The sequence below is a fragment of the Cupressus sempervirens genome, chromosome 8 (genome assembly GCF_028749045.1).
Source record: "Cupressus sempervirens isolate cs-2001-9-10 chromosome 8, ASM2874904v1, whole genome shotgun sequence".
In the NCBI taxonomy this organism is placed as follows: domain Eukaryota; kingdom Viridiplantae; phylum Streptophyta; class Pinopsida; order Cupressales; family Cupressaceae; genus Cupressus; species Cupressus sempervirens.
Window position 1 is genome coordinate 710,433,464 of NC_143125.1, and position 72,089 is coordinate 710,505,552.

General features: G+C 33.5%; 3 protein-coding genes across 3 annotated transcripts; 1 reads left to right on the forward strand and 2 right to left on the reverse strand.

Annotated features, from left to right (window-relative positions):
• The first annotated feature begins 1,209 nt into the window (after positions 1-1,209).
• On the forward strand, positions 1,210-3,016 carry LOC149544399 (uncharacterized). The gene is made up of 3 exons (XM_089798834.1): positions 1,210-1,587; positions 1,777-1,980; positions 2,159-3,016. The coding sequence occupies exons 1-3, from the start codon at positions 1,389-1,391 to the stop codon at positions 2,692-2,694; spliced, it is 939 nt and encodes a 312-aa protein (XP_089654960.1). The 5' UTR covers positions 1,210-1,388; the 3' UTR covers positions 2,695-3,016.
• A 46,962-nt stretch (positions 3,017-49,978) lies between these two features.
• On the reverse strand, positions 49,979-52,527 carry LOC149544400 (uncharacterized). Its single transcript, XM_089798835.1, has one exon. It carries the CDS (start codon positions 52,525-52,527, stop codon positions 50,209-50,211), a length of 2,319 nt encoding a protein of 772 aa, XP_089654961.1. The 3' UTR covers positions 49,979-50,208.
• Positions 52,528-52,533: 6 nt separating this feature from the next.
• Positions 52,534-53,010, reverse strand: LOC149544401 (receptor-like protein 50). Its single transcript, XM_089798836.1, has one exon. It carries the CDS (start codon positions 53,008-53,010, stop codon positions 52,534-52,536), a length of 477 nt encoding a protein of 158 aa, XP_089654962.1.
• Between the last annotated feature and the right edge of the window lie 19,079 nt (positions 53,011-72,089).

Here is a 72,089-nt window from a genome sequence, read left to right on the forward strand (position 1 = left end):
ACTTTTCTTTTTTTTGTTTATATCCCTGACAATGTTGAAAGTTTGATGCCAAACTTATCTGTGGTCGAACTTTCAATGTTATCAGGATCAAATTTTAAAAAATAAAAAAAATTGACAAGCCAAATTAGCTTGCCTTCAAAAACTTACCCCAATTGTACTAGTGTGAACTTCCAAAAGATATTTTACAATCAACATTATCTTCGGAATGTAATTTCTTGCACTCGATTTTGGAACTCTTTATCTACATAATATGATTCAACACCACCATATAAAAGTACAAATAACAATCAATTGATAGTATTGATTGCTTTTTTTTTGGTGGGAGAGCTGATCCCTTTTTCTCTCACTAAGTAAAGATTCCTCTAAATCTAATCTGACCCAAATGATTTGACAACCCATATGATTCAATTCATAGATAATCATAATGCAGCAAACTTACCCCTTACTTTCTTTATGTAAACACATTTTTTATGTTCCATTTGGTTCCTCACTTGAAATAGGGAATAGGAATACATATTCTCATTTTGCCTCTAAAATGAAGTTATACCCATTCCAAAAAATAGGTGTTATTTGAATAGCCATTCCTATTCCCAATAATGCATCCCTATTCTCCATTCCTATGCTCCAACCAAACGAACCCATATAACAAATTATGCATACAATAATAACACATCATTATAGGTTACATCCGTCAATGAATAAATCAAACAATACAGAGAACTGCCCCATCAATTAATAAACCACACAGTATTATCTCAGACATTAATCAAACAATAGAGAAAACTGCCCCATCAATTAATGAATCACTGTGACCATCACTACACTGTTGTCTAAGACAAAAAATGATTCTGTTTAATTGCTTTCTGCTATCAACTTGGCTTTATCATTGTACTAATTTATTCGATAGATTACAGTGCATGTCTTGTGCCCACCATTCTTCGACTTGTGGTAAGAATCACAGAATTCCTATTGCAAATTGATGGATAACTATGAACTACGCTTAAGAACAAAGGAGACTGATTCCCCGAAGGCTTTCTAAGATGCAGAAACATAGACGTGAAAAAAAAGTTGTTTCTGTCTAATTATTTTCTACTGGTCTTTATCATTGTACTAACTTACTCGATAGGTCATAGTGTCTTGTGTCCCACCATCCTTGGACTTGTAAGAATCATAGAATCTTTAAAGGAAATCGATCGATAACTATGAACTAGGCTCAAGAACAAGGGGAATTGAGTCCTCAAAGTTCTATTCAAGTAACTGAAAGATCTAGACGTTTGGTGCAACTGTTTGAGAGACTTGAACCTACTAGGTATATCCTCTTACCTTACAGAACTAAGTTTTTATAAAATCCAGTTGCAGCGTATTGTAGCGACTAAAAATCTCAGACAATGGCGTCCATAAAATTGCTACTGTTTATCATGGTCTGTGCAGCGTTTGCTGCCCAAGCCAGGGGATGTTTTGCCAGCTGGCCAAAACCTAAGTACAAAAGCTGCTATGGACTTCAAAAACCCTGTCCGTCGGGCTGTCCCGAGAGGTGCTACCTCAATTGCAGGCGCTGCAAGGCGAGATGCTACAAGGACTACTCTGGTAAGTTGCAAAATCGATAATGTTTACAATAGATCAATTAGACAGATTGTTTCCTTGAAAAGGTGTTTCTTCTCCTTTGAGATTTGTGGCAAACAAGGTTTAACCCCTTCCTATATTCTATAAGTCTAAATATTGTATCAGGGTTCCTTTCTTATATCGATCTGTGATGTAGTGTTGTGTACTGTGCAGCATCTAATTTGTCCGCGGCGTGTGAGAAGCCTGGTGCGGTGTGCCACGACCCGCGGTTCGTAGGCGGTGATGGGAGTGTCTTCTATTTCCACGGCAAAATGGACCGCGACTACTGCCTTGTCTCCGACCCGGATCTGCACATCAACGCTCACTTCATGGGCAAGAGCGCAACCCAAGAGCAAGATCAGCTTATTGGGATATTTAGTAATTTTTCAGTTTGTCTGCTCCATTTTCGAGTTAAATTTATTGATGCATGTTTTACATTCTAGAATCTTATTTGTAAATTGTTAAATACGTTTAGTTGATTAGTATTCTCATGTCAACATTATCTGTTGAATCAATACACCAATTTATCTCTAGTACAATTTTATACTTGTTTCAGAGCAGGAGCACGACTTGACATGGGTGAAGTCGATCGGCATGCGCTTGGGATCCCACGAGATCTTCGTGGGGGCCAAGAAAGTCGGTCGGTTGGAAGATGGCGTGGAGCAGCTGAGTCTCGTTGTGGATGGACGAAGCGTCCTCCTCCCTCCCCGCAAAGGCGCACTTTGGGAGGACCGACTGAGCCCGGTCAAGGTCAAGATCACGCGTTTCCTCAATCTCAATGCTGTAAAACTGCGAGTGGCTGACCTGCTCAGTCTAACGGCCTGGGTTGTTCCCGTTACGGCGGAGGAGTCAAGGGTTCATGGCTTCGACATCACTGAAGAGGCCTGCTTTGCGCACTTGCAGCTCAGTTTTAACTTCTCGAAGCTCAGCCCTCATGTGACCGGGGTTCTGGGGCAGACGTACTCAGCTGGCTTTGAGAGCCCCGTTGAGGTGGGCGCTGTTTTGGAAGGGGCTGATGACAAGTTTGCAGTGTCTCGTCTCTTTGCTACGGACTCTGATGTTGCCATCTTGGCAAACAAAAGTAATCTGTGATGCCCATATCATAATGCGCCTACGTAATGTAAGAAAGTGGAAGGGGCTTAGATTTCTACAACAAACGTATAATAATCTTGTGTGCGTACTGCATAATAAAACTAAGACATTGAACAGGCGAGATTAAAGTTTTTATGTGGATTATAATACGGGGCTGTTAAAAAGTTTGTTCGTTGATTTCCGTCTGCATTATTATTATCAATGCATCGAATCATATGGCTTGTCAAATCATTCGGGTCAGATTAGATTGAAAGGAATCTTTACTCAGTGACCCAAAAAATGAAGATAAAAAACTGTTAATTGATTGTTACTTGTACTTTTATATGGTGGTGTTCAATCATATTATGTAGATTAAGTGCAAGAGATTACATTGTGAGGATAAGGTTGATTGTAAAATGTCTTTTGGAAGTTCAAAATTAATGTATGAATTATGGATGTAATATTATTAATACAAGCATGAAAATTAAAATCATATAGGGTGAACAATAGAATCAGGAAATTGAATAGATGTTATTACATTGAAATCAACCTTTATTTAGTGAGGCTAAAAATATCCAAAATTCATTCCTTTCTTTTTATATGTATTATCATATAGAGTTGTCAAATCACATCAGTTGGATTTTAATTATCTTGACATCAACTCAATGAGGGATAAATTGGTAAAGTTGTTCACAAAAAGTTTGTTCATTGATTATTATCTATAGTATTATGTATAGTGTTGTTGAATCATAATGTTTGGATAAGAGTTTGTAAATTGCATGTGAGGGATTAAATTTAAAACCTATTTTTAAGATATTTTTAATAACTATTGGTCAATAGATTGGCTCCTTGGTTAATCCCTTTTTTATAATGTTAATATGTTCAATGGGATATGCTTTTAACCAACGAGTAGAGAAAGAATCTAACGAATACCCATCAATATGAGGTATTCACAAACAACACACAAGAATTAAATTTTTCACAAAAGCAAGACAAATTTTATATACACTTATTGTCACATAAAGATGAGAGTCACATGCACACACACATTATGAAAATAGATATCTATCATCAAGATGAAATAAAAAGAGGCAAATGCAATAATGTCACAAAGAACATCTTCAAATTAGTAACCCCTTGATAAACTATATTCATGATCCATCTACTCCATTCTTTCTTTTCCTCCCCATTTAAAACATAAGATTAAATATAAACGACCAAAATCAAAATAGCTCTAGTTTAGGTCACACTCACTTGTCAAAGCAAGGGGGGGAATTAGAACAAACAAATGTTGATCCTTTGCATAGGGATTCAAATTAGAATAAATATTCCTTTTGTATATCCTTGGGTCACTTACAAAGAAACTATCCAAAAAAATATTTTAAAATATAATATACAAGAAATTATTTTAGAATTACCAAAATAATGTGAAATTGAAATGAAAATTAGTTTCTTGAACCTTTATGTCATGGATCCTCTATTTTTTTATCTTTTTTGGGAAGTATCTCTCGAGTCACTTGAATTTCCTTGTGCACTTTTAGGGCTATGACCACTTTTGAGATATCATTGAACTTACAAATGTTTACATTTTCATTTCCTATTTCATAGAAAGCTATTTGTTTCCTTATATCCTTTTCCTTAGCATTAAAATATTAGTAATGGTTCTTGTACCACATTAATGTTGTATCTATTTTGTTTATATTCCTCTACTTTTCCTTTTTATACATATATGGATTGATAATATTATTGATACTTTGTTCATAATTTGTCTTCAATTCATCAATAGTAAGCACTTGAGAATCTTATTTTCTCTGAAGTTTAGAGTCAAAGTCTTTGAAGTATGCTTTTAGAAATGTGATCAATATTTTCTTTATCTTCTTCCAAAATCCTTTTCAAATTCTTCAAACTTTTGTAAATACACTCACAGTTATAGACCATATTAAACATCCACTTATGAAGAGGTTATTTGAGCGATTGTATCAAATCCAAGTTTAGCGTAGTTTCAAAATTAATGTCCATTGCTTTTTTTTAATATTTTATTTTTAATTATTGTTATCTTCTTCTATCCTTTGTACTCTAACATCAGATGTCACAGTGTTTCAGGCCACAAAAAATGCATGATTAAAATTTCTTAACTTGGTGATAAAAGGTAAACAATATATACCTTTAAATCCTTGATTCACTCCCTAGTCAAATTATTAGGGTAATTTCATTTTTGTAGGCATTATAATAATATCATATTTTAATCCACAATAAAATCCAATACAATATCAAATGTTCCTTCTATTTGGGAAGATAAGAGAGCCAACAATTTCCTTATATTATTTGAAAGTAGTCCAACCATAATTCAATTGTTCCTTATGCTTTTTTAAAATCTTTTTTAATCTCGTATACATCTTATTATTAGAAAAAATTGAATTCCTCATATCTTGATCATGTTTTTGGTAAGCAATGTCAATTCTTGTTTAAGCTTTGTTATTGTAACTACACAAGGATCTTTTTGAAGTGTTCATTGGGTTACCTCTAGGAATACATGCCTTATTTGTTCATCCTCCAAAAAATGTGAAGTAGGATTTAACTCTTTGGTGTTTTTGGTTTGGTAATGTTTGTAAGAGTTGACATATTGCACTTCTTTGGGTTTTTTTTTTTTTTTTTTTTTTTTTGATTTTCTATTTTTTTTCTTTTCTAATTTTTCTTGCAATCATGATGGACTTGAGTGACACTTTTTAAAGAGTCATTTAAAAAAAATCTCATCATAGGGGGATTTGAAGTTAGAGTTACCTTGATAAAAGGAAATTTAAATATCTCATTATAGATTGAGTTTGGAACTTGAGTCTTTTTCTAACTCCATCCCTTCATCACCATTTTCCTTAAGTACTTTGGTTTCCTCTTGTACCACCTTAAAATAGAAAAAATTTAATTTAAGATCTTTTTACTCTCCTTAGAGTGGTTTGGTATATTAGGACCTCCTTAAATGAAGGCCCTTTCTTCTTCCAACCTTTCTTAAAACTCTATAGTGACACCAATTTCTATTCTTGGCTTCCTAATTATTTCTCCAATCACATAAAGAATTATTGTAATGAATTTCCAAGCGTTTTCAATATATATATATATCACAACCTTTTCCTAATATTACAAAATTTCTTGGGTTTACAGCCAATTTCTAGGTCGTATCACTTCCAAGTTAGGAATGAGGCAATCCCTTACCAAAGGTTATTTTATAAAAAATATTTGGTGATGAATGTTAAATATTTCTTTTTGTACCTTCTTGAGTTGACCCTTCTGAAGGCTTTTCTCTAAAATCACTATAAAAGAAGGATTTCACTATTCATTTTGGCATCCATGATTCTATATACACAATATACCACATTCACACAAGCTATCCATAGTCATGCTCTTAAGGTGTGTTCAGGGCATTTCAAGAAAGTGCTAGACATTCCTCTTCTTCATTCTAAAATTTGAAAGTGGGAACATACATCGTCTAGACGATTTGAACAACAGAAGCTAGATTATGAACCATATTGATGTGAATTTCTTCATTTCTTTAATTTGATTGCAAAGTTTTATGTCATTGCATTAGATAATGCATTTTCTAAGGCGGGGATGGTTTCATAGCCCAATATTTTCTATTCTTAATTTATTGATAAAATAGAAACATTTAACAAAACATCTAGAAATGAAGAACCCAAAAAAATGGTTATACAAGGATGAAATATTAATTTGAAGAATTCCCTATTTGATGAGATGAAGAGAATATTATTTATCCACTCCTTGCATTCCCTTTGGGGGGTGTATTTTCATTTATGATTATTGATGAATTAGATATATTTAATTTATTTAAATGATTTAATTAATAAAATAGACATCTAAGAAATTTTAGCAATATTAGCATAATTTTTATTTTTATTGTAAAATATCAATTATTTCACATTCTATTGATTTGTATTGGAAAGGTGAGTACAAAGCATTTCTATATTTAACTATTGATCATGTCATAAAGGATTTGGTTCATTGAATCAAATGTCGACTAAATTAAAGGCTTGAATGAAAAGAACATTGTCATATGGTTTGGCCTCATTATATAGGTCTTGATTTTAGATATAACCATTGCAAACATGACTTCTTGTTACAGAACATCTTTTATTAAAAAAATGCAATAATTTATATTTTTTTATAAAATTGTTAACCCTTTCAAAACTTTTTATTAGAAACACATACTATATAAATGTAGACTAGGATTAAATTTTTGGAAGAAATTATAAAAGCCTATAGAAGAAGGGGGCATATGATCAAAAAATAAGATATGACAAAATATAAGTTAAGTTCACTAGAAGTTGATTTCTCATCTAATTTAGAAGAGGATAGACGAGTTCATTTCATAGGGTTAGGTTACTAAAATTTTTTGGGGATGGACAAAGATGAAAATTTCTGTATTAAAGCTTAGAGCCTAAAAATGTTTCAATTGTTTCTTAATAATACATTGGCTTGATGTTTTAGAGTGTAGGTTTTTATATTTGGAAGGTTTTTAAGTGTTACATATATCTGTGTTTTTCTCTTGTGTATTACTTTTATAATTGAATGTTTCTGGAGTATAAAATCATATGATGTTATGGTACTAAAATTTCTTAAATCTGCCATTTGAAATCACTTTCCTCTAAGACTTTAATTATGAGAAGAAAAAAAAATCTTTTTTTTTTTTTAATGTGTCTTTGTAGTATGTGTCTATATTAGTTACTTGGAAGCTATTGAATAAATAATTAGGTACCAGATATGTATACTAATCTCTTATAGTTTTCTAATATTCTCTTGTTTCCCATCAAAATGGAGTATGAAGAAGAGAATTATTATAATGGATAAGAAGCTAGGGAGTACCAAGAGAGGAATTTCATAGAACTAAAAAATTTGAGCATTGGGATTTGTGAGTTGATAATATTCTAGCCAAAAAAAGTACCTCAAATCTATAAAAAAAAAAAGTGAATGGATTAAGAAGTTTGAGAATGATATAGAAAGTCTATTGGAGTTTTATATTAATAAGATTACTTTGTATATTTAGATCAAATAAAATAAATTAGTTTAATAATTATGTACAGGGAAGTAATTTTATATATAATTTTCGTATGGAAATGTAAGGCTTTATAATCCTTGTGAATGTAATCAAAAGTTCATCCAATTAAATCTTATTGTATTTTTTGTAGACTTATACTATTGTAATCATGTGTACCTAACTAGTGATTAATCTATTCACATTCAACCACTTAGATGTTAGTACAACATAGAGTCTAAGGTGTTGACTCTTTAAATTATTTTTAGAGAGTATTAAATAATTGATTTATAAATTATATATGATGGCACTAAAAATAATAAATTACTAATTGATTTTTTTAAAAACATAAACAATATTAAATAGTGGAATTAGCTTTAGCTTATCTCAGCTATAGTCACACTTTATGCCCTTTTTAAAACAATGTCAACTATCCTAGTAACATTAGCAATTTCATTGGAGTGGATGAACAAAGGGGGTCAAAAAGGGTTTCAAAAGAGGCCAAATGATTATTAATGTCTCAACAAAATTTCCTATAGCTAGGATCAAATGTAGTATAGATTGTGGAGAAGACCAAGTAGGCCATGGGAAAAAAAGAAGAAGTAGAAAGGGGAGGACTAGAGAGACATCTCCCCACTAAAAGAAATAAGAAGGATTCCTCTCTAAATCAAAAAGGCCTTAGAAAAAACTACACAAGTATTAGTAGAGGTTTTAGGATGGTGGGAGATAAGGTTTGGAGATTGAAAGACCCATATATCCAAAACAAAGTTCTTAAGGAGAAACTTGCAATGAAAAATAATAGAATAATCAAGGTAAGAGTGGAATGTGAAGGTTGGAAATTGATCAAGGCTATTTTTTTTTAAAAGAGAGGCTTTTACATTAAGTGTGGAGGTAGGTGGGTGGCCTTTATTAGGTTAAGGAAATTGTTTAATGAACTTGGGGTCTTTGATACTCTATAAAATCTCTATTGAATGGGTAGTATCTTGTGGTTATGGGTAGTGCAAGGGATAAACAATGACTCTTTAATAATTGATCATTGAGGAAGGGAGGGTTTCTCTATAAGAGATTGGGTACCAAAGTGTTACATCTATCTATGTTTTTCACTTGTGTATTATTCTTATAATTGCATGTTTCTAGAGTATTAAATCATATGATGTTATGGTATTGAAATTTCTTAAATCTATCATTTGCAGTCACTTTCCTCTAAGATTTTAATTATGAGAAAAAAAACTATCCCTTTTTTGTTTTATGTGACTTTCTAGTTTGTGTTAGTGTTAGTTTCTTGGAAGCTATTGAATAAATCATTAGGTACTAGATATGTATACTAATCTCTTATAGTTTTCTAATATTCTCTTGTTTTCCATCAAAATGGAGGATGAAGAAGAGAAATATTGTAATGGATAAGAACCTAGGGAGTACCAAGAGAGGAGTTTCATAGAACTAAAAAGATTGAGCATTGGGATTTGAGAGTTGACAATATTCTAGCCAACAACAATACCTCAAATCTAAACAAAAAAGTGAATGGATTAAGAAGGTTGACAATGAAATAGAAAGTCTATTGAAGTTTTATATTAATAAGATTACTTTGTAGATTTAGATCAAATAAAATAAATTAGTTAAATAATTATGTATAGGGAAGTAATTTTATATATAATTTTTGTATGGAAAAGTAAGGATTTATAATCCTCGTGAATGTAATCAAAAGTATCACATTCAACCAATTAGATGTTAGTACTCCATAGAGTTTAAGGTGGTAAATAATTGATTTATAAATTATATATCATAACACTAAAAATAATAAATTACTAATTGTAGTTTAAAAAAAAAAACATAAAAAATAATAAATAATGGAATTAGCTTTGGCTTATCTCAGCTATGGTCATACTTTATGCCCTTTTTAAAAAATGTCAACTATCCTAATAATATTAGCAATTTCATTGGAGTGGATGAATAGAGGGGGTCAAAAAGGGTTTCAAAAGAGGCCAAATGAGTATTAACGTGATCAAAATACAGTCTAGGGAGATGCATAGAATTTTGGCACAAGAAAAAATTGGAAAATATTGAAATCCATTTTTTCAATATTTTCTATGTTCTAGTATTTTGCATTTTAGAGTTCTTCGAGCATTTTTTGGATTTAGTAGGGCCAAGAAGTCATAGCGCTATGCTTAAGACTTCAAACAATAAAAGTAGATCTCTAGAATATCTTTCTTGAAGTTATAACAGCTCATGATTGTGATCTATGAGTAGAAAGTTATGACTTCTACAAGTAGATGTAAATTTAAATATAGTTTTTATAATTGTTAGAGTTTATTTTTTAATTAATTAGTTTGTGGACTTTTCTTTTTCATTTCCAAGGGATAATGGTGACCCTTGAGATCTTTGAAACTTGTATAAACTATATTTTTCAAAATGAATGGATCACTTTTTGGCTTCCTAAACATCTACTATTGCATTTTTTACTATTTTCAATTTTAGCAATAATACCATAGGTTCTACACTAGGTATTATAACCTTAATTCATAGTTTATATTAGTGGTATTAGAGCTTGTTTGCTCCTCTATTTCTCATCGTATGTGGTCATCTTATCAAAGGTTGGGATTGGCCATGAGAGATCTCTTAGATTATCTTCCTTTGAGATGTACTTGGTTGCAGATGGCGAAAAAATCATCAGAAGGGATGGATGAATCCCTCAAAATATTGGAAGAAGAGGCATTAAATAGACAACATAAAGAAATGATGCAACAATTTTCACAGATGCTTGAAAAATGAGAGTTACAAGCCAATCCAAGAAATTCAAAATTTTGTAGGCAAACCCCATTCAAGGTGTAGGTAAATTCTGATATTCCAACTTTTCAAGGAAAAATTGATGCAAATGCTATTGATGACCAATTGTCCAAATTGGAGAGGTAGTTTTATGTTAATAATTTCTCAGATATTGAAAATATAACTTTTTCCCTCCTCAAAGTTGAGAATGATGTGAAGTTGGCATGGGAGGTACACTTAACAACTAAAGATACCCAAGAATCTTAGGATGGACATGAATTTTCTATGTTATTTGATGGAAAACCCACATGGGAAGAATTATTTGTAGAGAATATAAAACAAGAATAATACCTTGAGGATACTTATGAACAAAAATATATGCAATGGAAATTACTCGAATAGAAGAAAGACCAATTAGTTCAGGAGTAAACCAACATTTTTCATGCTCTCTCTGCAAAGCTTGGCATCAAAGACTTAGAAAATAAAGAAAAATGTTATTTTGGTATGCAAACTATTAAGCACTTGAGATATGTTATTGATAGTGAGGGTGTTGATGTTGATCTTGAAAAGATCTAGGTAATTAATGATTGGTCTACTCCAAGGAATCTCACAGAGTTGCATAGCTTGTTTGGGTTAACTAACTTTTATTGCAAATTTGTGTTTGGATTTTCACATTTGTCTTGGCCTTTGAATTATTCATTACAAGGACATATGGAAGTGCAATTCAAGTGGATAGGTTCTCAATAACAAGCATTTGAGGAGTTAAAAAAAAGCTTATGTTCTGCACAAGTTTAATCTCTTCCCAATTTACAATAGTCTTTTGAAATGAAAACCAATGCATCAGAATATGCATTGGGAGCAATCTTCATGCAACATGGACATCCAATTGCCTACCGTAGTGAGACTTTTTCTGATAAAATGCATAGATATCCCACCTATGACAAAGAACTATATACCATTGTTCAAGCTTGCAAGCAATGGAAACATTATATATTTGAAAAGAAGACTATCATTTACACAGATAAAAAACCACTTCAATTTTTGCAAACATAAGGTAAATTACAGAATAATAGGCATCAAATATGGTGAGCTTATCTTCAACAATTTCACCTCAACATTTGTCATAATAAAGGAAGCACCAATAAGGTAGCAGATTGTTTGAGTAGGCCTCCAATTGTAGGAATAAGTATGGCATTAGAATCATGTGGTCACCAAACAAAAAATTTGGCCCAATTGTATGGACATGATAATGAATTTTATGATGTTTATACTCAACTAGTGGAAGGTAAGCATGCGAATGATTTTTACTTGGAAGATGGAATGCTCTGTCACTTTGGCCAAATATGTGTTCCTGAGGAAGAACGTAAGAAGTTAATATGGGAAGCTCACTATAGTAAGGTTGATGTTCATTTTGGAATAGCTAAGACTACTACTATACTGCGAAGATATTTTTACTAGCCAAAAATGAAAAATTATGTGATGAAATACATTCAAGCATGTATAGCATGTGCCATTGCAAAGCCTGCAAATTGCAAGCTAGGTTTATATTTACCACTTCCTCTTCTAGATAAACCTTGGCATTCAATTTCAGTACATTTTATGTTTGGTTTCCTACCACAAAACATGGGCATGATTGTGTATATGTTGTAGATCATAGATTTTCAAAAGTGGCAATCTTGGTGGCTTGTAGAAACACAATCTCTGATAAAGACACTACAAAACTCTTTTTTGAGCATGTTTGGGTTCATTTTGGGCTACCAAAAAGCATTATTTAAGATAGGGATAGTCACTTTCTTTGTAAACTTTGGTCTTAGTTATGGGCAATGATGGATGTAAAACTAATAAAGTCTACTACTTTCCATCCTCAAGCAAATGGTCAAATAGAGTTGTTAATTGAATGATTATTCAAATCTTGCATATATATCACTCCAAAGATCCTTGTACATGGGATGAGAGCCCATTTGAAGTTTGTCTTGGATATCAACCCTTAGCACCAATAAATGTTTCTATTCGTGTAATGCAACCTGACTTGGTACCATGCTTGGATAAGTAGAAGGACAAAGAAATGAAGTTCATTGATAGAATTGAACATTTACAGCAAAAAAATGATGAAATTTTGGAGCAGACCACTAAGAAGTATAACAGAGGCATGGTGAACATAGAACTCCTCATAATTTTTCAAGTTGGTGATAAGGTATGGTTGCATTTCTAGAAGGAACACCTACAAGGCCCTGATAGGAATTTTTTTACTCTTTTCTATGGTCCTTATAAGATTATAAAGAAATTTGGTGACAATGCATTTGAATTGAACTTGCCTCCATTTTCTGGGTATTCACCCAGTCTTCAATGTAGAACTGTTAAAGCCATACTTCCCTCCTTTACTAGATATTGCAGATGTTGTTGAAGAAATCAATCATACAGAATTTAATCCAAAAGCTATCAATCTACTACAAAGTGATCAAATTGTGGAAGTTGTCATGAAGAATTTGAGGAGCCAAAAAATCTATTTGTATGTAGTAAAAGTAGGACAATTTGTTCAACAGGGAAAATGGCTTAGATGTGAACAAATCTAGCTTCATTTTCCACACCTAATGCAAAGTGTGGATAAAATGGTGCCTATTTCCTCTTAATGAGGAAGGAATGATCAAAATATATTCTAGGAAGCTGCAGAGAATGTTGCCACAAGCAAAAATGGGAAAATATCGAAATCCATTTTTAAAGTATTTTCTATGTTCTAGTATTTTTTATTTTTAGTGGTCTCAGAAATGAAAAAGATATGAGATAATTACAAATGATCTATTGTTATAGAAGGAGATCGAAACCCGAAAAGGGTAACCCAAAAGGTAAATGCTATTTAAAAATTACTAATTAATTATTAAATGAGAATGCAAAAGGTGCATAAAGGAAAATCTTAAGAAGGGAGAAAAGGGTAATTTAATAAATGAAATTAAATTAACCTATTTCTCTAACAACCCCCTTAAGATGAGAAACAATACAACTCCAAAAACTATAGAAAGAGAAAGGAAAATTTTTCTTGTGAAAGAGATGAAATCTGAACAAGGTGGAGGTATAGAAGTCATAACATTGGTCTCAAGAACAAAAAATAAGTTCAAGCGACCTAACAAATAGAGAGAAGGTTAGAGAACAAGGATGGAACACAAAGTACATCATGAAATGTACCATCATCAATGTTAATAGAACCTTTCTCAAATATGAGAGAATCCAACTGAGAGATCTTAGCTTTCTCTCGAGTCAAATGATCAAAAATAACCTCAAAGGATGACATGGAAAATCTATTACCCAAAGCATCTTTGGTGGAATAGAAGGTAGAAGAAAAATTCTAAAAGTTTTTGCTAAGCTTAGAAAAAGTCAGGTAGATGCACTCAGTGTTAGTCTTGGTCTTCTGACAATCCTATAATAAGGATCTCTATTGGTTGAACTTCATCAAGAAGTCCTCAATGGAGAGAAAAGAGTCTAGTACAAGAGAGGTAAGCTCTACCTCAATCTGAAGTACCATGAACTCATTCATTGTACCAAACAAGCCTTCAAGCTTGGTCCACATAGCTAGAGGGGTATTGTGCCCATCAAGATGAAACTGTAGATTGTTGGAGTCATGTAAGACAATCAATCCTATTGCCTCATCTATCTTGTTCCTATGTTGCATGACATCAAAATTCCTCTATAAAACTAGTTGCATTGCATCTAAACAAGACCACAACCCTTTTGACTAGAGAAGTTATGTCATCAAGGTCTTCCATGTGTGATAATTATGACAAAACACCCACCACAATGCAAAAAATTGAGCCCCAGATGCTTGTAGAAATGTGTAAAGGAGAGAAGATAAAAAAAGCTTCAGATATGAATCATAAATAACTACTTTTGTAGGCCAAAAAATGACCAAATGCTGAAAGTACTATGTTCTCTCAATATTAGTTCAAACTGATACCAGATTTGATATGTAGACAATAAATCATGTAGTTTTTAAAAAAATAACACTTGAATATGTGTCCATATGATCTCAAAGAAAGCCTTCGAAGTTGTGAAAATCAAGATTTGCAATTTTCAAAAAAAAATTAGAAACAAAGATCGCAAACAACCCACACCAATGTGTAGATCATGAAATTCTATCCCAAAACAAAACATTTACTTGGAAAATGGAGCCCATATGAGTGAGATATTTTTGTTTGAAAATCACCTCTATAATTATTTTTTCTGAATTTCCATCGTTGCACCTACAAAAATCAAAGAAAAATGAATGAAAAATATCAGATCTATTCTATCAAAACATTAAAAAAAATTAATGCAAGAAAATAGCCCAAAATATTTTTAAATTACATGTTTGCATGAATATATTAAACACGTTCTTGCGAACATGGGAGCCGAAAAAATACCGCAGCCAACAATTTATTTTCTCATGTTTGTGTGAACCTATTAAAAAACATTATGTTCGGGCAAGCATGCTTAAAAAATCATGTGCTGACATTAGCTGAGAATTGAAGATAAATGTTTGAAAGTGAAGCTAGATTTTATAAAGTAAAAGGATTTTTTTTAAGGAAAAAAACAACTTTTGATTCTTTTTTATTTTTTGATGGGAAATAAGAAAGGAAGACAAAACAAACATGCAAGAAAGAGATCTCATGAAGTAAAACAAAAAAATCTTCAGAAAACTTTGACATGTTATCATCAAAATAAACAAGGTATATATATATATATATATATATATATATATGTTATTTTCTTTGTCGTGAATTTAATTATGTATATATCTTTTTTTTATATCTAATTTGATTCATTTATAAATGTGTTGTAGACAATCAACAAGGTGAAGGTGAAGAAAATGTTGAAGGTGTTGGAAATGATTGAAAAGATCTTTGAATGAAGAATTATGGAATTGGTAAAGAATGCTTTCAATCATTGTTTTTTCATTAATGTCAAAATTGCTAACTATAGGAATAACAATTGCTTAAGTGATCCAAATACTATCACTTAGTTGATTGATAAGGAGGAGTTAATCAACAAGATATATCTAGAACACCTAGAGAAAGGTTGAAGTTATGATGTTGTAATGAAGTATAAGGATTAGATAAGACAATGATGAAATCATGTATTAATGACATACTTTAAGACACAGGGAATGGACACTACAAAATGCAAGGATTGACTAAACCATTTGCAAAGACTGACTAAGTTCATCTGTGAGTGCCGAGCAATCCTTCAGGTGCTGAGCATCAAAAAAAGGTAGTGGATATCAAGAAAATCAAGAATCATTCAAGTACTGAGTTATCCAAAAAATTGTATATGCCAAGTAACAGAGATATTCATATGCTGAGCTATACATAATTCAACATGTGTCGAGTAACTCAAGATCCAACAGGAGCTGAGCACTACGAAGTAAATAGAAGCTGAGCAATACAAGAAAGCTTCAAATGTTGAGAAAATCTCTTAGGGTGCCGAGCATCAGTAAAGCAGTAGAAGCTAAGTAACCCAATTAATGTCAAGCATCAGTAAACCAATGATGTCGAGTTGTTGAATTATTTGTTAAGTCAAAAAAATTTCTAGATTAGTAACAATAAGTTTGTTACATTGAATTTTGTGAATCAATTAGATGATAAGGATGATGAGTAGATGTCATAGAATTTTATGTAATCCATGCAAACCAATTCAAGGTGAATACTAATGGATTTTCTAGAAGAAATAGTTTGGAGCAAAAAAATTTTTGAATATCAATTCAAATTGATCAGCGGGAAGACTTGAGTGGAAAATAAAGAACCAAACTTCTTTATAAGGAGTTATAGGTCAAAGATCAAGAGAGAGAGAGAGGGAGTGAGTTGGTCATAAGTGTGGTTGTGTGAAGAAGCCAAGAGAAGGCTAGTGTGAAGTGTCAAGAAGAGGACGCAGTGAAGAGTAAACATAGAGCATTGAGTCTCTGAGTTGATCAAGTGACCATAGAGTACATTGGCATAATGAGTGGAAGAACTCAAGGTGATAGATCTTGAAGGCTGGACAAGCTATTAGCACTGCAAGGAAGAAAAGCCACGCAAAGAAAAGAACTGAAGAGTGATCTAAAATCTGCAACCTTAGAGTTGCAATCTTTATGAGGACAAAACCTTTCTAATACTTCCTTACCATTGTATTAGACATTTAAATCCTACATTTCTAGGTTAGCTTAACAACTATGTGGATAAGCCTCAAGAAATGGATAGAAGTTCCCCAAGAGAAGGATAAGAGATCCTCAAGAGAAGGATAGGAGATCCTTAGAGAATGATAAAAGATTCTTTTGAGAAGGTGATTGTAAATCCCATGGACTTGGGTGGGCCTAAAAACTCTATGTAAATGCTTTAATAGGGTGGCATTCTAAGTTGAATGTTCTTAAGTCCTCTAACAAGGCACACTCCTAACAGGGTATAGAAATCCTTTAACAAGGTCACATCTAACAGTGTGTAAAGCTTTTAACAAGGAAAACCATTGAAAGTGGTTGAAATAAATTGTGCAGTAATTTTGTGGGTGTCATTCCCTCCCTAGTTTTACCTTCTTATTCCTGGAGGGTTTCTAGGTCACCAAAATCCTTTGTGTTATGAGGTGACGCATGTTTACTTTTCATGATTGTTTAATGTTTAATTGCATGCATGATAATTTCAATTATTTTCCATTAAGGATTTGACAAGAAAATTAAAAGGCTAGTACTTTTGATTCACCCCTATTTTATTAAAAGAATTGTATTAGACATTTTTGGACCTTGAATATCAAATTCAACCCCCCCTCAATTATTCTAAAAGAATACTAACAATTGGTATCAGAGTGCACTACTGATTTGTTTCAATGTACTAGCAATAGGAAGATCAAGATGTCAAGGAGAGAAGTTCCCAAACTAAAAAAAGACAACTTTTTTGCATGGCAAAGTCTGATGAAGTTGCACCTTGGATCAATAGGTGACTATGTATAGACCTCAGTCACAGCTGATCATGTAGACCCTGCTGGAGCCCTCACTGCAAAAGACATGAACAAGAAGAAGAAGCACAATCAAGCAATGTTAGAGATTCTTCAGCACTAAGCTATGTTGAGTATGATGACATCAAAGAATGTGGTATTGCACATCAGATGTGGAAAAAATCATCAAGCATCTATGGAGGAGATGATAATGCCAAGAGAGCCAAAAGAGAGAGCCTAAGAGGAAAGTTTGATGACATTAAAATGGAAGAAGGAGAGAATGTTGCTCAATACGATGCAAGGATGAAAGAAATGGTAAGTGCCATAAGAAGCCTAGGAGGACAGTTATCAGAAGAAATAGTATGTAGGAAATACTTGAGAACTTTGCTTCCTATCTATGCTATAAGAGTATCATCCATCCAAGAGCTAAGGTGTGTACCAGGAAACACATTGTCATTTTAAGGAATAACTGGAAGACTCACTGCCTTTGAGCTATCCAACTTTGACAACTACAAGCTAGAAAACTTTGAATCTGCATTTAAAGCCAAGATGATAAATAAAGAAAATAAGGAGGTGTAAACAAAGAAAAAGAGTGGAAAAGGAAAGTATGTATCTTGTGACAGCAGCACTGATGAAGATGATGTAGACCAATTGGAGGCATTACTAGCAAGAAGATTTCACAAAGGAAGAGGCAAATTAAAAGGTAAGTTGCCAATCATTTGTTTCAATTGTAATGAAGTTGGTCACATTGCAGCCAGATGCACACAAAAGAAAAATTACAAGGATGGAGGAAACCTCAAGAACAAGAAAGAGGACAATAAGGACTATAGAGGTAAAGGCAAATAATGCTACATTGTTGAAGAAGACTCTGAAGAGAATAATGATGAAGTAGTATATGTGGCTATGAAAGATGAATTAGATGAAGATGAAGCAACTATCTTGGTAACCTGCACAAACAAGAATAACAAATGGATCATAGACAACGGATGCTCTCATCACATTACTAGAGATAAAAGTAAGTTCATTACCTTTATTCAATATGAAGGAAATAGTGTTAGATTTGGTAACAATGCACCATGTTAGATCAAAGGGAAAGGTAGTATAAAGCTTATTGAAAAGATATCATGTGATAATGCATACTATGTTGAACGCCTGACTTATAACTTGTTAAGTGTCTCACAGTTAGGCAACATAAGATGCAAGGTTGAATTTGAAAATGGAGTTGCCAAGATCTATGATTCTCAAGGAAGTCTAATAGGAAAGGGTGACTAGACTAGGAGTAATTTGTTCTACCTAGACATGGAAAATGCTTCTTGTCTCATTTTTCAAACTAATGATGTATGGTTATGGCACAAGAGGCTATGTCATGTAAATTTTGACAATCTAATAAGCATCAGAAAAATGAAGAAAGTTAGAGGTCTACCAAAGTTGAAGAAGCCTGATAACACCATGTGCAAACAATGCCAACTAGGGAAGATGACCAAGTCAACTTTCAAAAGAAAGGCTTATACTTCTAATGAAGTATGAGAGCTAGTTCATACTAACTTGTGTGGTCATATTGAAGTGCAAAGCTACAAAGGTGACATATACATAATGCTATTTGTAGATGACTATTCAAGGATGATAACAATCATGTTCCTGAAGAAAAAGTTAGATACATTTCAAATGTTCAAATGGTACTTGGCCAAAGTTGAGAAAGAGACTGTGAAGAGCCTAAAATGTCTCAGATCTGATAGAGGAGTTGAATTCACATCAAGAGTATTTAAAGAATTCTGCAATGAAAGAGGAATCAAAAGGCAAACATCAGAACCTAGGACTCCACCTAAGAATGGTATAGCAGAAAGAAGGAATAGATCAGTTATTGACTATGCCAAGACCTTAATGATGGAGAAAAATGTTGCACTCAAGTATTGGAGAGAAGCTGTAAGTACTACAGTCTACACACTCAACAGAGTTCAAGTCAAGAAAGGTACAAATACAACACCTTTTGAATTATGGTATTGGCATTCTGCTAATGTAAGACATTTTAAAATATTTGGATGAAAATGCTATATATAAAGAGTCTAGAAATGGAACGTTTGATGCAAAGATTGAGGAAGGCACATTTCTTGGTTATTCTACTAGAAATAAAGCTTATAAGTGCTTGAATGTTAACACTAAAAAAGTAGTAGAGAGCACAAATGTGAAATTTGATGAGCTTGCAGAAGTTCAAATTGTTGAGAATACCAAGAAAACAAAAGAATACAAGACCTTTATATAATTTTATGAAGGTATACCAAATAATGGTGAAGCTGCAACTCAGAATGATAATCAACAACAAAATCTAGTTTTTTTCGAGTCATAGATAGTGAATGCTGAGCTACAAAATATAAAGAATGTTCATTCAGATTCTAAGAACTATCAGCGTGAAGGAAATGAAGAAATATCTAATGAAAATACACATGAAGATTCATATTATGAAAGAAACAACATGCAAACAAGGAAAGAACAAGTATTGGCAAAGTATGTAAGAAGACATCATCCTACAGATCAAATTATTGGAAACAAAGAGGCAGGACCAATGACAAGGAATAGACTCAGAAGTGAGACATGTCTACTTAACAAAATAGAACCAAAAACAATAAGTGAAGCCATAAATGATGATGACTGGTACAATGCTATAAAAGAAGAAATAGAACAAATTAAAAAGAACAAGACATGGACCTTAGTCTCAAGACCAGCTGAAAAGAATGTAATTGAAACCAAGTGGGTGTTTAGAAACAAGTTAGATCAGAATGGTGAAATCAAAAGGAACAAGGCAAGACTAGTCTATAAAGGGTATGCACAAGAAGATAGACTAGACTATGGAGAAACTTTTGCTCCTGTTGCTAGAATAGAGGTAGTAAGGACCTTACTAGCATATGCAACATTCAAAGGATTTAAAGTCTACCAAATGGATGTTAAGTCCACATTTTTTAATGATATACTTGAAGAGGAAGTTTACATAGAGTAACCAGAAGGATTAGTTGATAAAAATAACAAAAACAAGGTATGCAAATTGCATAAGGCTCTATATGGATTAAAGCAAGCCCCTAGAGCTTGGTATGAGAGACTTCACAAGTATCTAGCGCAAATAGGATTTGAAAGAATTGATGATAACAACAACATGTACATCAAATCAGAAGAAGGTAAGGATATCCTTGTATCTAAAATCTTTGTGGATGACATAATTTTTGGAGGAAAGGAAGCGCTTTGCAAAATTTTTGCTGACAAATTGAAACATGAGTTTGAGATGTCTATGTTTAGAGAAATCAAGTTCTTTGTTGGATTGCAAGTACATCAACTAAAACATGGTATATTCATGACACAATCAAAGCACAACAAAGAGATACTCAAGACATTTTGATTGGAAGACTCCAAACCTGTCAGAACACCAACGGAAATAGGACATAAGCTATCCAAAAATGATGAGTCAATTGAAGTCAATCAAACAATGTGCAGATCCATGATTGGAAAAATACATTATGTTGTACATAATAGACCAGACATAGCATTACCAGTTGGAATAGTGGCTAGATTCTCTACTAATCCTAGAGAAAATCATATCATGAAAGTAAAAAGGATAATGAGATATCTCAAAGGAACTAATGATTTTGGCCTATACTACAAAAGAATTAGAAGTTTTAGCTCAATGCATACACATACATAGATTGGGGAGGCAACATTGATGACAGGAAAAGCACAAGTGGAGAAGCATTATTCTTAGGTAAAAGGCTAGTTACTTGGACTAGAAATAAAAAAACATGCACGTCTCAGTCCACTGTAGAAGCAGAATATGTGGTAGCAACAATCAATTGCACAGACATCTATTAACAAGACTGAAAGAAGAGGTAACAAACCTGTGATACTATATTGTGATAATACAAGTGCTATAAACATATCCAAGAATCTAGTAATGCATGCAAAAACCAAGCATATTGCAATCAAGTAGCACTATGTTAGAGAATTGGTGGAAGACAAACAAGTGAAGATGGAGTACATTCACACAAAGGAACAAATTGCAGATATCTTTACCAAACTATTTCCCAAGGATACTTATGAATATCTTAGAGGCATGTTGGGGGTAAAGCCCCTAGCTCAAGCAGTCTAAAGCAACAAAGAAGTTGCCCTACATCAATAGGAGTAGATCATTGTAATATTAGAAGAATGATGCAGAGGATGACAATAGGAATAGAAATTCTAGATTAGTCACAAGCATGGTGACAGAGGAAAAAGACATAAGATGCAAAGCTTACACCAGTCATGTTGAAGATGATACACCTTTGGCATTTATGTCACAGAGGGAGATTTATGAGAAAATGATCAATAAAAGGTAAGAGGGAGATGAATGAGATCAGTAGTAGACCAAAAAAAGAGAGATGAAAGAGAGAGATTTAGAAGAGATAAGAAACTAATCAACAAGTAGCTATGAAGGATCAGGAATACAGAGTAAGGATGCAGTAGTCAAGAGGGAGAAGCAGAAAAAAGGATTTAGTTTGTATTAGCAAAAGAGGGAGATGTGATATAGAAAGGAATTTATGTAATGATAACAAGTTTTCTGTTATAATTTTTGTGGTAACTAAGTTGATCAATTGATTAGTTTGGTTTGCCATCAATGCCAAAGAGGGAGATTGTTGGAAATGATTGAAAAGATCTTTGAATGAAGAATGATGGAATTGGTAAAGAATGCTTTCAATCATTGTTTTGTCATTGATGTCAAACTTTCTAACTACAAGAATGAAAATTTCTTAAGTGATCCAAATACTATCACTTAGTTGATTGACAAGGAGGAGTTAATCAACAAGATTTAACTAGAACACCTAGAGAAAGGTTGAAGTTATGATATTGTAATGAAATATAAGTATCAGCTAAGAAAATGATGAGATCATGTATTAATGACATACTTTAAGACACGGGGAATGGACACTACAAAATGCAAGGATTGACTAAACCATTTGCAAAGACTGGCTAAGTTCATCTGTGAGTGCCGAGCAATTCTTCAGGTGTTGAGCATCAAAAAAAGGTAGTGAATGTGAAGAAAATCAAGAATCATTTAGGTACTGAGTGATCTAGAAAATTGTATATGCCAAGTAATAGAGATGTTCATATGTCGAGCAATACAGAATTCAACATGTGTCAAGTAACTCAGGATCCAACAAGAGCCAAGCACTATGGAGTAAATAGAAGCTGAGTGATTCAAGAAAATAGTAGAAGCTGAGAAATATAGAAAAGCTTTGTCGAGAAAATCTCTTAGGGTGTCAAGCATCAGTAAAAAGTAGTAGAAGCCAAGTAACCCAGTTAATGTCGAGCATCAGTAAACCAATGATACCAAGTTACTGCATTATTTGTTAAGTCAAAAGAATTGCAATATCAGTAATGATAAGTTTGTTACATTGAATTTTGTGAATCAATTAGATGATTAGGATGTTGAGTAGATGTCACATAGTTTTATGTAAACCATGCAAACCAATTCAAGGTGAATACTGATGGATTTTCTCAAAGAAATAGTTTGGAGGGAAAACAATTTCAAAAATCAATTCAAATTGATAAATCAAAAGACTTGAGTGTAAAATGAAGAAAAAAACTTCTTTATAAGGAGTTACAGATCAGCCATCGAGAGAGAGAGAGATAGAGAGTGAGTTGGTCATAAGTGTGGTCATGTGAAGAAGCCAAGAGAAGGCTAGTGTGAAGTGTCAAGAACATGACACAGTGAGGAGTAAGCACAAAGCATCAAGACTCTGATTTGATAAAGTGACCATAGAGTGCATTGGCATAATGATTGGAAGAACTCAAGGAGACATATCTTGAAGGGTGGAGAAGTTGTCAGCACTGCAAGGAAGAAAAGCCAAGCAAAGAAAAGAATTGAAGAGTGATATGAAATCTACAAGGTTAGAGTTGCAATCTTTATCAAGTCAAAACCTTTCTAATACTCTCCTACCATTGTATTAGATATTGAAATCCTCCATTGCTAGGTTAGCTTAATAGCTAGGTGGATAAGCCTCAAGAAAAGGGTAGAAGATCCCCAAGAGAAGGATAAGAGATCCTTATGAGAAAGATAGGAGATCCTTAGAGAGGGATAAAAGATTCTTTTGAGAAGGTGACTTTAAATCCCATGGACTTGGGTGGGCCTAACAGCTTTATGTAAATTCTTTAACAGGGTGGCATTCTAAGTTGAACGTTCTTAAGTCCTCTAATAGGGCACACTCCTAATACGGTGTAGAAATCCTTTAACAAGGTCACATCTAATAATGTGTAAAGCCTTTAATAGGGAAAACCATCAAAAGTGGTTGAAATCAATTGTACAGTAATTTTGTAGGTGTCATCCCCACCACTATTTTACCTTCTTATTCCTAGAGGGTTTCTAGGTCATCAAAATCCTTTGTGTTATGAGGTGATGAATGTTTACTTTTCATGATTGTTTAATATTTATTTGCATGCATGATAATTTCAATTATATGCCATTAAGGAATTGACAAGAAAGTAAAAAGGTTAGTACTTCTGATTCATCCCTGTTTTATTAAAAAATTTGTATTGGACATTATTGGACCTCAAATAACTGATTCACCACCCCTCTCAGTTATTCTACAAGCATTCTAATAGAAGGAGGCTCAATAGAAGTAGAAGAAGTGCATATGGGAGAAGGGTCAAGATCACTCCCTACAGAAGTTCAAATAATACAAGTTGGAGAAGGGTCACAATATTTCCCTATAGAACCTCAAACAATGAATGTTCAAGAAGGCTCAAGATCACTCCATATAGAAATTCAAATAACAGAAGTCAGAGAAGGGTCAGGATCAAGTCTACGAACTGGTATAGGAATTGGTATGGATGAGCTCAAAAATATTGCTCAATCTGTAAAGAATGGAATTTCAAATAAAAATTTAGATCATTTACCTAAAATGGATGTAGATAAATTGAGAACACTTGTAACTATTATTCAATTCTTAAGTCTATCTAAGAAAAGGTCAATGAATAAGACAATAAGATAAATAATGATTAAATTTGATAACATTGAAATACTTGAATAAGCTCAATTGCTTTCACTTTTTTTCACACAAAAGAAGTTGCAAGTGGTAGTGAAATTTTTAGGTGTAGACACAACGTCAAAGAAGAGAAGATTTTCTAACATGCAAACTGATGTGATTGAAAATGTTAAACAAGGTTTGAAAAACATAGGAAAGAAGTCTCAAAGTAAAGATAAGTCCATGAAAAGAAAAGTGATGTTGATGTCTATTGTAAATAAGAATATGACCCAAAATAGACAAATATCTTCAATTTCCTCTAAAATGGGTTTTAGTAGGAAAACAATGAGAGCATATGTTAAGAAAAGATTAATTTTGGATGATAGTACTATAGAAGCTAATTGGGAAATTATGTGTAGAACACATCATTCTTATAGGATTGATGAGGGATTCAAAAATTTAGTCATATCATTTTGGATTGATAACACTTTTCCTTCATCAAACAATAGAGATGTTATCAGGCATAGGATTGCATCTGATCAATGTGAACGTTATACAAAATATTGGTTGGACACAACATAGCATGATTTATTGTTGAGATTTGATTGAAAAGATCATTGTTGAAACTAGATTGAAAGAGGGTGATTGTTGAAGAAAATTATTAGTTTTAATCATTATTTTGTCATTGATGTCAAACCTAATATTTGCTGGCAAGACAACTACTTGTAAGATTTAAGTACTATCACTTATTTGATTGATGAAGAGGATTTGATCAAAAGATATAACAATAGCACCTAGAGGAAAAATTAAGTTATGATTATGTAATAAAGTACAAGAATCAGTTAAGACAGTGATAACATGATGTAATGATAATCTACTTAAGGTTACAAGTGTTGGCTACACTAAGAAAGGTTGGAACAACAAATTATACAACTTTTGTCTGTTAAGATTGACTGAGTGGATAGTAGGTGTCAAGAAAAGTCAATACACACTGAGTAGAAAATTAGTTGGAGCTAAGTAAAAGAAAATTATAGTGGATGATAAGAAAGATAGTGGATGCTGAGTAAAGTTTAGTTGATGCAGAGCACCAGTAAACTTTAGTTCATGATGAGTGATTTTATAGAGGATGCTAAGTAACACAGTATGTGCTGAGAATTAGAAGGTTGATAATGTCGAGCTACTACATTATTAAAAAAGGTTGTGGATTCGATTAATCTGAGCTAACAAGTTTATTTTCTTGGATTGTGTGAACTAAGTGGAAGATAAGGATGATGAGCGGGTGGCATAGAATTCAAGGTAAATCATTTTTAGGCAAATTCAAAGTAGATTCTAAGAGAAGCTTCTAGAAGAGATATGGAATGTCTGATAGATACATTGTATCCTACCTAATCCATCTAAACCCTAATTTGGACAATGAAGAATGAGCGAAAAAATATCTTAATTTCCTATTTGTAGGAATGGCTAGTCATGAAGCAAGGTTGTCATGTACGAGAACCTAAGGGAGGCAAGGAGTTAAGGGTTTTTCTTCATCAAGTGACCTAAGGGAAGAGTATGCAATGGCATGTTAAGAAAGAAGGCTTAAAGAGATGAATTCTTGAAGGGTAAACAACCTATCAGAGCTGCAATAAGTGAAAGCCAAGCAGAATTAAGGACTGAATAGAGATCTATAATTTAAAAATGAAGTTGTAAGTTGTATCAGATCAATGTCTTACTATTACTCTCTAACAATTTTACCAATCTAGGGTAAATCCTTTGGATTAGGGTTGACCTAATAGTCATTTGTAAATCTTTTAATCAGATGCCATTCCAAGTGAATGGTCTAAAGTCCTCTAACAAGGCTCACTCCTAATAGGGTGATTGAAATCATTTAATAGGGTCACATTTTACAGTGTGTATTATAACCTTTAATAGGGTTCACCTTTCATAGGGCATCACTTTAGAAGAGTGAAAAAAGTAGCATGTTACTAGTGGTTTTGCCAAAATTGGGTTTCCATGTAAATCATTGTGTCATGTGTGGTGATGAATCTATTATGTTTTGATGCAAGAGCATCCTAGACTTTGTTGCAATCTTGCATGTTTGGAGGTTTTCTTTTGGTTAAGCATTGTGGAGTTTGGTAGATACTAGTGTTCAGCATAGACTAGGAGCTCAGCATGGCCTATAGGACTTAACATGGTCTAGAGCTCAGCATGGTCTTTGGTAGCTCGGCATGGTCTGGAGCTTACCATTGTCTTGGAGCTTGGTGATACTTGGAATTTACTAGTGCTCAACTTTATTTTTCTAGCACTTGGCTTGGTCTTGGTTTATGTTGGTGCCAAGTTGTCCGTGAGGCGACTTTTGGCATTTAATTTATGTGTGTGTTATTTAATTAGTGTTGTAGCTATCTTGTGGCTCAACCTATATTAAACATAAGAAATTTAATTTAGTTTTCAATTGTTGGGCTCACTTAGTTGGGTATAAGTAAGGGGCATTGTAGAGTCTTTGAGAGGGAGAGTGAGGGGTGATTCATTCCAGTTTGAGAAGGGGATGAAGTGTAGATGTGAATTTTGAAGAGCTAGGGTTGTGGCTTAGAAACCAGAGGATTGCTTGGTGGACCAGAGGGTACAACCATAGATTCTTCTTGGTGTTGTAATCAGTCATATCTATGAATAAGGAGTTGTGATTTGGTATCAAATTTTGGTTTTGTGTTGCTCACTATTGTGTTTCAACTATGTGATCATATTACTAGGGGCTAGGACATCTCCTTTGGGGTTTCTCTTTTCTTGCCCTGCACCAGGTTGTATTAGAGCAAAGGTTCTCCCAAGTGTGTTGATAGATTGTCAAAGCTAAGGTAGTTTACAGCAGGATCATGGATTGGAGAAGGTTGATTTGGTAGAGCTGATTGATCTTCTAGATTGGTCGATCTATTGCTTAGGGTTTGCTAATTTTTTTTGAAGATGCCTCCAAGAAGATTGAACCCTAGGGCAATTGATGATCTTAGTGATGTTGTAGAAGAATAGATCTCAGGGAAGATACGAGTAGTGTTTGGATCTAAGATTGCATTAATGAAAAGTGACATTGTCATTCAAATTGTAAGTGCTTAAGGTGTTGTACCTAGGCATGTTGGTACTAAAGGTAGTTATGAGGAAGTTTTTGAAGACTTTGAAGTTGCTAGATCTAGTGGTGAGGAAAAAATTGATCATGTCAAGAGACCTATTGGAACTAGGGTTGATCACTTTGTTATACCTAGATCTTAGTTGAAGCTGAAGCATAAGATGGAGGTTTCTAATTCTCAAGTACTTTGACTCTTGAAGACCTAATTGATTAGGTTTATGAATTGGAAGACTACTTTGAGCTTGAAGATATTAAGGATCCATTCAGAGTGAGGTTGGCACAGACTAAGTTGAAAGGACAGAAAGATATGTTTGTGAAAGATTATACAGAGGAATTCTACAAGTTGACTATTTAGTCTAGTCTCAGAGAATAGTCAAACGAAAAGCTAGCTTAGTATATTAATGGTTTGAGATTCAATATTCAGGATGAGGTTGGTATGCTTAATATTTATTTAGTTGAAGATTCTTATTAATATGCTTTGAAGGGATAAGACAAGTTGAAAAGTAAAAGTCAAGCTAATGCTAGAGGAAAGGAGAAGTAGGATAGCTTGGCACAAGCTAAACTGAGTGTTGAAGGTGAATCAAAACCTACTTATCAGAAAAGGAGGATAGGTGGAGGTTGGTTTAGAGGTAATTAATTCAAATGTGGGAAAGAAGGGCATAGATATTTTGAATGTCGAGTTGATAGGACTACTAATATTGTGAATCGTATTGTAGTTCAAGATAGTCAACCTAAGCAAGGAGAGAGTTTGTTGGCTCAGTGAATTCTAGTTGGTGAGAGGACATTAGAATCTTGTCAAAGGACTAGTTTGTTTAGGACTCATTGTAATTCTAGTGGTAAATTATGCAAGGTAATTATAGATGGTGGTAGTATGGATAACATTATTTCTAAGGAGATGGTTTAGAAACTTGGTTTGAAGAGAGTGAACCATCCTTATCCTTATGGGATTGGTTTTTTGAGAGGTAAGCATGCTTTGGAAGTGAGGGAGCAATGCCTTCTTGATTTCTTGATTGGGCAGTATAAGGATCAAGTGTTGTGTGATATTGTGGACATGAATAGTTATCATGTGTTGCTTGGTAGACCTTGGTAGTATGATTTCGGGGTTGTGCATGACTGTGTCAAGAATGTGTTTACTATTGAGAAAGGTGGTAGGAAGTTTTCCCTGACTCCCTTAGAGAATGAAGAACTTGGTAGGAGGAAATTAAGTACTAGCAGGTGAGTTGAGTTGGTAGATTCTGAGAAAGTTGGAGATTAGCATGGAAAGTAGACCTACAACACACTAAAGATGGATGTGAAACAATAGAAGAAGAACAAAGGAAAGAGTGTACAAGTTGAAAACTTAGAGGATATGTGTTTGAAGAACTAATTTGGGATTTTTTGGTTGAATCCTAGAAGATGTTCTTCCAATTACTAGAACATCTTTTTGAATCATGGACCTTGAATCTCACGACACATTCTCTAGGTTTTTAACTGATCGAGGAGGTGAAGAAAGTAGGATTTGCACTGCTTGATATTATAGGTATTCATATTTTTGACACTTGAATAAAATCAGCCCATATGAAGATACCTTTGGATCCCCCAATTCAGTCAATTCGTGAACTAGGTTTCTGGTTGGCTTTGACTATCAATGCTCCTAGCTTTGTACACCATGTCTCACAAGACATTACTTGGTCCCCCCACTCGGATCGCCCCAAATTAAATGTTTGGAGTATGCCTTCTACCACTAGAATTTTAGATGTTGTAGCTAAAGGTACAAATTTGGGTTTGGAGGTTGCTCCTGCAACATGCTCAAATTTTAGATGGGGCTTCCCTATTAATCCTAGTTTCGCATCCACTTCTGTTGAGGGTGCCTCATCCAAGGATATGCAAGAAAGATAGCATAAAGGCTTCCCTCTATTTTCTTGAGTAATTTTTTAAAATTTTAGGCATGATATGTTAATTGTCCACAATCTTGGTTGATTTTGACTCCTGCATGCCTGCTATCTATCATGCAGGAAAATGTAGAATTTGATAAATTTTGAATTCTTGATGGTATTAGTTTTTTTTTTATCAATATAATAAGATTGTAAATATCGATGTTTGTCACTTGTACATATTGTGACAATGCAAGGTTTTTCTTAAAGTTCTTTCCCAGTTGAGCTCTTGGACTAGTTTAAATTTTATATATATATATATATATATATATATAGTGGCTCATCCAATTTTACCAAAAAATAAATTAGAAAATAATCAAAATCTAGTTTACAAAAAAATCCTTTTTATTGTTGTTAATTTTAATATTAAGTAGATACCCATTAATGCATATTATAATGAATAACAATTAAAATATGCAATGGTTAATATGTTGATAGGAAATGATTATTCTCCAAAAATAAATAAACTTATTCTACAAGCATTGAACCAATCAATAGAAGATAAATGGAGGGGGCTATTCAACATTCATAGTTTATAAAGATCATCCAAATATAGGCTAGAAAATATAGGTGAAATAGATTTGCATATTGGTAATCAGATATTATTAAATAGACTAGAAACCATAAATTATAAAACAAATGATCTATAATAGCATAATGATCAAAATTAGTTTTTTATACTCAAAACTGTTTACAGCTAGCGGAATTAGGAGAGAACAAAAAAGTTACAATCTATATTGAGGCCCAATCAGCAAGGAATGAATCATCTTAATGAAATATCATATCATATCATAACAACACTTAGTAATAATCAAAATCACAAAAAAATATAGAAACTAAAAATCTAGTTGATAGAAAAAAAATTCTTTTTATTGCTCTTAATTTTAATATTAAGTAGACACCCATTAATATGTATTATAAAGAATAATGATTAAAATATGCAATGGTTAAAATGTTGATAAGCAAAAATTATTCTTCAAAAAGAAATAAACATATTCTACAAGCATTGAACCACTCAATAGAAGATAAATGGAGGGGGCTATTCAACATTCATAGTTTATATAGATCATCCAAATATAGTTTAGAAAATACATGTGAAATAGGTTTGCATATGGGTAATTAGATATTATTAATAGACTTGAAATCATAATTTATAAAATTAATGATCTATAATATCATAAGGAAAAATAATAATTTTATACTCAAAACTATTTAAACCTTGAGGAATTAGGAGAGAACAAAAACATACAATCTATATTGAGGACCAATCAGCAAGGAATGAATCATCTTAATCAAATATCAAATCATGTCATAACAAAACTTAGTAATAATCAAAATTAAAAATATATATATAGAAACAAAAAATCTAGTTTACATATTATTTTTATTTGTGTTAATTTTAATATTAAGTAGACACCCAGTAATGCATATTATAAAGAATAACAATTAAAATATGCAATGGTTAATATGTTGATAGGCAACAATTATTCTCCAAAATGAAATAAACATATTCTGCAAGCATTGGACCACTCAATAGAAGATAAAGGGACAGGGCTATTCAACATTCATAGTTTATTTCAACTCTCATACACAACCAACTTTAGGCATTCAATGAATAAATTAGAGTGAAGTAAATTATACACTCTACTTAATCCATCTAATTATTGAGCCAAGAAAATACATAAAAATCAATCAAGTGAGAACGAAGAAATATGGTTTAGGGAAATGAGATGGTATAAATACATATGGAAATATATAAATCTCAACTTCATTTAGAGAAATTGTAGATTGTGTTATGCCTTTCTTATTCTTATCAAACAACAATTTTTGTTCTTATTCTTATTCTTATTCTTATCAATGGGTGAATCAAGTAAATTTATGTATATCAACTTATTACAATAATTTAAGATTCCATGAATTGTTGGAACAATTTAAAAATAATTAAATAAAATTAGAATAAGTTTTTCAAATATTTTACTACCCTACTTCTAAAAAACTAAACAAAAAATATATTCTTGAAATCTAGAAAAAATAAATAAATTATAACCTATGAATAGAGAAACAGTAAGAGATGACATAAACATTGAAGCCATAGATACAGTTTGAAACTAAGTCAAAAATATATTAAAAGATTATTTAATTAATAAAATATTTATCAAAATAATAATGTTATGAATATGCTTCAAATAAATTTTACCAAATATTATAAACTAAAAGGTTTAATTAGCAAACATAATAATATACCTTTGAAAACAATAGGGCACTAGCTAAAAAAAAACCTACATTTAAGTTCTTTTGCCAAACCTAAACTCAACAGTCATAGGTCTACTCCCATGCCAATCCCAAATCCTCTACTTTTCTATACAAATGCAATATAATACCATACTAGTTGGGCAATTCCAAAATGAAAACCCATCACATTAAAAAATTGGAAGCATAAGAGACTCAAATTAAAGAGTATTTTGGTACAAAAATTAAATCTCAATGAAACTAATAATTTGAATTCCTATCATTTTTGTTCTTAAATTTCTCAAACACCAACCATGTATACCTTCATTTTACATCCAATAAACTTCAAGTTGGTATCTATGTCACTTCTAGTTAATGCATATTACAATGAAGCACAAAGCTCCAACATTCAACAAAATAATCATGTCCATTGGATGGATTTTATTTGGGTTACTAAGACCACTCAATGATAGAAGTATAATTTTGTCGGCAAAATAATTGTAAAATAAAACCCTAAAGCAAGAGAAGCAACACATGGTACAATGAATGAATTGTATGCAAGCAGAGAGTAGATATTGAGCTTATGTATACAAAAAAAATTCACCATTTGATTTAAAATAGAAGAATATTATAATGAAATATCATCATACAGAAGTTCAAGGAGTGATTGACCAAATGCATCTTCCACTAGCTTTTCAGAGCAAGGATCACAAAAGTATTTGATTTTTGTTGTTGCAGTTGGAAGTTTATACTTTATAGGAAATTGAAATCTATGTCGTTTGCCAAAATGACTATGCTCCTTAAGAAAAGAAAGATATCATTGACTGCTGCACCATTTTTACTCTCTTCTATGTTGTACTAACTTGAAAATCCTCTCCAAGATACTAGTTCAATGCATGTCTTGAATTCATGGCATTTACTAGAACAACTTCAAAACCTCTTGGAATAGGCCACTATTAACATAGCCCACAACCAAAAAATTTGAAGCACAATAAATTTTATTACATCTTCAACACATCCATTCTATACATATGCTCTAAGATCCTCTCAGATTATGAATAAACTATAAATAATAGAACTTGCTAAACATGTGTCATGAAAATAATTCATTTCTAAACATCTGTCTTCTAGGTAGAAGCACGTGCAGAAGAGAATACTTAAATAAAGTTGTGATAATATGGATTGTTGCAAATTAAAAAATCAAAACACTACCAAAAAATACCATATCAACCAATGATAAAACAAAAATAAATGTAAGAAAATTGTTGGTGTAAATAGGTATTTACTATTTACACTTTACTTAAGTTTACTTAGGTTAGTGAATTATTTTATTATTTTGCATTATTTTATTATTTATTTTTATGAGACACTTAGGAGTTTTCTCACCTTCTTGAGTTGTCACATAGACAACACAGAAGTACACAACTCTAATTATTCACATGGTGTCTTCAACATAGGAATTTGCATCATTCACTGAGTTGACATGTAGATAGTACACTTATTTACACTTATAATTTAGCACATATTGTCTACAACACTGATATCTGTGTCACACCTTTGTAGGTTTATCCTCCCATCATCACACTTACTTCCATGCTCAATGGAGGATAACCCATATCTAGTGGACATCTGCCTGGTTGTATGACTTAGTGTGATGTTGATTTTGAGGCATTCCAGATGCATCTTAGAGGCCTTTATATTCAAGCACTCCTAGTGTACTTCTACATTGTATTGAATACTATATAATTATTCTGATCATACACTGGTCTAATTTGTGCTTATGTTTAAAGTTTCTTGGTCTTAGGTGAATTCTATCCTAAGGTAGATTCTCACATGGTATCAGAGCTAAGGGAGACACTCATCACATAGCCATTGGAGACCTCATTGCTTCATCTCTCTAAGAGACCCAATTTAGATCCAGAGCATTAGCTATAATTGGGAGCATCTAGAGCCAAAGCGGACCTCATAATTGCATTCAAAGTGATTATTTTCTCAAGATTGACTATAAATTTGCCTATTTTAGGCCATAGTCAAATGAGAGGAAATATATTTTTGCAAATTACTGGTATTTTGCATTTTATTGCTTCACAATCATTGTAATTTTGAGCTATATTGTAATAGTCTAGATTTGTACTCTATATAGAGGTTGTAATCATCAAAATCAGAAAGCCCACTTTGTCCATTTTGACAAGTGGACCATTGTAAATACACTAAATATAAAGTGCCAAAATCATTTAATTGGGGGGAGGGGTGTGAATTTCTTGATTGAGTGAAAAGGGGGTGTGTGTACTATGTACTATGTCTCCTTGATCTTGTGTTATTGCATTAGGGGTTCTTTTTCAAAGTTAACTCCACAAAATTATGCTACTGGGAAAGAAAACATTAAAGAGCCATTGGTAGAAAAAGGTTTATTGCATTATGTCATTGGTGCCACAAAGAAACCTTATGCTGATGTTGATACAGCTTGGAAAGAAGATTGGAAATCTGAACAAGAGATGGCCTTAGGAACCTTGTTGAAAAATATCTCTAATCCTATCAAATTTCACATTAAGAAGCTTACTAATCCAATAGAGGTTTGGGCTAAATTTGAAGCTTTGTATGGGACAGTAGATGAAGACATGGCGTACACCATAGAGGATAAACTTCTCAAGTTGGATCCTAGAAATTTTCACACCATCAAGGACTATCTTACTCAAGTAGAAATGTTTAGGACATAGCTTAAGGATTGTGATAAACCTATCAAGGATGTAAAGATGATCAAATACATAATGACTCATCTTCAACCTAAATATCCTCCTTTTGTTTCTAGCTTTAATACACAAAAATTAACAATGGGTAGTGCCTATGTTAAGCCTTCATTCAAGAAATTCTTAGAAACATTGATCTTAGAATATGACAATCTAGTGGGTATGGGAATTCTCAAGACTTCCAAAACCAAAGCCTTGGTAGAAAATGAATGTAATTCAAGTGGTAAAAACTCAAACAAGAACTAGAAGAAATGGAAGGCTAATCCACAAGATGACACACAACGGTCCTCCTCAAAAAAAAAAATCTTCCTCAAATCAATCTTCTACCACTTCCAATTCTTCTTCACAACAAGGAAAGTTTTCTTCCAAGAATAATCAAAAGGGGAACAATTCCAACAAAAAGGAGAAGAGAATGTGTTCCTATTGTAACAGGAATGGTCATGATGAACATGAGTGCAAAGATAAGCAAATTGATGAACTGGTCAATATTATGAGGAAACACAAAATTGATGTGCCAAATACATATAAGGATAAGGGATCTTCATCCACTTCAAAGGGTAAGGGACAAGCTTTAGTTGCAAGTACAAATAATAATGAGGAACAAGTTCTTGATTTAGGAGCAACACATCATATGGGTGCTTTAAAGGAGCTGATTTCTCTTTGAAACCATCAAATATACCATACATCTATGTGGGTAATGATACTCAAGTTGAAGTAGAACATAAACAAAATGTTGAGTTGGAAAATGACGTCTTCAAGGATATGCTTCATGTTCCTAACCTTAGCACCAACCTTCTCTCCATCTATCAAATTACTCACTATGGATGTGGCAACAAAGTAGATTTCCTCCCCAATACAGTAGTGGCGAAAAATATCAAAGATGATTCAAAGGTGGTGGTTGGAAAGGAATATCATGAGACAAGACTTTATTCTTTCTCACATTTTGTGCCTAAGTCCATGTCTCTTGCCTTGTTGACAAGACTTTATTCTTTATCACTTTAAAGAGACATGTCAAAGTTTGGCTTCTTCAACTCCTCCTTCTTTCTCCTTCATGGATAGTGATCATAGTGATGAAAGTGACTCAGAAGATGAGATTCCTCCAACATTGACTCATAGGACACCACTTTCAAAGGGTCAAAAAATGGTTGAGGACATTACTTCTTCCTCTGTAACACACCACAAACAAAATTAAAACTAAGCTATGAACAAACATAAAGAACCTTGGAATTTTTATTTAATAATCAAATTTAAAGATCAAGTACAAAGATTGAATCATTCTCAGAAATATAAACCTCAACATAAAAGAATATATCATCAAAATATATTTCCATAAAGATGTCTATACATAATGAGTTCAGTGCAATATTAATGAACAATATCATTCAAGACGCCTAGGTCCCACAAATGAAATTTGCAAGTATCAAATTCAGTTCCATGAAGTAACTTCAACTATCTTCCTTCACACTAGATATTCAACTTAAACACCTGAAAATAACACAAACATGCAACACACCACACAGAGGGCTCAGTACACACTGAGTTAAAAAGCGTAGTCCACCTGCATACATGTCAGAATTAACATATATATATATATAACCTTAAAGAAGATATCTAACCAGATATCATAGTGCAATTCTAATATTACTATGCAAGAAGTAACACCTTCTAAACAATGCAAAATTAAACTCGCACTAAGAATAACTAGTTAATGAACCATATATATATTGAGGTGTCATCACTATGGTGCTAAGATATTGCATCCATATATGGTAAGCCCTTAGACAACACATAATGGGGTTCTCTATAATACTCATGAAATGACGCCATAAAGACCTGCCTTGTTCTCCGTACTTAACCTTACTGGTTTAAGTCATAGGTAAGGCCAATTATCTTTTATTTATAATCAACCCTCCCAAATCATCTTAAATTATCACTGAATTTAATTAACTGAATAGAATAAATCGATACTCAACCACCTCAATATACGTTCACTACAGCTATCCTTAACATACACATCAAATAGATATTCTAAGAATGCACATGTAATTAATAACAAGTCAGTTTTTCATGATATTACATTCTTCATCTTTTAAAACTTTCATCTTCTACTATCAATTTGAAAGTAAACTTAGGTTATTTTAATAACAGAAGTAAATACTACAATATTACAATCTCATAAATATCACTAAACTGCTACATCAGTTGAATGATATTTACCAGTCGCAGTACTGTACTACTTATCTCTACTATTATAACAAACTAATCTTAACCTCTGAATTGGCCAAGATAATAAGACAATGTAAATATGATACCCTTGTTTCATCACACCAACATATTTCATAATATGTCTCATATCTTAAAACAACTTTCCATTTTATCAAAGAACAGAAATACATCTTATTTCAAAAAAATCTGTAAATGCTTATTAAAACACTTCATAATAAAATCAAGTATTACTAAATCCAAGTGTAGTCAATGCTGAACAAAAGATAACCTCCAAGGTTAATGAATATCTAAGTGTCTACTGATGTTTTACCACAGTTTAACGGTGAGATACCACCCTGTTATAACCACAATCAGCATTTAGAATATTCTATCTGAATTAAATTTGAAATATGACTCAAAAATATGTAATATAACTTTCATTACATCAACGACCAAAAATGAATAAGATGCAAAATCCCAAAAATAGTAAGATGCTCACAAGTTGTTCGCATAATGACCTTGGTGATACAACAACATCTTCCTATATCTATGCTCTCAAAATAATGTCTTGTTTATTTGCAACTAATTGCACAACAATAGTTATTCATAACTCTAATCTCCATCATAAATTATGAAGAAAATTTATACTATCACAAAGTTTCTATTCGGAACAAGTTTCCTTTTAAAACATTTCACAAATTGTCATTTCCAAAAACATTATCAATTGTTAACTAAGTTACTATTTTCAATATATAATTTAATCATATTATCGGATTTGACACACTTCTAAAGAAAAATAATGACAAAACTGTCGAATTACTCATCAATATCATAATACAAGATAATTGTCATAAGAAATTCGGACTAGCAATGTTCAGACTGTATAACGACGATGTATCATGAAGATATTTCACACATTTCATTACCCATAAAATTCCATGCAATTAACATGATAATTTAACATTGTTACGGTTTCACACAAACCATTTGACTAAATGCCTTTGCCTTCAATAGCAGACCAGAGCCCATTTTTTTCAAAACATTCTCAAGTTTGAGGCTAAGCCTCTCGAAATTTTTTATATATTACCAAGTAAGCTGGAGGTATGGTTCTCAAAAAGCTCATACAAAAGGGAGCACAAAAACTTGCTCAAAATTAACACAACAGCCAGCGTGCTCACTATCGCAACCATATGTTTCTCACAAAAATCAACTTGGTGGGAAACATATGTTTGGGGCGAAGCTAAATAAACATAAATAAGGAAACTTCCATTCATATATCTCCACAACTTTCACATTCAAAGATGAATACATGCAAAAATTTGCATCACACGCAGTGCATATACTCATCTCTAAATGTAAAATTTCACAATATGCAAATCTGATAACTTTTACATTATGCAAAATGAAAGTAACATGGCATTCACAAACAGAGTGAAAGAGTAGGGTAAGAAATTGCCCCCTACCTGAACAACTGAAGATGGAAGATTGTTCCTCAATCCAACCTAATGCGAAAACCCCAAAAATTGAATCCAACACTGGTGAGCAAACTCTACAATGTCGACTCACACAATTCGCAGAAGACTTCACAATGGAGTGAAGCAGAAACCCCATAAGCAAAAATAGCAAACTACTGAGAAATAACTCCATCAAATTATACCCAATAAGAAAGTTAACCTTCCAACCAACTCCCATTAAAATGCCGATATCTCAGCACAAAACCACAGATGTAAAATCAACAGAGCAATGTGGCTCAGAAACCGGCCCATAATTAGCAAAAACTTGACTCACATCAAGGTATGGCCAACTGCAACTTCAGTGCCATAAGTTTGGCAGTTCCAAGTCCACCGCCATGAATATGGCTCAAACAAAATATCAATGTTACCCTCCTTCATAGTAATCGATACCCATTTATGGTTACATCAATGCTAATTTCTTAAGAGGTCATTTAACTCTCTTTTTTAAAACAAATACAAATGTATATGCCAACCTCCACTAAGGAGTTAGACCTTTAATCATAAGAAAACACTTATATAACTATATATAAATGCAAACCATAGTTCCCTCAATTAACCATTCAATATGAGTCATGAAACGAAACCATCTTAAGGGTTAACACGATCTAAATATTTAACCCCTATTTAGTTACATATATGAAAGTACAGAGAAGGATTCTGAATAAATATAGCATATAACCATTTAAATATATCTGCAACATCAAGTCTACATATAGCATGAAACAGAATGCAGTAAACAAAGAGTCAAAAGCATAATAACATAATCGATAATCTATCAACTCGAAATCATAGATATGCCAAATTCAATTCATAGAATCCTAAATCACATTTATTGCTAAAACATAGTTTTTCCATAGAAAATACGTTAAGCATCAGTCTCATGATTCAACAATAGTATTATAAGCAAGTTCTACAGAAAATCAGTCATAACTTTAGAACGGAATCTTAAAACAACAAAGTCCTAATTTGCAGAAAAATTTGAAGTAGTGGTCAGGCATGACACCCTCCCCCTCTAGGTTTCGAATTTCTCCTGGAAGTCAGTAAAAAAGAATGAATGAGCTGCTCTCATCATTTCAGTGTCCTCCCAGGTAGAAAATGTTTCATCATCGGGGTCCCATAGGACCTTTACCTGCCTTATTTCTCTCTCTCTTAAACTCATAGTTTTGCTTTGAATGATGTACACTGGTTCTAGCATGATTTTTCCATCCATAGTCTACAAATTTTTCCAGTCAAGAACGTGAGCAATATTAGGTATATACTTACGCAGAACTGAAACATGAAATACATTATGAATACGTGAAAGACTCAGTGGCAAGGCAAGTTTATAGGCAACTAGTCCAACCCATTCCAAAATTTTAAATGGACCCACAAATCGAGGTGCTTACTTGGAACCCTTTCCATATCGAATTGGAATTTTACGCGGTCTTACCCGGAGAAACACTTTATCACCCACCAAAAATTGATGGTCAATTCTATGCTTATCAGCATATTTCTTCTGTCTATCTTGAGCAGTAATAAGGTGCTCTCTAATCCTTTTAACTTGCTGCTCCAAATCTAGCAACATATCAGGTCCTAAAAGAGTCCTGTCCTCCAAATTATCCCAACTAAGAGGTGTCCTAAAAGGTCTACCATATAATGCTTGAAATAGTGTTATACCTATGGAACTGTGATATCCATTATTATAATTGAACTCTACCAAATGTAGATACTCCTCTCATTTATTCTATCTATCCATTACGTACATCCTAAGCATGTCTTCCAGAATCTAATTGACACGTTTAGTTTGTCCGTCTATCTCTGGGTGATAAGCTAAACTAAAATTCAGCCGAGTACCTAACTCTTGCTGCATGGATCTCCAAAGAGATGAAGTAAATATTGGATTCCTATAAAAAATAATCATTTTAGGAATTTCGTGTAACTTAACTATCTACTCCATAAATACTTTGGCAACCGTTGTTGCATTATATGATGATCTAAATGGGATAAAGTGGGCAACCTTAGGCAAATAGTCCACTACCACCATAATAGTGTCATGCCTATAAGCTGTAATAGGAAATCCAGTAATAAAATCTATAGAAATAGTGTCCCATTTCCATTCTGGAACATTATATGGTTGCAATAGTTCCGCAGGGTGCTGATGTTCAGCCTTAACCTACTGACACTCTAAGCATCGAGCCACAAAATATGTTATGTCTCTTTTCATTCTAGGCCAATAATAATGCTGCTTAAGGTCAACAAGCATTTTCTTGACACCCGGATGAGCTGAATATGGTGCTTTGTGAGCCTCCAACATAACTAGATTTCTCAAATCACCCAAAACAAGAACGTACACACTCCCTCTAAAAAGCAGTAAACCTTCAGAATTTTTTGAATACCCCTCAAAATGCCCTTCTAAGATGCTGCCGTTGTCAATAATAAGCCTTAACATCCTAAAAACAATGATCTGTAGAAAGATTCTGAAGAATCTTTTCCCTAAGATCCACTATTAAGATCAAAGAAGATAATTCATGTCGCCTTCTGCTATGTGCATCAGCAACAACGTTCTCCTTCCCTTGCACATAACTAATCCCAAAGTCATATTCACACAAGAACTCCATCCATCTTTGTTACCTAGCGTTGAGGTCTGGTTGTGTGAAAAGATACTGAAGGCTTCGGTGATCAGTATGTAACTCAAATCGTTGACCCAAAAGAAAATGCTGCCACTTGATCAAAGCATGCATGATCGCTGCAAGTTCGAGATCATGAGTAGGGTAATTCACCTCATGACTCTTAAGCTTTCTAGACTCATAAGCTATAACACATCCTTCCTGCATCAACACTGCCCCTATGCCATCCAAAGATGCATTAGTGCAAACCACGAACTCCTTAGCTGAATCAGGGATTGCCAGAATGAGTGCACTGGTCAAACATTCCTTAAGTTTCTAAAATGCTACCTCACACTCCTCTTTCTAGACAAATTTCTTCCCTTTTCTCTGAAGAGACATGATAGTATGCGCTATTCTAGAAAAGTTTGACACAAATCTACGTAATAGCTTGCTAAGCCCATGAAACTTCGGACCTCAGACACATTCGCAGGTGTTGGCCAATCTACAATAGCTCAAACTTTGGATGGATTTGCAAAAATTCCATCCCCAAAAATGATATGACCTAAGTAAAAAATCTCAGACTTGAAGAATTCACACTTCAAAGGATTGGCAAACAGTTTGTTCCTACGAAGGCACTCCAAAACTTGCTCTAAATGCTGATCATGCTCCTCCATAGAGCAAGAATATACCAAAATATCATCTAGAAAAACCACTACGATCTTATCAAGGAAAGTTCTAAGCACACTATTCATAAGGCTCATAAAAATAGAAGGTGCATTAGTTAACCAAAATGGTACTACTGTGAATTTGTAGTGCCCATACCTGGTGCGAAAAGCTATCTTATGAATATCAGCTTCTTGGATTCTAAGTTGATGATATCCAGATTTCAGATCAATCTTCGAAAAGACTCAAGCACCCTTGACTTGATCAAACAAGTCATCAATTCTAGACAAAGGATACCTGTTCTTAACAGTGACCTTGTTTAACTGTCTATAGTCTATACAAAGTCTCAAGGAGCTGTCTTTCTTCTTAAAAAAATTATCGAAGCACCCCAAGGTGATACACTAGGACGAATCAAACCCTTCTCCAAAAGCTCCTCCAACTAAAATTTAAGTTCAACCAGCTCTTGATCTGTCATCCTATAAGGAGTCTTGGAAATTGGTTCCATTCCTAGCACTAAATCGATCTGAAAATCAATTTCTCTTCTCGATGGTATTCTTGAAATCTCTTCAACAAATACATCTGAAAAACTCTGCAAGACTGGATGATCGAGAGAAGAAACCTTATCCATGGAATTATTTAAGTCATTTACCATTATGGCAAACAAACTACAACCTTTTTGAGCACACTTTGCCAGTTGCTTGGTAGAAATTGTTCGCAAAGAGATGGGTCTCTTGATTCCAGCAATAACTCTAACTGATCCAACATCATCCAAACAAGTGATTATCTTATCCTTGCAATCCAAAATAGCTTGATGTTGTTCTAACCAATCCGTTCCCAAAACTATGTCATACGATCCTAAAGGTATAACCCTAAGGTTTGCTAAAGTAGTAAAAGATTTCATTTGAATCTTACGATTAGGAGCAACTATATCAGTGTTCACCCTAGAACCTGATGCTAACTCCACTTGCCATCTATTCCTTGCCTTAACCATAGGAATTCCACTATATGCAACTAAAACAGAAGAAATAAAGGAATATGTAGCTCCAGCGTCAAATAAAATAGATACTTTCATACCTTGAGTATTACCCTGACCTTCAACAACCATTTTTTGATGTTCTACTTGCTTCTGATCCAAGGTAGCAAAAACACGGTGGTTCCTGGCAGAATGACCAACTGTCACTTCAGACCTAGTTGGCTTAGGTCCAGCCTTTGACTTGTCCCAATTGGGGCACTAAGACTGGTAATGACCTATCTGACCATAATGATAACACTCAACAGATTTCCAAAATCCCATATTCTAAGCAGAAAGGTTAGGAGATGGGTTATTACTTTGCACACTCTGAGGTGGTTGAGATGGTTTAGGCTATTCTGAACCCTTGGAGTTCTTACTGAACTTTCTCTTCTTGAATTTTCCACCTGAAAATCCTGATTTCAAATTGCCTTGTGGAGGCTTTTGATTCCTACTAACATCCAGAGTAGGTGGATTCATGCTAGTTTTGTATGAAGCCCCATGATATCTAGACTTCATCTCAATCAACTTTGCTCGTTCCGAAGCTTCCTGAATAGACATAGGTCTGAAAGTTCTCACTTCCTCCCCGATCTTGGGCATAAGCCCCTGATGAAATGTTGAATCATGGCTTTATCATTTTCTACCTAGCCAGAAAACTTCTTAAGCTCATAGAACCTACGTTCATAAGCTTCCACTGTAGAGCCAGACTGCATAATCTGAAAGAACTCCTCTGGACGGGCCTATCGCCAATATTCAAACATAAACCTCTCCTTGAATCACTCTACATAGAGCTCCCAAGTAACTAGAGAGATATCAATGCCCAGCTTCTCCAACTCCTGCTCCCACCACAAGGAACCAAATCCTCTCAAATGCATAACTATCCATCTTACCTTCACGTTACTCAAGTAACGATGTAAGATAAAGCATCGCTCAATGTTCAACAACCAAGCTTCTGCCACTATACCCTATTCCATACCGTAGAATAACGACCCTTTCATCTTGGAAAGATCCTTGAGCTAAGCTCTTGCCACTAGATCTTCCTTGACAAGAAGGTTAATACCCTGCACAAGCAGTACCCGCACATTTGCACCCCCATCAGGAATCTGGTTATTAGTCTCAATATTATCGAGATGTTCTAGTATCCATTGAAGTACCATAGCTTGATCTGCCTGGTTATCTTGATTGTTTCCAACCCTAGCATTCTGATCAAACTGATCATCCCTAACATTTCCTTGGTTCCTAGGACCTCTACCATGGCCCTTGCCTCTACCTCTGCCTCTGCCAGGAAGGTTATCTTTAGGAATACCGTGACCTCGAGTTCCTCTAATGATAGGAGGCATGATAACAACCTAAAACAATTAACTGTAACTAACACATCGAAGACGAGAAAAACCCTAAAACCCAAGAGTCCTGGTTAATCTAACCGTCGCTCTGATAACAAATGTAACACACCACAAACAAAATTAAAAGTAAGCTATGAAAAAACATAAAGAACCTTGGAATTTTTATTTAATCATCAAATTTAAAGATCAAGTACAAAGATTGAATCATTCTCAGAAATATAAACCTCAACATAAAAGAGTATATCAACAAAATATATTTCCATAAAGATGTCTATACATAATGAGTTCAGTACAATATTAATTAACAATATAATTCAAGATGCCTAGGTCCCACAAATGAAATTTGCAAGTATCAAATTCAGTTCCATGAAGTAACTTCAACTATCTTCCTTCACACTAGATATTCAGCTTGAACACCTGAAAATAACACAAACATGCAAGACAACACACAGAGGGCTCAGTACACACTGAGTTAAAAAGCGTAGTCCACCTAGATACATCTCAGAATTAACATATATATATATATATAAAACCTTAAAGCAGATATCTAATCACATATTGTAGTGCAATTCTAATATTACTATGCAAGAACTAACACTTTCTAAACAATGCAAAATTAAACTCGCACTAAGAATAACTAGTTAATGAACCATATATATACTGAGGTTTCATCACTATGGTGCTAAGATACTACATCCGTATATGGTAAGCCCTTAGACCACACATAATGGGGTTCTCTATAATACTCATGAAATGATGCCATAGAGACCTGCCTTGTTCTTCGTACTTAACCTTACTGGTTTAAGTCATAGGTAAGGCCAATTATCTTTTATTTATAATTAACCCTCCCAATTCATCTTAAATTATCACTGAATTTAATTAATTGAATAGAATAAATCGATATTCAGCCACCTCGATATACATTCACTACAGCTATCCTTAATATACACATCAAATAGATATTCAAAGAATGCACATGTAACTAATAACAAGTCAGTTTTCTCATGATATTACATTTTTCATATTTTAAAAATTTCATCTTCTACTATCAATTTGAAAGTAAACTTAGGTTATTTTAATAGCAGAAGTAAATACTACAATATTACAATCTCGTAAATATCACTAAACTGCTACATCAGTTGAATGATATTTACCAATCGCAGTATTGTACTACTATTCTCTACTATTATAACAAACTAAGCTTAACCTCTGAATTGGCCAAGATATTAATACAATGTACATATGATACCCTTGTTTCATCAACCAACATATTTCATAATTTGTCTCATATCTTAAAACGACTTTCCATTTTCTCAAAGAATAGAAATACATCTTATTTCAAAACAATCTGTAAATGCTTATTAAAACACTTCATAATAAAATCAAGTATTACTAAATCCAAGTGCAATCAATGCTGAACAAAAGATAACCTACAAGGTTACTAAATATCTAAGTGTCTACTGATGTTTTACCACTGTTTAACAGTGAGATACCACCCTGTTATAACCACAATCAGCATTTAAAATACACTATCTGAATTAAATTTGAAATATGACTCACAAATATGTAATATAACTTTCATTACATCAACGACCAAAAATGCAAAATCCCAAAAATAGTAAGATGCTCACAAGCTGTTCGCATAATGAACTTGGTGATACAACAACATCTTCCTATATCTATGCTCTCAAAATAATGTCTTGTTTATTTGCAACCAATTCCACAACAATAGTTATTCATAACTCTAATCTCCATCATAAATTATGAAGAAAATTTATACTATCACAGAGTTTCTATTCGGAACAAGTTTCCTTTTAAAACATTTCACAAATTTTCATTTCCAAAACCATTATCAATTGTTAACTAAGTTACTATTTTGAATATATAATTTAATCATATTATCGGATTCAACACACTTCTAAAGAAAAATAATGACAAAACCCTCGAATTACTCATCAATATCATAATACAAGATAACTGTCATAAGAAATTCAGACTAGTAATGTTCAGACTGCATAATGAACATGCATCATGAAGATATTTCATACATTTCGTTACCCATAAAATGCCATACAATTAACATGACAATTTAACATTGTTATGGTTTCATGCAAACCATTTGACAAAATGCCTTTGCCTTCGACTATAGACAAAAGCCCATTTTTTTCAAAACATTCTCAAGTCTGAGGCCAAGCCTCTCGAAATTTGTTATATATTACCAAGTAAGCTGGAGGTATGGTTCTCACAAAGCTCATACAAAAGGGAGCACAAAAACTTGCTCGAAATTAACACAATAGCCAGCATGCTCACTGCCACAACCATATGTTTCTCACAAAACTCAACTTGGTGGGAAACATATGTTTGGGGCGAAGCTAAATAAACATAAATAAGGTGACTTCCAGTCATATCTCTCCACAACTTCCACATTCAAAGGTGAATACATGTAGACCTTCGCATCGCACGTAGTGCATATACTCATCTCTGAATGTAAAATTTTACAATATGCAAATCTAATAACTTTTACATTATGCAAAATGAAAGTAACATGGGATTCGCAAACAGAGTGAAAGAGTAGGGTAAGAAATTGCCCCCCTACTTGAACAACTGAAGATGGAAGATTGTTCCTCAATCCAAGCTGATGCCAAAACCCCAAAAACTAAATTCAACACCGGTGAGCAAACTCTACAATGTCAACTCACGCAATTCGCAGAAGACTTCACAATGGAGTGAAGCAGAAACCCCATAAACAACAACAACCAACTACTGAGAAATAACTCCATATAATTGCACCCAATAAGCAAGTTAACCTTCCAACCAACTCCCATTAAAATGCTGATATCTCAGCACAAAACCACAGATGTAAAATCAACAGAGCAATGTGGCTCAGAAACTGGCCCATAATCAGTAAAAACCCGACTCACATCAAGGTATGGCTAACTGCAACTTCAATGCCATAAGTTCAGCAGTTCCAAGTCCACCGCCATGAATATGGCTCAAAGAAAATAACAATGTTACCCTCCTTCATAGCAATCGATACCCATTTAGGGTTACATCAATGCTAATTTCTTAAGAGGTCATTTAACTCTCTTTTTAAAAATGAATACAAATGTATATGCCAACCTCCACTGAGGAGTTAGACCTTTAATCATAAGAAAACACTTATATAACTATATATAAATGCAAACCATGGTTCCCTCAATTAACCATTCAATATGAGTCATGAAACGAAACCATCTTAAGGGTTAACATGATCTAAATATTTAATCCCTATTTAGTTACATATATGAAAGTACAAAGAAGGATTTTGAATAAATTCAGCATATAACCATTTAAATATACCTGCAACATCAAGTCTACATACAACATGAAACAGAATGTAGTAAAAAAAGAGTCAAAAACATTATAACATAATCGATAATCTATCAACTTGAAATCATAGATATGCCAAATTCAATTCATAAAATCCTAAATCACATTTATTGCTAAAACATAGTTTTTTCATAGAAAATATGTTCAACATCAGTCTCATGATTCAACAATAGTATTATAACCAAGTTCTACAGAAAATCAATCATAACTTCAAAACAAAATCTTAAAACAGCAAAGTCCTAATTTGCAGAAAAACCCGAAGTAGTGGTCAGGCATGAAATCCTCTTCCACTAAACCTCGTTGGGCATAGCAAACCCTTGATGCAGTAGGTTCATTGGTTGGAAATCTTTCAGACACTCAGAGGACTAGGTTACAACACAAGCCATTTCCACATGCATATATATCCATTGCTTCAGATCCATAGTCTTTTAAGGAAGCATCAGGGATTCTAGAATGGGATATGGCTATAGAGGAAGAATATAATTCTTTGATGAAAAATAAGAGATGGGACTTAGTTCCCCTTCCTAAGGGAAGAAAAATGGTTCGATGTAAGTGGATCTATCAAACCAAATTTGTAGCAGATGGAAGGGTCGATAAACATAAGGCTAGACTAGTTGCCAAAGCTTTCTCATAGGTTCTAGGATACAGAGACTTTTGTACTAGTTGTCAAATTGAACTCCATTCGCCTAACACTAGCGATTGCTGCAACTCAAGGTTGGGTTGTCCACTAGATGGATGTTAGGAGTGCTTTTTTGAATGGTGATCTTCATGAGGAAATTTACATGGAGCAGCCAAAAGGGTTCATACAAGATTCTACTATGGTTCGCAGATTGAAGAAGTCTATTGATGGTCTTCAACAAGCTCCTTGGTCTTGGTATGCCAAAATGGATTCATTCCTCCTCTCAGCAGGTTTCACTAGATGTCACTCTGATTTGAATGTTTATACTCTTTAGAAGGATGACTCTCACTTGATCCTAGTGCTTTATGTAGATGACTTGATCATTTCTGGGAGGACTTCATCCATCATTTCCAGTGTCAAGACCTCTCTATAGGATAGATTTGTGATGACAAACTTGGGTTTGCTACATTACTTCCTTGGAATTGAGATCACATAGTCTTTAGTAGGGATAACACTTTCACAACCCAAGTATGCTCTTGACTTGCTTTCTTGGTTTCACATGAGTGACTGCAAGCTTGCTCCTACTCCATTCCTATCAGGTGTCAAGCTAGAGGCTAACTCCACTTGTTGATGTTGCTTTATATAGACAGTTAATTGGGAGCCTTATCTACTTGACACATACATGCCCTAATATTGCTTTTGCAGTTGGCATGGTTTCACGTTTTTGGAAGAACCTCATGAGCTTCATTCGAAGGCTGCCAAGCACATTTTGTAGTACACCAAGGGTACATATACAGATGGGATACATTATGCAGTAGGTATAGGGCTTTAGCTGATTGAATACACAGACTAAGACTATACAAGAGACTTAGATTCTTGAAAATGCACTTTAGGGTACATATTTCATCTTGGTTCTAACCCTATTTGTTGGCAAACTAAGAAGCAAAACAATGTTGCTCTTTCTTCCATAGAGGCTGAGTATCGAGGAGCTGTCAATGTAGCTACAAAGGCACTTTGGTTATAGCACATCCTAGAGGAGTTTGGATTTGATCTATCTAATCTTACAATTATTCATTGTGACAACTAGAGTGCCATTGAAATCACTAAGCATCTAGTTTAGCATCATTAGACTAAGCACATCGAGGTTCACATGCACTATATCAGAGAGCTGATTCATGAAGAGATCATTGCAATACAATACTGTCTACAATAGAGTAGATCACTAATATCTTCACCAAACCCTTCACTGAGATAAAGTATATTCATTTATAAGATCTCTTAGGGGTGCGAGATGTTGCGAAAAGTGGAGTCCCTTGACTTCTCTCTTCTTCTTCTTCAAGGAGGGATTTTTTCCTCTTATGAGGTCTTCTTTTCTCTCATCTTCTTTATTATACTCATCTCTCTTTTTGGAGGAGGGATTTTCCCACGAGGTTTTCCCTCTTTCTCCACTTTATGAGAGATTGCATTGCATCATTTTAGCATTGCTTTTGGACATGGGTACCTAACATGGCCTCGTAGCCTGGACCCATCATGCATTAGTGAGCTTAAATGCATTCCCCTAAGTTGCACTTAAGGGGGGGTTTTTGTGTAAATAGGTATTTACTATTTACACTTTACTTAAGTTTACTTAGGTTAGTGTATTATTTTATTATTTTGCATTATTTTTTTTATGAGACACTTAAGAGTTTGCGTACCTTCTTGAGTTGTCATGTAGACAACACAGAAGTTTGCATCATTCACTAAGTTGTCATGTAGACAACACAGTCATTCACACTCCTAATTTTGCACATGTTTTCTACAACACTGATTTGTATGTCACACATTTGTAGGCTTATCGTCTCATCATCACACTTACTTTTGTGCTTAATAGAGGATAACCCATATCTAGTAGACATGTGCTTGGTTGTATGACTAAGCATGATGCTGATTCCAAGACATTCGAGATGCATCTCAGAGGCTTTTATATTCAGGCACTACTTGTGTACTTGTACATTGTATTGAATACTATACAGTTATTCTGATAATACTCTGGTCTGATTTATGCTTGTGTTTTGAGTTCCTTGGTCTTGGGTGAATTCTGCCCTAAGGTAGATTCTTACAAAAATAAACATTAATAGAAATTTTTTCGAAGAGTATAGATTAAAATTGTTGCACATAGTTACTGAAACATGGATTAATAAGGAATAGGAACATGAAAACTATAGTCTCTGCCTATGACTAGGTGAGACTGAAAACATATAATTAATAAATAAAAACAAAAAAAGCACTATGATAATTAAACAATTACACTATATCATACAATAAAACTGATCAAATATGCAATCTTATACCTTAGAATAGTGTTTTACATATTAGATTGTTACATATTTTCATTTAACGGCCATGCCACATTATTTAAAAACAAAAACATGTCTACTTCCACTTCTACTTACATATATGACGCATCGAATTGCTTACGTTATCTGTAACACCAATAAGTTCGAGCGTTCTAGATGCTTACAAAGTTGCAGTGGCCATATTCGAACAGAAAACTTTTGTCAAATTCTAAGCCAACCCCGTACAACGGTAAGTATTTTCACCCAATTTCGTGTTATACAGCGATCAGCAGCTAAAATTAGCTCATCATACAAATTGAAGGCTCTCTTTCTCAGCCTCTTATTGAAAGTCAATATTCCAATCACAACCGAGAACCCCAAACCAGAACTCAATCCAAGTCCGACTGCCCATTCGACCATTTCATCATCTGAATTATCTGTTTCACCATTTGTCTCTATATTCGTGCAGTTGCTATAGTCAGAAGAGTTGTTGCAGACTAATGTATTGCTAAATGGAATCCCACTTCGCTTAGGATTACCAAAGTAGGACGACTCTCCAAAGGTTAGGAACTGCCCTCCAAGGGGTACTTTTCCTTCGAACATGTTGTAAGACAGATTCAATATCTCCAAATAACTCAGAAACTCAAGTTCTAAGGGAATTTTGCCATTCAACCTGTTTAGCGAGAGGTCGAGAGACTCTAGCTGCTCCATGCCTCCTAATGTTTTCGGGATTCGGCCACTGAGATGATTTGCTGAAAAGTTAAGGGTTACCAAGCCCTTAAGGGATCCCAGTTTGAGAGGAATGTTCCCCGATAGATTGTTGTTTGAAAGATCAATACATTTAAGAATAAAAAGAACTTTCTCAAAGTCGGCATCCCGACCTTTCCAGGAAATTGCAACTTTGTTTGTGTATATTTTGTTATCTGAAGTGAGCTTTTCCAAATGGTTTGGATTACTCTGCGATGCATTGACCATTGAAAGCAAGTTTGTAAGGTTGCTTGGAATGCATCCTGGAAGCTGGTTGCCAGAAAGATCCAGAATTTGAAGACTTGGAAGCAAAATTATCTGGTGGGGGATGGTGCCATGAAAGCGATTGGACCTTAACACCAGCACATGTAGATTTTCTAGCCTTCCGATCCAGTGGGGAATGGTGCCTTGTAAATTATTGTTTCCCAAATCCAGTACTTTCAGAGAGCCACATGTTGAAATGGACGAGGGAAGAACTCCTCTCAACTGATTCCCGGACAGCTTCAATCTATGCAACTCTTTCAGGTTTCCCCATTCTGCTGGTATTTTACCTTCGAGATGATTATCCGCCATATCTAGAACACTGATAGAAGAACAGTGCCTTGTTACACGAGGAGGAATCATGTTGCTCAGCATATTACTTGAGAGGTCGAGGACCTGCAATTCTGAATCTGAAGTGCAAATGGAATCTGGAATAGCTCCACTGAGATTATTCTTAGACAAGCATAAGAACCACATATTTGAAAGATATGCACCCACATGAGCAGGAATAGAACCATTAAACTGATTCATCGACAGGTCCAGCAGACGTGCATTAGGAGGAAGAAGAATAGACCCATCTAAGCTGTTATTGTGCAGATCCAGATACGAAACAGTCATGGATGTTAGTCTAGATGGCAGTGAACCTGTTAGTCGATTGCAACTAATGTTCAAATAGAAAAGACTGGGTAAGTCCCATATCCATGATGGAATATCTGTTGCGATACTGTTGACAGATAGATCCAGCTCTTCCATGTAATACCGGGTCACTAGAAACGACGGAATTCTCTCTAACTTGCAGGAAGACAGTCGCAGAGCCCTGAGCTTTTTAAACTGTGGAAGCCATGCTGAATCACTAGTCACGATTAGGTGATTATCGGAAAGGAACAGATCTTCGAGTCTAGTGAGATTGTCGAAAAGAGAAAGGGAAATGGAGTCACTTAAATTGTTGGAGTTGAGCCAAAGGTGTCTTAAGCTAACAAGATTTGAAATTGTGCGTGGAATCGGGCCACTAAACTGGTTCTGACGGAGGTCAAGATATGAAAGGGAAGAAAGAGATCCCAACGAAGGTGGGACTGGTCCTGTTAACTTGTTGTAGAACAGATCCAGAGAAACAAGTTTGGAAAGATTGGTGATGGAAAGAGGAATTTCACCTTGAATGCAAGTATTGACCAGACGAAGAATCTCCAAGGATGACATATTTCCAATAGCAGATGGAATTTCGCCCTCCACAGCTGTCCGCGAAAGAACAATGCTTGTCAGTGATGGAGAAACTTGTCGCTCAATGAAAGAAATGTCTCCTCCAAGATAGTAATTCTCAGAGAGATCAAGTGAGAGCAAGTGGGCGGTCACATTTTCAAACCAAGCTGGAATCTTACCTGACAAAGAATTCTGCGAAAGATCGAGATGGAGGAGAGAAGTGAGATTGAGCAGGGAATTGGGAATTGGTCCGCTAAGCCCAGAGTCAGACATGGTGAGCTTTTGAAGGTTGTGTAGCCCGCCAACAGCTTTCCCCCACGCTTTGCTCGCAGACATGTTCACTCAACCAAGAGACAGGTATTTTAAGCTCACCAGATTTGTTAATCTTTCTAAACTCACATAAAAATCATCAATACCAGCATCTGACAAATCTAGAAGAGTGAGTTTCTTAAACATTCCAATACGTGTAGTGATGTTACCTTGGAAGTAGTTATCACTCAGATCGAGGAGTTCCAACTGTGGAAGCTCAAACACGGATGAATTTATGCGACCATCTAACCCGTATCGTCCCAAATCGAGTCGAGAGACGTTGCCAGTGCCAAGGTTGCAACTGACTCCGCTCCAGGTGCAGCAATTGAGTCCTTTCCATGAACTCAGTCTGTTTTTATCCTCATCTTCAACTGCTGTCTTGAAGTCCAGTAGAAGATTTCTTTCAGTGGAAGGGCACGCAATTGCCGGAGAAGCGAGGAAACAGAAGAGACTACATGACATTGATATGATTACAAGCGCAACTCTGTCATATGAAACCGTAGATTCCATGTCTTCGGCAAACCAAAATGCGTGTATCTTATTCTTCAATGAAAAGAGCCGATCAGAAATCAAGGAAATTTATAGGCAGAGGGAGTGCCGAGTATTATTGAATTTATTATTGAATTTTTCCATTTTATGGAGAATGCTGATGTGGCAAGGGACAGTTTCCTAATAGATGGGTGCTAATAGATAAGTGGGCAAGAAAATTTCATAGAAATGATGTTGGGGAGAGCTGGGGATGGAATAATGGAGAAGGCACGCGTACGAAAACGCGTAGCAATTTTCTCCAAACAAGACCAATGATTTTTTATCGCTCAAACGTCACTTTTCGAGTGACAAGTGAGAAGCCTACTGATTTCTTTATTCACGCTCTAAATGTAAGTCAGAATTAGTCTTAATTTTGTGGAATATTTGATACTATCTAGATAACATGAATGGTAAAGAGCATGCCGAAGGTTATATCCCATGAGCGATTAGCCTTGGGTAAAAATTTCCATGGATATGTCTCCGTTCCCATGGTAATAGTGGGCCGTCTAAATGGTTCGTACGTAGACTAATACTGACTTACATTTTATGGAGAATTGAGGGAGTGCCGTGCCGTGTATTGTTGAATTTTCCGCATTTTATGAAGAATAGATTAATGGTAGTGCCGTGTACTGTTGAATGACTCGAGAAATAAACAGAGCTGTATTTTGTCATCTGCAGTATTCAATTAAAACGTTAAGGAATTTTTTTGGATCTTCGTAGTGTCATTGAATGAATTGAAATGTCGACCGTAGTAAATAACGTTAGCTTCTTTTCTGGAGAAATGACTAGGAAAGTATACCAAAATTTTAATTTTTGTTCTTAAGTCTATCAATGATTTGAATGGAAGTAGTAAATTGTATTATCTTCTAAGTCATTTTTAAATTCAAAATTACCAGGTTCAAAAGTTCGTTTTCTTTGTATTTGATTGATGCAAATGAGTGGGCCTATACCTGGACGACACAAGATATTCTTTGTTTTATTCAATGAAAGGAAAAGTATACAATGATATTATTACTATTTTAATGTTGGTTGAATAATTTAATTAAAAACAATTGTACATACACGGGGTATTAGGTATACCATTAAATATATGGAAAAATAGTACACTCACATCCACTCAGTCAAGCCTGTGGCTAAACAACAGAAAATATGCACCAGATGTGACAGTTTCTACAAATTATTTATTAATTTATAAATCACATAATCACTGATACTTGAATTTTAAATTAATTAATAAATTGCATAAACTATCACATCTAGTGCATATTTTCTTTTGGATAGACGTCGCCCTCAATCAAGGGTATTATGTAGACTATTTAATATTTGGAAAAATGGCATGCTCACATCCTTGCAATCATATCTATTATATTATTTTCTATGTATTATTGAATAAGAGGAAATATATCAAAGTTCAAGTCCACACAATAAATTGTACAATCATTTTTGTTATTTTTTAGCATATGGGTAAATTGGGTGTTAGTTATGAATACTAATTACTAGGCACTCCTTGTAAACGCATTCCATGCTTAATATATATTCAAAGGTTCTAAAATTGTATATTCTTAAATTTATATAGAAAATCATTTTTCATATTATGGATAAATTGGTTATGCATAGTAATTACTAGGCCCTGCTTGTAAAATCATTCCATAATATATATTGAAAGGTTCTAAAATTTGATATTCTTAGCGTTATATAGAAAACCATTTTTCATCATACGGGTAAATTGGGTGCTAGTTATAGATACTAATTACTAGGCTCTCCTTGTAAACTCATTCCATACTTAATATATATTCAAAGGTTCTAAAATTGTATATTCTTAAATTTATATCGAAAACCATTTTTCATCATGTGGGTAAATTGGTTATGCATACTAATTACTAGTCCCTCCTTGTAAAATCATTCCATATTTAATATATATTGAAAGGTTCTAAAATTTTATATTCTAAAATTTATATAGAAAACCATTTTTCATCATATGGGTAAATTGGGTGTTAGTTATGCATACTAATTACTAGGCTCTCCTTGTAAACTCATTCCATACTTAATATATATTCAAAGGTTCTAAAATTCTATATTCTTAAATTTATATAGAAAACCATTTTTCATCATATGGATAAATTGGGTGTTAGTTATGCATACTAATTACTAGGCCCTCTTTGTAAACTCATTCCATACTTAATATATATTCAAAGGTTCTAAAATTGTACATTCTTTGATTTATATAGAAAACCATTTGTCATCATATGGATAAATTATTTATGCATACCAATTACTAGGCCCTCCTTGTAAATTCATTCCATACTTAATATATATTCAAAGGTTCTAAAATTGTATATTCTTAAATTTATATAGAAATCCATTTTTTATTATATGTTATTGTTTTGTGGTAGGTTAACTACTTTCATATGAAAAGTTATAATATTTGTAGTGATTAAATATAAGTATTTAAAATTAAAAGTTTATGTTTTAAATGAGGATGTTATTAGTTCTTGTCAATAAAAGAATATACAACATTATAATAATTTGTATTTAATTTTCTATCTTAAATAATTGTAAAACATCAATTTTCTCTTTCTAACCAACATTTGTAAGTCATTTTTAGATTCAAAATTTCATGGTTTGAGTGTTCCATTTCTTTCTTTTAGCTAATGTAAATGTTGTGCTATTGGTCATATATCTAGACAATAAACTTCTTTATATTATTAAATAAGAAGAAAAGTATATACTAACATTATTGTTATTATTTATATATAATTGAATCATTTAAAAAATACCGATCGTATATACACACAATAATTTTTATGAATTTTTTTTCCCCTATTGGATAAAGTTAAAAGATTACAAAGAGTACACTCTCACATCCACACAATCATATCTACAATTTTTTTTTATCTATTACAATGAGGGGAAAAGTATCTAAAAAATACCCATGCACTCATTTCTATCATTAATTTTGTTATGTTTTTAACATGTGCATAAATTGAAGGCTATTTATGCATACTAAATAATAGGCCCACCTTTTAAACTCATTCCATACTTATTCTATATTCAAAGGTTTTTAAAATTGTACATTATAAATTTTAAAACAAAAAACCTTCTTTATTGTAATGCACAAAGAAGAGACACAACAAATGAGAGAGGAAGTAATTATGGAAATAGTGCGAAATGAAGAAAAAAATCAAATGAGAAGAGGTCTCAATCTAGAGGATCGAGAGATTGTTGGTACTATGGGAAACTAGGGCACACTAAGAAGTATTGCTGGACTCGAATGGAAAATGAAAGAGACAAAAAAGAAGGTAACAAGGAGACAAATGTGGCAAGTAATCAATCAGAAGAGAATTCTTTGCTTCTTTCTTTAGAAAGTATTGATGGTTCATAGGTGTCAATTCATGGTACTCCCCATAGAGGTTATTTTCTTGATTATGTCCAAGGGAATTTTGGTCTTATTTATTTGGGAGATAATGAACCCTCTCAAATTGTTGGAAAGAGAAAAATTAGTATTAAGTTATAGTATGAGAATTATTAACTATTACAAGAGGTAAGACTTGTTCCAAGGATGCATAGGAATTTAATTTTACCAAGGCAATTAGGTGACGAGGGTTGCACAATTACTTTTAATACTAAAAAATGGAAGGTTTTCAAAAGGTTTTTTAGTAGTACAAAAATGTGTAAAAGTAAGAATCTTATATCTTTGTATAGGTCATAATGTTCGTTCTAGTTTAATTGTTTTAGAAAAAAAAAAGAATGTTTTGGAGTTGTTGTTGCAGTTGAGTAGAGAGAACAAATAATTGTTGTATATTCTAATACAACACTATGGAACAATAGACTTGGGTACATGAGTGGAAAGGGTAAGAAATTACTTCATTAAAAAAAATTTTTACCATGTCTAAAATGTGTTAATATGACTTTTTATGAAAGTTGTGTCTATGAATAGAAAAAGAGAGTGAGTTTTGGGAAGAATGGGAAGGAAAAGAAAGATGAGAAATTAGAGCTTGTGCATACAAATGTATGGCAACTAACTCAAGTATCTTCCCTTGGTAGCTCTCATTATTATGTTAAATTTATTGATGATACACCTAGAAAAGTGTGGTTTTACTTTCTTAGATAGAAATATGATATATTTCAAACTTTTAAGAAATGGAAATGTGTGGTTGAAAATGAGATTGGTAAAAAATTAAAATATCTCAAATTCGATAATGGTGGTGAGTACTGCACCAAAGAATTTGAAGATCATTGTTCCTTTAATGGTATTTTTACACAAAAATTATTTGGACAAGGACTCCAGAAGAAAGTGGAGTGGCTGAATGCATGCACATGACAATCATGGGGCATGCAAGGAGCATGAGGTTGAATGTTGGGCTGGCCTTAAACATGTAGGCTAAGGTTGTCACCACTGTATATTAGATCAATAGAGGTCCCTCTACTGCTTTGAGAAATGGTATTGTAGAGGAAGCATGGACTAGTAAGAAGGTGAGTTATTTTTTCTCAAAACCTTCAGTTGTGAATCATTTTCATACATAGATTCTAAAAATAAAACCAAGTTGGAAGCTAAATATATGAAGTTTGTATTATTTAGATATGACATTGATGAATTTGGTTATAGGTTTTGGGATTTTGAAAATCATAAATTTAGAAGAAGCAGGGATGTCATATTCAAGGAGAAAGTGTTGTACAAAGATCTATTGTAGCAACATGAGAAGAAATAAATTTTTTGTGTAGTGTTGGATGATAATATTCCAACATTCCCTCATGTTCTACAACAACCATAAGAATAAATACCACACATCTCAGTGAATGTTAGATGATCAGCAAGATTAAGTAGACCTCTAAAAAGATTTTCTCCTTCTTTGTACTCTATTTTATTAACAGATGTTGTTGAACTTGAATGTTATGATGAAGCTATGCGGGTGGATACAAAGCTTCAGTGGAAGTCTATAATGACTATAGAAATGAACCCCTTTTGAAAAATTAGACTTTAGATTTATGTAAGTTATTTATAGGTAAAAAGGCTTGATAGACTAAATGGGTTTACATTTTGAAAGAAGAGGATGGAGGTAAGAAAATATTTAATGGTGGGTTAGGGTTAAAATGATTTACATAGTACAAAGGACATTTATTTTGATGAGATAATTTCTATTGTTGTTGAAATGACTTTCATTCTTACTATTTTTCAGTATTGTGCATACTAAATATTTGCATTTGAAGCAACTTGATGTTAAAACAACACGTCTTCCTGGTGATTTGGATGAAGAAATATATATGGCATAGGCACAAGAAGTTGAAGTTAAAGGTAAGAAGAATTTAGTGTGTAGATTGAATTTTGTTTATATGACTTGAAGCTAACACCTCGGCAATGGTATCTTAAATTTTATAGTTTTGTGCATGAGCATGGACATGCTAAGTGTCATTTTGACCGTTGTGTTTATTTTAGGATGTTAGATGATGACAGATACATTATCTTATGCTTATATGTTGATGATATGCTTGTATATGATGTGTATATTCATGCTTCCATGATTGTATTGCAATGGTGTTTTTGCTGATTAAATGCATGTTGATGGATATGAGTTGCATTAGGATATGAGCTTGATGTTGATCAAGCTTCTATAGCCATCACAGTATTAGTTGCAGAAGAAATAGACAAATTTGCAAAGGCATGTGGGACATATGACACTATTAGATCAAGACTGGTTACCGAACTCAAGATAGCCACAACAGTAAAGAAGAAAGAAAAGTTAGTACAGAAAATAAAGAATAAGTTTGGTGTTGGAGAAACAAGTGCAATAGGCAAAGAAGAAGAAATTAGTAAAGATGAAGAGGAAGGTGATGAAGAGAAAGATGAAGATGAGTCAGAACAAGAAGACAAAGATGAGAGTGCCAAGGAAGAAGAAGTGAAGGAAGCACCCATCAAAGACAAAGTCCTCAAAAGGAAGGCAAAGACACCTCTTGCTCCTCAACCCAAATCAAAGAAAGCCGCCAAGCCAACACTCAAGAAACCAACAACCAGAGCTACAACAAGGGCCTCCACACAAAAAGCCAAAGAGGAAGCCACAAAGGAGAAACCAATCAAGAAGGCATAGGAAGAGCCAAGGAAAAGAAGAAAATATATGGCACAATCTAATATTGATGAAGAAGATAAGTCTAAAAAAGTAAGTCATCCTCCTAAGCCTTCAGTTGATACATTATGTGAAAAGATTAGGAATGGAGACTTAACTGAAATAAAAAGGATTGACTTCAAGAAGTTCAACAAAGAGGAACAAAAAAAAATAGAAGATTCAGTCTATGCAATGATGGCACAATTCAAGTATACACCTATTGAACTTGATGGGCAACTACCAAAGGAATTGTCAAAAATTGTAGAAGACAGATGGCATTTCTATTTGAAAATGGAAAAATAAATGAGGGAATCAACCCTAGAAAGTATACTGCCTGATTTGACAAGGGAAAAAATAAGTAAAGTAGTCAAAAGGCATAATAAAAGGTTTACACCTAAATTTAGGGCATTCTCCATTTTATAGAATAAAATTGAAGAACTTGTACAAAGGACAACAAGATCATGGGGGAATCTATACAAAAGGGTTGAAGATACATTTGAAGAAGAATATAAAGAACAAGCTACTGCTTAGCCAAAAGAAATAAGAAAGAGGAGAGAAGAGAAGACAAAAGTCGAGAAAAAGGTTGCAGAGGAGGAAGGCAAGGGTACTAATGAGCAGCAAAGTGTGCAAGACACACAACTTCCACCTCCTAGTGCTCCACACTCTTCCATCACACATGCCGAAATCATAAAGATTAAGGATGTTGTTGACACCTCAAGTCAAAACATCAACCCATTAACTACAGAGGATCTCACTAAGATCCTTGACCAAACAATTCTTCAAGCACAATTGTGTGCAAGTCCAATAATGGTCAGTGTTGATGAGCTCCAAAAGTTAGTAGATAAAATCAAGAAAGGAGAGGTGCCATCACAAGAACCACCTCAAATCACTCAAACTACTAGACTTCCATTTCTACCACCTCCATCACCACCAAGAATAGCCATGCAAGCTCATCAAGAGCCGAGTGCAACAATAGGGGTAGATACAAGTATAAAAATACAGACAGTGAGTACACCCTAGGAAAAAATAACATAAGAAGAAGAAGATAAGAAAGAAGATGATGATAAGGAAGAAACCCAGGATAAAGAGGAGTCAGCAATACAAACTTTGGTTGAATTGCCAAAAATAGGTACTCCTACCAAAACTATTCAATATTCGAGTACTGACAAGTTGACCTTACAAGTTAGTACACCAAGCTCAAGTTCTATTAGGGTAGCCAGGACCATTCATTATGGTATTCTTGAGCTTGATGAAGAAATCCAAATACCCTATTATGATTCAAGCACTCTAACTGAGGAAAAGATGAATGAAATACAGAGTGCATTGAATAAAAGAAGGAGGCAAGAGGCAATGAGGAAAGACTTCAAATATAAGTAGGCAATGAGTGAGATCAAAGATATATTCATGGATGCATTCAGCCTACAACCTCCAGATTCAAGCAGGGCAATCCTTGAGCAACTATCTGATATAGTTGACCAAGTGAACAATGAAGACCATGATACAAATGTAAAACTCATGGAATGGTTAGAAAGGAAGTTTCTAGGCAAAGTCAACCAAAAGATAGCTAATAATATTATTTTGGGACAAGTTGACCTAGCCAAGAAACTGGATAATGTAAAGATTGTATTAGGGAATATCTTTTCCCTATATAGAAAATTGTGTGATTTTTCTAGGTTCACACAAGAAATAAATCAAAAAAATTTAAACCTTGAGAGCAACTTGAAGCTCTCCAGTCTGCAGCTACCCTCAAATCTTGCATAGAGTGAGAAGTATTTTACTCAAACACTTCACATTTAGAGGGAATTAGCAGCATTATCAGCAGAAGAGGCTACTATTAAAGAAAAGCTAATGCAAATGCAAGCCTCTATCACTCCTCATTTAGAAGCATTACACAAGGAGAAAATGTATGTATAAATAGTCTTGAAAAAGGATCCAAACATTTCTAGACATGAAGGACTTGTTGATCTAATAGGATACAAACATAATCAACTCAGGGGGAGTCATAAGGTACATTGTTTTGAAATTTTGTAAATGGACACAGAAGGATTGGATCATGAATGATTAGTAAGTTTTTTTGACACTCATGTCAAAGGGGTAGATTGTTGATCAATAAGTAAGATTGAAAAATGAGTGTCAACATACTTAACCATTTTTCACTATACATGTCGAGCACACAATGAGAGCTGAGCTAGAACTTCTTTCTGTATCGAGTCACAGATAAGTGTGGAGCAAACTACAGTTGTTGTCGAGCGCAACATATTACAGTAAATGTCGAGCTATATAGAATTCAACATTTGTTGAGTGACGCAAAAGTAAAATAGGTTCTGATTGATTGACATAGTCATCTTATAGATGCTGAGTAATTCAAGAATTAGTAAAAGTTGAAAAATGTAGAAAACCAATAGGAGCCAAGTAATGCAGAAACTACAGAGGATGCGGAGCAATCTAGAATAGATTGTGCCAAGCATCAATATTACTTCATGAGTCGAGCAGTGTGGGATCAGCATAGAAGATTGTGCAATTGCAAGCCAAGATGAAAAATGGTTATGCATGAATCATTGATAGAATAAAAGGATATGATTGAATCGTCACAATCACCTATGCAATCCTCATGCAACCAATCAAAAAATTAGAAACTGCATGCAACCAATAGGTGAATTTCAAGGGCTTGAGTGGGAACATTTGAATCAAGGATGCATAATGAACCACTAGTCTTTATAAGGGAGTTATGCCACCACTAATATAGAGAGTGAAGAGAGGAATCATGAGAAGAAGGAAAAGCAGAGTCTATTAAGGTCGTTGCAGACCATTCGTGTCATAGATCTAGTGAAAAGGAAAGCATTTACACATCTAGTTGATCAGAACAGAACAAGGAACACAATCAATAGATTAGATCTAGAAGAGATTAGTGTTATAAGAGCATATCAAGAGCCTGAGATCAACATTAGGGATTGCATTAGATTAGGTGTATCATTCTAATACTCTCTCATAGTTGTATTAGGAACTTGGAAATCCTATGGACTTGGGTAGGTTTAACAACCTTATGTAAATCCTTTAATATGGTGGCATTCTAAGTTGAATGTTCTTAAGTCCTCTAACAAGGCACAGTCCTAAAAGGGTGTACAAATCCTTTAACAGGGTAACATTTAATAGTGTGTTGTAGCCTTTAACAAGGTAGGCCTTTAACAGGGAAAACCATCAGAAGTGGTTGAAATCAATTGCTGCAGTAATTTTGTGGGTATCATCTCCACCCCAGTTTTACCTTCTTATTCCTGGAGGGTTTCTGGGTTACCAAAATCACAAGTGTTATGTGGTGATGCATGTTTGTTTCTCATGATTGTTTAATGTTTATATGCATGCATGTTAATTTTAGTTATATGTTATTAAGGATTTAAAATAGGCTAAAGGCTAGTACTTTTGAATCACCCCACCCTCCTCCCCCCCTCTCAGAAGCATTCTTCCCATTAAGACCTTCCAAGAATGATTTGATATATAGGTACATCCTTGATGGTCGTTGGTTTGGATTCATGATTTGGTTATGGTGGTATATCTTCTTGGTTGAGGATCATGATTATTTGGTTTCTTTTGAGGAGCTCATGATGTGCACTTTGAGTTTTTTGATGGTTTGACACCTTGGTTGATTCTTATGGTTGGAGAATGGTTTTCTTCATCATGATGACATGGATAGCTTGGACACATGGTTTAGTGGAAGCTTGTGATACTTGGTACTGATACTTTGGTTGTGTTTATAGACGCAAATAATCTTCATGTCATAGATGGATTTTATGATGCCATAATTAACTTGATACCATGGTTGATTGGGAGTTTGTTTTGGCATTGATATATTTATTGAGTGTTTGTAGATGTTGGAGGATTGTCTTAGATCTTGTTGCTACAGAAGCATCTTTAACATTTTCATGGTAGACTTTTTATCTTCATGGTGTGTGGAGATGGTTCTTCATGGTAAGTGGAGATGATTTTCTTCATGGTGTGTGGAGATGGTTGCACCTAGAGGACTCATGTAGGATTCTTGGTAAAGGTGTGGTTTATGTTTACATTTGGCATGTTATCCTTGGAGTCAGGATGGTTTCATTATTATGTCATGGTATAAGCTTGTGATACACATTTAGAGTTTTGGCATGTTATGTCATGTTTATGTACCTTAAATCATGTTGTAATGTTTATGTACCTGAGGCCATGTTTGGAACTTTGACATTGATCTTGGTTTATTTTATGTGTATTAAGTACATCGATCATTTGCTGGACACTTGATGATATATTGCTATGTTGTATTTGGAGTTGGCATGGATTGATTATTGATAGGTGCTCATTGATACTTAGAGATGGTGGTGATGTTGATTCCTCTTGGATTTGAGATATGTTTGTTGGGACAGTTGATAATTTGAGCAAGAAATCCAACGGGCATTCACTTGATATGGACTTGAGAGGAAATTTTTCTTAGGTGAGCCTTGGTTGGAGACTTGGATATCTTGATGAACATTCTCATTCCCCACTCTTGGTCTACTTGATGGTTTACTACTTGAGAGGGATGGCCCATTGTTTCTCTTGAGTGTATTATGTTTATAATTATCTTTTATGGATAGGGATCTTAAACTATGGTACATGACTTAGTTCTGGAGGGTTTATTTGAGAGATGGTTTAGCATTGGTTATCTCCATTTGCATATTTTGGTATGTTGGTTGACTTTGAGAGATGATTTTATATTGGGCATATTCCTTGGATTAGGAATGGTTTATGAGTTTGATCTTCTTGTGAGAGGATTACATCCATGATTAGTTATATGGTATGGTTTCGGTGTTGTTGAGGATTATTGGTTGTGGTTTTATGGAGGAGATCATACCCTCAATATTTACATCTAGAGGTGTGTGTGTAGAAGGACATGATATAGGTCATGACTTGCATGGTTTCTCTTTTTTCTTGGTTATCTTCTTTGATGTTTGATTTTTCATACATCGGATTTGATATTGGTTAGAGATTGTGATCACTAGTTTTTGCTCATGTATGTCATCTAAGAGATGACATGGTTATTCCTTTATCTCTTTCCTCTGTTGGTTGTGGAGAGCTTGGGAGACTATTGGAGATTTTTTGTGAGAGTTGTTCTTGTAGGTTAATGGTTTATGTGTTGTGGATGTCCTTGAGACTACATGTATTCACTTATTTGAGATGTTGTGAGTGGATTTGTTATAGATTTGACATTATCTTTTATAGTGGGAGATTCTTGGTATACATGTGGTAGGTATTGCTCTTGAGGTTTTTGATTGTAGGTTAAAAATTGGATATATTTATGATGTGAGATTCACTTGGTATACCTTTAGAGGTATGGATAGTTGGATGGGTTTGGCACTTGTTGTGGGCATTATTTTAGTTATGGATATTTTGACGACTATAGATACATGTGATTATGTTTGGATTATATTTGTGTGCTTGGTATTTCAGTTGATATCATATTTTATGATCCTCTAATGTGACAGGTTAGGTGGCTTTCCCTTTGGTTGGTCTCATTGTAACATTGTGATAATATTTCATGTAATTATTTATTATTGGGGAAAAGAATTAAATTTCTAATATTAAATGTGGGTTGAATGGATTAGGTAGCACATGGTTTTAGCACATGATCTATGTAATACCACTTGGTGGTTTTGTGGGGCCTTCTTCCATATAAGCAACCACAAGGGTAGTTGTACAAATAAGAAGAAAGCAAAAATGAAAGATTCGAGCAAGACAAAGCTTGACAGGTTAGCCAAGGGAGCATTTGTGAAGGTTGGAAGCATGGCATGGGATGTGTAGATTCATGTTTGTCCACATGGATTTCTTGGTTGTGACTATGACATTGAAGGCTTTCATGATTTTATTACAAGGGCACTTTTGCTGAATAATACATGGTGATAGGCTGGTTTTTCCTCTCAATAAGGATTTTCCAAGGTATATCTTGTGCCATGATTTTTGTGGGTATGTTGTCTATTCTCTTGCATGTGGATTTCAATTGCATGTTCATTTTAGATCTATTATGGGTTATTTGGAAATAGATATATACTTCGTTGCAAGTTTCCTTACATGACATTCTCTTAGGTTGATTATATTGAGAAGGTGTAGCAATGTTCATCTATGAAGAATGCTAAATTTGTCAACACAACTTTACCTAGTCATTTAAAATTGACTAAGGAGATGTCTCCAAAGAAACTATAAGAGAAGACTAAGAGAAGACTAAGATGTCCAAAGTACCAAATATTGCACTTTTAGTGGGAGTTGTTAGAAGGTATATGGGTCATCTTGGAATTGACCATTGGAATGAAGTTAAATGGATTCTTAGGTATTTGATAGGCACATCTAGTAAGTGTTTACATTTTGTGGGCTCAACTACTAATTTATAGGCCTATGTTGACTCAAATTTGGCAAGGTATACTGATACTAGGTGGGATACTACATTTTATGTATTTACTGTTTGTGGGACAATCATGTGTTAGATTCCTCTCATGCAAAAGGTCAATGCATTATCCATCCACTATAGAGGCAGAGCATGTTACTGATACACAGGCAACCAAGAAAATGATATAGCTTCAATTCTTCATGGAGGAATCAGAACATCCCCAAAAAGATAAAAAAAAATTTATAGATAGTTAGAGTGTCATTCATCTTGCAAAGAATTTTGGTCCACATTCAAAGATAAATCATATATAATTGCAGTATCATTTTATTTAGTTGGTTTTGGATTATGGAAAATTAACGTTGGAGAAGATACATACCAAAAATAATCTAATAGATATGTTTACCAATGAAATAACAAGGGAGAAGCTAAGCTCCTCTTCAAATTTGGTTGATCTTATAGACTGAATAGATAAAAGAACAACAGATCCTAGGTTGGTTTGATATTACAGTGGAAGCTATAGGTTTAGAAGTGCTATGACCATTCTCCAAGTGGGAGGTTATTAGCATGGAGTCTAATCAGTCTCCAAGTGGGAGATTGTTGTGATGTGGAGCCTAATTAAACTTGGAGGTTATTTAATTTCATTTTATTCAATGTAGTTTCCACCTAGATTATTACTATGGGGGTTTGGGGGTAGCACCCCAAAGATGAGGTCAAAGGGCTGATTGACTATTGTAAAAGGTGTTGACTATTATATTTCTATTCGATGCATTATTCTAGAACTAATTTCGTAAGCAACACAATCTTATATAAAATGGCTTAGGGATAGAGATTTCATAATGTATAATGAGATTGTAGCTTCTTGCAATGTTATTGACTTGTAATGGATTATAAATTGCAATTAGGATGTATTCACTAGATAATAAGAATATTGGATTTGTTGTTTGGTAGACATAGCCCATGGATTGGATGAACCATGTTATATCTTGGTGTCTTGTGTTGTCTTCTGTATGATTCAATATTTTATGATATTGGTTATATATGCATGTAACTATTATTTATATCTCATTAATCCTATTATAGATAGTTCTCCAATCACATGTTACTATTCAATATTGTTGCATAAAGGTTATCATTAATGTCAAAAGTGATTGTTAGTTTTTCATTAATTTCAAGGTATCTAGAAGACCACAAGGAATAAAAAAGATTCCAATGAATATTATTCAGTTTTGTAAATATTTTTGCAATAACATTTTAGATCACAATCCATAGTCCAGCATAAGGATGATATAAAATTGAAGGAGAAAAATACAAAATTTAAATGTCTAAACTAGAGCGAGCGAGAGAGAGAGAGAGAGAGAGAGAGAGAGAGAGAGAGAGAGAGAGAGAGAGAGAGAGAGAGAGAGAGAGAGAGAGAGAATGATTAATGATAGAAAGAGCTACATGTGAAGAAGAAGTTAAAAAATGGAAAAGAAATAAACAAAAATAATAATATACCAATGAAAGATTTAATATAAGACATACCAAAAATCTAAGAGAAAAATTAACAAAAGAAATGCGCTCACTCATATATATCACCTCTATAAAATGATTAAATTTAGAAGCAAGATTGTAATTTTATGTGTGTGTAGGAACATGTATTTACATACATTTGTTCATACATACATACATAGATATGCATGTGTGTTTTTGTGCACACGTTTATGTGTGTGGGTACATACATCCACAATAGAGAGAGAGTGAGAACCAATCAACTAATTTGGATCTCCCTGTTCTAATCTTCCACCCTTGAGTATTAAAGGAATGCTCATCCTCCCTCCATACATTTTATTTAGGGTATTTAAAGACATTCATTTAGGAAAACAATAATAAATTTTCTTAGAAACATAAATTATTTTTTAAGATTAAAAATTATTATATTTTTAATGTCTTGCACTTTAAATTAAGATAAGTTACAAAAGGCATTTTCTATAAAGAAAAAAGAGACATTGCACATGCATTTATACTTTGATGAAATGAGCGGTGAGTGGAAAGGGTAGATGAATGGCAAGGAGGGTTTATTTTATTTGGGGATTTAATAGATTGAGCCAAATAAATTTGCATCCTCATGATTTTATCTTACCCACTTTGTGAGGGTATTTTCATTAATCTTTGTTTGAGAGAATAACTGGGTGAAATGTTTTGATATTTGTGAAAGAGATTGTTATTAGGTAATACAAAAAATCACGGCTGTTTCACTTTAATACCACTTGAGATTACTCAAAGCTTAATTTTTATAGGTTTTTGATGATGTTCATTTATAGGGTAAGAGTGATCTTCTTGACTCTATTTTGTCTTTGAGGGTAGCTTCATGGAAATTAGGGTTTAGATGGAGAAATGTTAAAGACTTATACACCGCACCATACATTTTAAGTACCTATATTTTTCTATTGAAATGGCTCAAAAAATTCTATGCCAATCTAATTTGGGTATTAAGGAAAATGAAAGAAAGAGCTAATACATTTACAAGTTTTGAATGGTTTGATATAAATTTCCTTCAAAAAAATATCAACATACATTCCACTATATTCTAAAATATGATTGCAGAATTGATTTCGGACCATAAAATGAGAAAAATAAATTCTTGGATCATTTTTGGTCGTCTTCATGAACATGGGTGGAGGAGAGGGTTCAGGGGATTTGGGTCAAGCCCATAGATATGAAAACTTCACTCCCACCCAATAAGCTCTTCACAGTTTGGGTTGTTCTTCCATCTCCATGTCCTCATTTGGGAAAAAAAACCATCTGATAACTAGGACAAAGAAATGATTTTAGGGGAGAGTTGGGAAAAGTTGTGTATGGTTAGAGGTGTTTATTTGGGCATTTGGGGGTTTTATAGTTTTTGAGCATTGGGGCGTTGGGCATTGCCTATGTACTGCATCGAGTGCAACTAAAGTGGATCTAGTGCTCTTAAAATTTTATGTGTTACATTTGCTTTAGATTGACTATGCTTGATCCTATTATAAATTTGTAAACTAGAGGTAATATTTAACTAAAGCTAATGTAGGGATTTAATGCAATTTTTATTCTTTATAGTGATTTTATATCAGGTCACGCCATTTTCTCCAACAAAATATAAGTATTAATGGAAGCACAACTAAATATTAGCTTCTCAATCTGGTGCTTCAGATTTTGAAAATTAACTTTCTTATTGTCATACTCAATTTTCAAGCTTGCATACATGTCTGTTGATTCCTGAAAAATATAACTGCATATTAAAGACTAGTTTGGGTTCATAAGAAAAAATCAATCAACATAACCTTTAATAATATTAGAAGAAGTCCATCTATCTATGAATACAAAAGTGTTTATGATTTTCAATCATGTTCTTCTCCTTCACTGCCTCAAAAGTTAAAATAATAGAAAATTAGAATATTTTTAAAATTGAAATTATAAAGAACCTTCAAAAATATTTGAAAACCATATCTGGACAAAGAGAACTCATTCACTATCAAGTCCAAAGAAACATCATCATAATGTTTTTACATTGAAGTATATTAAAAAATTGATTGAGGTCTTGAAATTTTATAGAGCATCCCAATCCTCTAGCTTGTGGAAAATAAAACCAGTCAAGTTTTCAATGAACTAATAAGAGATTAAATCTAGAGCTTCATATTACAGTAGTAACACACATATTAGCAAACATTCATTTTAATATAACACTCCCTATTTTTAGTTTGGTTATGCCAAATCAGCTCCTCTAAGAAAGATCTAGCTAGAGTAACCTATCTAATAGTTAATTAAAACATTGACTTATCATTAGTAGAAAATTACTACAAAATCAATGATAAATAAACTAAACTCAATATAGTAATTAGTCATGAAGTATAGAACTGGTTAAAGATTCTTCTATGCTACCACAATCATAGCCAACCAAGCCACATCTAATTTAGTATCCTTAACTACACTAAAAATTTAAAGATCTTCATGCCCACCTATTGCTAAACTTTAATCAGAGTAAAAATCTTTTTCAATATACATAACAAATCATGATATAAAAAGAATAGTTCAATTTATATACACAATTAATAATGGAAACTTTAGGAGACTATAATGTCAAACACAGCCATGTCACTACAAGTAGACATAGACGAGTTTGACTCAACATGAAATGGATTTTTAACTCTACATAGCCAATAGAATTAGAAATAAATAGTTTATATCACACAAAATTGTATAGAAATTTCACTATTGGACACCCAAAATGGAAAGAAATACAAACTATGCAACATGAGAGAATTCAAATAAAAGATAATTTAATTTGGCATGCAATTAACAATAATTTTCACTCTATTATTTTCACTGGTTAAACAATTGGTACATTTTGTATAGTTGTATTAGTCTAGTTATCTTAAACATGGCCATTTTTGATAAATTTTTCTAATAATATTTTAAAATTAGCTATTTTGGCAGGAGTCGTACATTACTATTTTTGGTTGTAATGCCCTTTCATAATGCTAACTTGTAATTTTGTCTATTTGTTTCTTCAAGTTTAGGACCCATAAGAAAAAATCATTATATATGTGTAGTTATTCTTGACATCCAAATTGAGGAAAATAATCTGAGGTCTAGTTTCAACAATCATCTTGGTGAGAACTTAAGTCTGTAATTTGTAGATTTTGCACTGAAAGAGTAAGTGTTGGTATAGTTCATAACTAAGCTATACAACTATGGATCATGTGTTAGAAAGAGTTTGGTATGACTCAAATAATTATTGTAGTCCTATTCAAGTATATTGTAAGGGTCTACAATTAACCATCAAACTTACAATTTTCCATCAAAGAGTCCACAATTAGCTACCATTAGCTAACAAAGTACTTAGCTGAATTACTTATAGGAAATACATTGCAGCTATAAATATGTATACTTTTTTTGATTAAGGAAAATAGAAATAAGAAAATCACCTGAAAGTAACTTTAGATATCCCTTTTTGTGCTTGTCACCATCATCTATTTTCTAGCTAATGTTTTGTTTTAAACAATGTGATAGGTGCAAGTCTAGGACCATTAATGGAATATTCAAATTTCCTATGGTATGATCTATTTGAATAAAGTTAGGTCTTCATAGTTTCTAGAAACAATTTACAGAGATATCTTGGGCTAGAGTTCCCTTCATGATAGGGTGCACAAATCACACAACAATCTCTTCATTAATTTTTCTCTTTATATAATAGAATGAATTTTCCTTTGATGTAAAAGCTCAATCATTTAAGAAAAATTATAGATACAAAATCATGTGCAGTTTAGATTAGTTAGAGGTGAATCATGTTAAATTGCAGGATTTTGGTGAGAGCAAGATATTTGGAAATAGTCTTCTATGAGACATTTGGCAAGGTAATGCATGCCTCCAATTACAAATATCCTCTAGGTGGCCAACCTTAAGAATTATTAGATAAAATTATTAAAATAATAATGAAAGAAATTGAAAGAAAGGAATATTTTTTAGTGTATAATATGAAGTAATTAGGACAAGGAAAGTAATAGATAATATAAGACTTACATATCTTACATCATGTGACATTTGAATTTGAGAATCTTTTTGTGTTATCATAACTATCACTTATATAAGAGCTAATAACTATATTAAATGGAATTAGGAAATCATTAGCATCACTATAGTCTGCATGTCAAACAAAAAACACACAAAAAATTGATATAAAAACTTAATGTGTTGCTTTTTGTAATTACTACCCATTTTTTGCAATAAATAGTGTTTGTACAATATAATCACCAATCTAGTTAGTGTGCAAATTGTCGATATCTTTTTTGGAAATTTTTTCACCACCATAATCAACTGAAAAGATCATCAGTTTTAGAATTTACATAAAAGGACGGGTTAGGTTTGAGCTATGCTCATGCTATGATTCAGATGCCAAATATGTCTTTCTTAGATCAAATCTCATATATGTCAATGAACCCATTGAATATGCTTAGAGTTAAACCAATGAATTTATTTAGTTTGTGAACTCACTTTGCCAGTGTTACTCTTCTAATAATTATTATTTGACTAGGTTCTTTCTATCACATGAAGGATGTTTCATCAAAAAAATAATAATTTTCCCAAAAAGGCCCAAGAGCAATATGCATTCTTTTAGAAAATAGTGTTATTCTAATGTGACACTTCATCAGTCTACTAGTTTTGATGGCACTGTGACATATGAGGTTTGCTTTGGAGTTAACATCTAACCTGTAATTTCCCACTTGTAGACAAAATTTTGCATGAATTAAATCTTTCCTCACTATTTAAATGACAAAACACTATGTTTATTACTTATCATTTAAACCAGTGTCAACATCTAAGCATAAGAAACAATACTATCTAATGTTGACTATGACTAAAATGATAATGATGACTTACTAAAAAAAATTTATTAATTTTGGGTCTACTTTTTTCTCTATTTTAGAATATTGTAAGAGTAGTCAAGAGTGACTAATTAGCCTATTTACTTCCCATAGCATAAAGTCAGAAGACAAGAGAACAAACTATTTAATATTTTCTCAAAAAGATTATATATGGGTAATATTATCTAGTTAATTTCA

Bases quoted from the DNA above. Each gene is read 5' to 3' on its own strand.
- LOC149544399 (XM_089798834.1), top strand. From the start codon at position 1,389: ATGGCGTCCATAAAATTGCTACTGTTTATCATGGTCTGTGCAGCGTTT. The intron at 1,588-1,776 runs GTAAGTTGCAAA...TGTACTGTGCAG, and splicing joins ATGCTACAAGGACTACTCTG to CATCTAATTTGTCCGCGGCG. The intron at 1,981-2,158 runs GTAATTTTTCAG...TACTTGTTTCAG, and splicing joins TCAGCTTATTGGGATATTTA to AGCAGGAGCACGACTTGACA.
- LOC149544400 (XM_089798835.1), bottom strand. From the start codon at position 52,527: ATGTCTGCGAGCAAAGCGTGGGGGAAAGCTGTTGGCGGGCTACACAAC.
- LOC149544401 (XM_089798836.1), bottom strand. From the start codon at position 53,010: ATGGAATCTACGGTTTCATATGACAGAGTTGCGCTTGTAATCATATCA.